Here is a 72089-nt window from a genome sequence, read left to right as displayed (position 1 = left end):
CTAGTCAGACCTCCAGACCCCCCATTAGACCACTCCAGACCTCCAGTCAGACCTTTATAAGATGCACTGCCTATTATAAAGGGAAAAGCAATGAGCGCTGTATTGATGGAAGCGCTCATTGCTTCTGTTCTGGCACCCCCCTGAGAGCCGGCACTCGGGGCAGACCGCCCGCCCCTCCCCTGAGCACGGCACTGGCACTGGCACAAGCACAGAGGCTCTGCTTCCGGCTACTAGCACATGAACAGTTGCTGTTCCCAAAGAGCATGCAGAGAGGAAGCAAAGCCTCTGAGCTTGCGCCGCTACTCACTACTTATGCCGATACTCAGGGCACGCGCATGATTCCTGACCCTGTTAATCAAGTAACATAGTAACATAGTAACATAGTACATAAGGCCGAAAAAAGACATTTGTCCATCCAGTTCGGCCTGTTATCCTGCAAGTTGATCCAGAGGAAGGCAAAAAAAAACCCTGTGAGGTAGAAGCCAATTTTCCTCACTTTAGGGGAATAAAAAATTCCTTCCCGACTCCAATCAGGCAATCAGAATAACTACCTGGATCAACGACCCCTCTCTAGTAGCTATAGCCTGTAATATTATTACGCTCTAGAAACACATCCAGGCTCCTCTTAAATTCCTTTATTGTACTCACCATCACCACCTCCTCAGGCAGAGAGTTCCATAGTCTCACTGCTCTTACCGTAAAGACTCCTCTTCTATGTTTGTGTACAAATCTTCTTTTCTCCAGACGCAGAGGATGTCCCCTCGTCACAGTTACAGTCCTGGGGATAAATAGATGATGGGATAGATCTCTGTACTGACCCCTGATATATTTATACATAGTAATTAGATCTCCCCTCAGTCGTCTTTTTTCTAACGTGAATAGCCCTAATTTTGATAATCTTTCAGGGTACTGTAGTTGCCCCATTCCAGTTATTACTTTAGTTGCCCTCCTCTGGACCCTCTCCAGCTCTGCTGTGTCTGCCTTGTTCACTGGAGCCCAGAACTGTACACAGTACTCCATGTGTGGTCTGACTAATGATTTGTAAAGTGGTAGGACTATGTTCTCATCACGGGCATCTATGCCCCTTCTGATGCAACCCATTATCTTATTGGCCTTGGCAGCAGCTGCCTGACACTGTTTTTTGCAGCTTAGTTTGCTGTTTATTAAAATTCCTAGATCCTTTTCCATGTCAGTGTTACCAAGTGTTTTACCATTTAGTATGTACGGGTGACTTGCATTATTTCTTCCCATGTGCATAACCTTACATTTGTCAGTGTTAAACCTCATCTGCCACTTATCTGCCCAAGCCTCCAATCTATCCAGATCCCTCTGTAGTAGTATACTGTCCTCTTCAGTGTTAATTACTTTACACAGTTTAGTGTCATCTGCGAAAATTGATATTTTACTATGCAAGCCTTCTACAAGATCATTAATAAATATATTGAAGAGAATAGGGCCCAATACTGACCCCTGAGGTACTCCACTAGTGACAGTGACCCAATCTGAGTATGTACCGTTAATAACCACCCTCTGTTTTCTATCATTGAGCCAGTTACTTACCCACATACAGACGTTTTCTCCCAGTCCAAGCATTCTCATTTTATATACTAACCTTTTATGTGGTACAGTGTCAAATGCTTTGGAGAAGTCCAGATATACGACATCCATTGATTCGCCGCTGTCAAGTCTAGAACTTACCTCCTCATAGAAACTGATTAAATTAGTTTGACATGACCGATCCCTCATGAAGCCATGCTGATATGGCGTTATTTGCTTATTTCCGTTAAGATGCTCTAAGATAGCATCTCTCAGAAAACCTTCAAACAGTTTACCCACAACAGATGTTAAACTTACCAGCCTATAGTTTCCAGGCTCTGTTTTTGGACCCTTTTTGAATATTGGCACCACATTTGCCATGCGCCAATCCTGTGGGACATTCCCTGTCAGTATAGAGTCCGCAAATATCAGAAATAAGGGTCTGGCTATGACATTACTTAATTCCCTTAGGATACGGGGGTGTATGCCATCCGGTCCTGGCGATTTGTCTATTTTGATCTTTTTAAGTCGCTGTTGTACTTCTTCCTGGGTCAGACAGGACACTTTTAATGGCGAATTTATTTCAACATTCAGCATTTCATCTGACAGTTTATATTCCTCAGTGAATACATTGGAGAAAAAAATATTTAACAGCTTTGCTTTCTCCTCGTCGCTCTCTGCGACTCCCCCCTCATTACTCTTTAAAGGGCCGACACCTTCAGATTTATACTTTTTAACATTTATATAATTGAAGAACATTTTTGGGTTAGTTTTACTCTCTTTGGCAATTAATCTCTCGGTCTCTAGTTTGGCCGCTTTTATTTGTTTTTTACATGTTCTGTTTTTTTCCTTATAGTTTTTGAGTGCTTCCGTGCTACCCTCCTGTTTTAGTGTTTTATATGCTTTCTTTTTGTCATTTATTGCTTTCTTTACAGTTCTGTTTATCCACATTGGTTTCTTTTTGTTCCTTAACCTTTTATTCCCATACGGTATGTACCTCTCACAATGAGATTTTAGGATGTTTTTAAAGATGTCCCATTTTGTGGCTGTATTTTTATTTTTGAGGACTTTGTCCCAGTTAGTTTGGCCTATGGCCTCTCTTAGTTGGCTAAATTTAGCTTTTTTGAAGCTTGGTATTTTTGTTCCTCCCTGTAGAAACGCTCTTTTGAATGATAATTGGAAGGTTATTACTTTATGGTCACTATTTCCCAGGTGTCCCCCAACCTGCACGTCTGTTTTTCTGTCAGGTCTATTGGTTAATACTAAGTCCAGTATGGCCGTCCCTCTAGTCGGGTCCTGAACCAGTTGGGAGAGGTAATTGTCTTTGGTTATTGCCAAGAACCTGTTTCCCTTATGAGATATACAAGATTCAGTTTCCCAGTCTATATCTAGGTAGTTGAAGTCCCCCATAATAAGCACCTCATTATGATTTGCCGCCTTGTCTATCTCGTTTAGTAGTAGATTTTCTGTGGACTCTGGTATATTAGGTGGTTTATAATAAACTCCTATTAGTAATTTATTGTTGTTTTTAGCTCCATGTATCTCTACCCACAGTGACTCCACATGTTCATGTCCCTCACTTATATCTTCACGGAATGTGGGCTTTAGACAGGACTTTACATAAAGGCAAACCCCTCCCCCTCTCCGGTTTTGACGATCCTTTCTAAACAGACTGTAACCTTGTACATTAACCGCCCAGTCATAGCTATCATCCAGCCATGTCTCAGTTATTCCCACTATGTCATAGTCCTCCTCACACATCACTAATTCCAGTTCACCAGTTTTATTAGTCAGGCTTCTGGCATTAGTATACATACATTTGAGAGGTTTATGTATATTTTTTACCCTACACCTTTCCTTCTGAACTGTTCTAGTCCCTCCTTCCATTCCTCCCCCAGTCCCACTACCTTGCCCCCGGTCTCTATCTGCACTATCTTCCCCTTCTATAGAGTAATTACCCTCCCCCCCAGTCCCTAGTTTAAACACTCCTCCAACCTTCTAGCCATCTTCTTCCCCAACACAGCTGCCCCTTCCCCATTGAGGTGCAGCCCGTCACTACGATAGAGCCTGTAGCCGACAGAGAAGTCGGCCCAGTTCTCCAGGAACCCAAACCCCTCCATCCTACACCAGTTCTTGAGCCACTTGTTAATTTCCCTAATCTCCCGCTGCCTTTCTTGTGTGGCCCGTGGTACAGGTAGTATTTCGGAAAATACTACCTTTGAGGTCCTTGCCCTAAGCTTGTGACCTAAATCCCTGAAATCATTTTTAAGGACTCTCCACCTACCCCTCACTTTGTCATTGGTTCCGATATGGACCTTGACCGCTGGATCTTCTCCAGCCCCTCCCAGTAATCTGTCAACCCGATCCGCGATGTGTCGAACTCTAGCACCAGGAAGACAGCACACTGTTCGGCGATCACGGTCTTTGTGACAGATTTCCCTATCTGTTCCCCTAATAATTGAGTCTCCCACTACCAGCACCTGTCTGGCCTGCCCTGCTCTCCTGGTCCCCTGCTTACCGGAGATGACATTCCCCTGACTGGCAGAGGAAGTGTCCGGCTGCGGCAGTGCCGTCCCTGGACTGATATGCCCCTCATCTGCCAAACGTGCAAACTTGTTGGATTGTGTCAGATCAGGGCTAGCCTCCCTGGCACTCATCCCTCTACCCTGCTTTCTAACTGTTACCCAGCTAGCTACCTCACTTTCCTCAGCATCCTCTCTGTCACCCTCCCCCTCATCTACCCCAAAGAGTGCTTGCTCGGTGAGAAGCAAACTCTTTTGCAAATTGTCAATGCCTCTCAGTGTTGCAACTTGCCCATTTAGAGACTCGATTAGCGATTCCAAACGGGTAATTTGCTCACATCTTGAACAAAGAAATACACCCTGGAACGGCTGTTCCAGGACTGCATACATCATGCAAGATGTGCACTGGACTGCGTTGTAAATTGTGCAACACATACTAAATGGGGATTACACCACAAAAGCAAAAAAAATACAATTCAATGTAGTAATAAGAAACAGGCTAATTGCAGTCCCCCACTGAAGTCCCTGAATCTAAAGTCACTTAATCTTAAGTCACACAATTACGCAACCACACTTAATCAACCACGCGTCACGGTCAAACTCGCGTTATATATCTCCTTATATAAATATCAATGCAGCTCAATACACCAGCCTGGTTTGTTTCCCCTCTGGACTCAAAAAGGCTGTGCTGCTTTTACTGCTGAGTTTTTATAGTCTCCTAATTAGACAGCCACACCCTAATTAGACAGCCACACCCTAATTAGACAGCCACACCCTAATTGCTCACCTGTGCAACCCCTGGAGAAGGAAGGAAAAAAAACAAAAAAACGAAGTGTTATCACAGCAAACAATACAGTCAAACACAGCCACTCATCAATGTCCACAAATAATTTAGCTCTCAGATACTCCCTCACTTAATCCTAAGTCACACACTTACGCAACCACACTTAATCAACCACGCGTCGCGGTCAAACTCGCGTTATATATCTCCTTATATAAATATAAATGCAGCTCAATACACCAGCCTGGTTTGTTTCCCCTCTGGACTCAAAAAGTACCAGAGGAAGATTCTTCAGCAGCTGGGGCAGCCCCTCTCAGGTGAAGAATTCTTGTTGCTTAGATGCTTTACAAATCACAGAATGTGCTGAGCCTGCTTTCCTGAACATAGATGCCAAATGGCATATGTATGTTTAGCGTAGCACCTGCCTGACTGAGACCACCTTGGCACTGGGTAGACGGGCACAGATGTGTTTTGATCAAAATATATTGGCTAAGAATCTCAGATTTTATATTATCAGAATGAGGGCTTAGTTCATACATAATGCTTGCATCTATTTTTTGCATCGATTTGTTTTTATAAATTCAGCCATGGACATTCGCATGTTTATTTATCCTATTGTCTATTTTCTATGATTTTTGAGATGTGTTACAATTGATTCGCTCATCTCTAAATCAAAGGTATAAAGAGGGGCAGTAGAGGTCCCATGCACCGCTAGGGGACTCCCATTACAGCCCCATAACACAATCATGTCCATGAGCTCTAAGGCCTCTTGCATACGACAGTATGCCCTCCGAGACATACGGTCCGTGAGCGGGCCATATATCCCGGAGCGGCATTGATCGTGCGCAGGGGAGTACACAGCATCATAGATTACAATGATACTGTGCACGTCGGGCCACCCACGAGACTATTGTCCGCACTCATAAGATCATATGAGTGCTGGACAGTAGCCCCGTGTCTACTCCCCTGCGCACGATCAATGCTGCTCCGGGACATATGGCCCGCATGTTTCGGAGGGCATACTGTCGTGTGCAAGAGGCCCAAGTCCCAGGATTCTTATTACAATGTCAGCTGTTACAAATCAACATGCCATCATTTCTAGACTCATCGTTCCCTGGTATGACTGTTGTCACTCATTTGCTGAAAGCACAGGGCCAGGTCTGGCACCCGGTAGTCCTCAATCCACCCTTACGGTGACACCTATTTATACATGACTAAACAACCACCATAAAGACATAATCAAGTCATTACATGCTACATTCAGTGTAAGGTAGATAAGAGGAGGCAAAAAGCCATTTATAATAAATGGAATACAACACAAGACAACTTAATAGAAAAGCCATTCACAGCTTCCTGGAATTAGCTTAATAAATGCATTACCGCTGGCTACACACAAGATGAGCGCACACTGCTTTCCCAACCCATCTGATCTATGGTCTGTGCTGAAAAGATCACTTATTCAGCAGATCATAGGACACACAGCTTCCCATATTTATCATCCCCTTCACTCATTGTATCAGATTGGTCATCTGAAATCCTTCACTATCTGGGATGCTTCATATCTCTTATTTTCATTTGCACATGCTACATGGATTTTAAAATGTGGGAGTATGGGGAAATACCTATATAGAACAAACAAATAAAATACATCAGTCTTGCAGACCTAGGGTCTGTTCATACTTGTCGGATTTAACTCATATGTTGCATATGCATGTCATTCTGTGACACCATTACCTTGCTACAGAAAATGTATTACTTGGATTTTTGTACTACACAGAGGAGCCGATTGACAGTGGTGCTAATTCTCGTGTTTTCTGCTTGGTCAGGTTGTAGGTTCCAAGAGAGGCGGCCATACGCAAATGTTAGGAGAAAGAAGACTCCAACATGTTGGATTTCAACATGCCCAATCCTTTGTTCCTGCAGGAGAGGAGTCTGGCAGTGGTTTATTCCCCTCTCACCATTGAAAACACGTGAACAGTTGGCTGGGTTTTTGTGTGTATTGAAAGTTGGGAGGAATAGTACAGTGAGCCTCTACGGAGCTGGTGCAGAGGATGGGAGTGAAAAGAGAGAAGGAAAATCCAGCTCCAAGTCACAGCAGGAAATTTTTTTTTATTCACGGTAAAATCTTCACATACAGGACAATTTGTCAACACGTTTCAGACCATATACCAATTGCGGTCCTCCATGTCATGAGGAAGGACAGCAATTGGTATATGGTCTGAAACGCGTTGACAAATTGTCCTGTATGTGAAGATTTTACCGTGAATAAAGAATTTTTTCCTGCTGTGATTTGGAGCTGGATTTTTCGTTCTCTCTTTTTGCTACAGTATTACTGCTTCCAGGTGCGGTATCCGGGCTCATCCAGCAGAAGAGCAGGTGAGAGCTTCCGTTTGCGTTTATACTTGAGAGGATGGGAGTGGTAGTGGCCCTAAAGAGGTGTTGTGTCACGAACAGGTGCGGACCCATTTATTTTCAATGGGGCCAGAATGTGCTGTCCGCATCCGCATCAGCAATTGCAGACAAGAAAAGGCATTTTCCATGAGACTGCCAGTGATGTGTGGTCCGCAAAATGCGGAACGCACATTGCCGGTGTCTGTGTTTTGCATCTCCGCATTTTGCGCATCCGCAAAACACATACGGACGTGTGAATGGACCCTTAGTGTTAGTCTGGCCTAGCAATGGTTTAGGTAGGTGGTGGTGTCTGAGCTGTTGTCCCGCACCTGCAGCAGTGTAAAGCCTTATTCACACATCAGTGTTTTGGTCAATGATTTCCATTAGTGATTGTGAGCCAAAACCAGGAAAGGAGCCTACACAGAGATAACGTCACTGATGGAAATCACTGACCGAACACTGACTGTGTGAATAAGGCATAAAGCTGTATTTTGCTGATCACTCTGCTGTCTTGTCTCTCAAGCATTGTTTTTTTTTGGGTAGTTGTTCTCTCAAGAGAATAATATCTGGTTCCTGTGAGTGGGAGCTCTGACATGTGCTTCCTCACTCACTTCTCCTTTCTCTGTCTCAATAGACTGGAATTCCCCCTTCTTAAAGGAACAGGGCCAGACCACTCCTACCAAAAGGAGAGGAAAAGGGTGGTTAGCCTGGTTCCTGCCAACCATTACCTCCCCTAGTGGAATCAATTAAAATACAATGCATTACATAACATAGCATATAAAGCATTAAAGGGGTTTTCCAAGATTTTAATATTGATGACCTATCTCTGAATAGATCATCGTTATCTTATCAGTGGGGTTCAGACACCCGGGTCCCCCGCCGATCAGCTGTTTGAGAAGGCATCGGTACTCCTGTGAACGAAAGTCACGTGGCGCAGGAGCAGCTCAGCCCCACTTATGGGTGGCTGACCCTCACAATAACTGTCCCTTTCTACATTAGTATCCCATCATCCATATGTAATCTTCCCTCCCCGACGCGTTTCCCCTATATCAGGTCTATAGGTTCCTCAGGGGATCAGATAATGGTAGGCACAATGGCCCTGATGATATGTCATTTGATGTTAGTTGTGGCCCTATTCCAATTGATGACGTCACACAGAACCTGATATCATATCTGAATAATGCTTTGGCTTAACTACTATCTTGTTGACTACCGAATCGTGAGTAGCCACAGCTGTGGCAAATAACCCTCAAAAAAATTGATTAAATACTGACCCTCCTACCATACATAGTGTACCAACAACCTATTATCATCCGTATGCGATAGATGATTGTTATGTGTATTTATGTTTAATGGGATTTAATTTTAGTAATATTTGATTAAGGGCTCATGCACACGGCCGTTGCCCCGCTGTGGCCGTACTGCGAGATGCGGTGCGGAAGCACGGATCAGAACCCCACGGAAGCACTACAGTAGTGCATGAACTACTTTTTTGCGGTGCGGACCGTTGGATGCTGATCGCGGACCCCATTCTATTGAATGGGTCCGCGATCCGCATGCGGCTTCCCCACGGTCGGTCCGCAGCACAGGCACGGAGTCCTTCCGTTTGTGGGCATGAGCCCTAAAAGTTATGTTTTAAGTAGGTTTAATCTGTGATTTTGAATGGGGATGAGCGCGATACCAAGCACAGCTGCTATACAATGTACTGCGTTGTGCTTGGTAAGCTGTGAGAAGGCCACGGCACTCACAGGAGATGACCAGATACTTATGAATCCCTTTTAAACAATTTCAGATACTGTGGTACTGCAATAGATGACAGCTGAATGACTGCTGCAGATGTACGGGCAGCTTTAAATTGCAGGGGTCCTTCTGGTGATCAGCTGCTATTGAGGTTGGAGCTACAGAATACTGCACTTCTAAGAATGAAGAATTCCATAGGATATTGCTCCTAATTTGGAATAGGCCTTCTATGGACTAGGGAGCATGGAATGGCTTGGCCCTTGATTTCTTCTATGTTGATGCACTGCATATACATCTGTATATGAGAGTATATAGCTACCTACAGAGCACTATGGTGTATAATCCTGGAAGATGTTAGCTTTTCACCCGCTGTCTTCTATAAAACACATACAGGATATGTGTTTTTAGCTCCAATTATTCTCTCCCCACTAAACTCACACATTTCTGAATATTTGGCATAAAAGCGATTACCAAAGAGTTACTCAATAATAAGCACGTCCTTTGATCAGCTGCAAAGTCCGACACAGTGTTGGCATTTCTGAGAGGACATTCTTCCCGACTGGCGCATTAAACATCTAGTAATTATGCAGAGTGACGGCATTTCCAGATAAACGAAAGCCTTATTAAAACATTACTCCAATGCTCACCTTTCAAGGTGACCCCCCCGATCGTTCTAATTAACTCCTCCACCTCCTGACTTGTGCTCCTAGAGTTCCTGGCGCTGCCATCCATCAACCTGCTAAGGGACCCACTTAGTGTGTAACCCTTCACATACTTAATTCCCTTCCGTTATTAAATGAAGCTTATTATAAATGCGCTCTTTTGCATACGCTGCTTCATTTCACATCGACATGTAATGTAGTATATGCCAAAGGAACAAACATTATTTTTACATTACTAATGTGGCACATGTACAATTGCTCTATGCAAATCCACAGATAAGACATCACTTAAAGGGTAACTGTCATGTTTTCATCAACAAATCAATTTTAGCATATGTTACTACTGCAGCAGCATTATGCATAAAGCAATCTTTTGTTTCTTCACATACCACTGTTTTCCTTGAGTATTTCCCTTAGTTACGGCTGTTTAAACATTTACAATATGAGGACCTCCTCAAGATGTCTCCTCTGCCAGTTCTCTGAGGCCAAAACTGCTTCCCCTCACTTCCCATACACACTTGCTGTAGCCAGCAGCTCCCTGCCAGCCAATCAGATTGGATTACTGAGAGACACGCCTCCTCACTCTGAAGCCTAATGCAGGCATGCAGTGTGAAGGACCGCCCCTCTGTTTTCCTGTCTTCTTAGCCAGAGACAAGCCATAGCAACGGTCTTTTAAGGGAGCAGTGGAAAGGGACAGGGGACATTAATGAAAGCTGTTATTATAAGGTAATTACAGATTTTTTGACAATCATTGACAGACTAACTCAGGTATACATGCCTAGCTCTAATAAACTAGCAAATAAAAAAATGACAGTTACCCTTTAAGAGTTGTACTAAATGGCAAATTCAGCTGTGCCACACCCATCTGTGGAAATGTACTAAAACTCTGATAATCCAGAGCGCTTGAAGTTCACATGATGGTGATTTCCCACTGTTTATGGACTACTGGATTTTCAAAGGGATTGAAAGAGATCTGGTGAAATTTGTATTTGATATCAGCGGAATCAGTCGGCTGATTTGATTTGTACAGGAATCAATTAGAACTGAATCAAAAGTACTCCAATGGCCCTAAAATATTTTTTGGATAACATTCTGGGGTTTCCTAGGACTGTATCCCACCCCTTTCAAGCAATTTCATGCTAAATCAGCATTAGTAATCTTAGGTTATGTTCACATTGCTAAAATCCAGTATCAGATCAGTAGCTGAAAACAGGTCGTTCTTGGTGGCAGCTGTGTAAGTTGGTGTTTTTTTGGAGGATTTTTTAGAGTTTTAGAAGAGTTGTTGGTTGAGGTTCTTCTGCTTCCCCATTGACTTCTATGGAATCCACAATCAGATCACTTCTGAAACATGTCACTTCTCAAGCGTATTTTAAATCAGCCACTGAAAAAAACTCTACAATTTTTACACTTTTAAAGTCAATGGGGAAATTTTTTGTGATTTGAATGTGGATTTAGAAGAAAATGGCTGATTTTAGCCGTATAAACATAACCTCAGTGACATATATGTCTATGGGTAAACAGATGGTAGTCAGAGGTAACAGGCTGTATAATAAGACACTGCACTTTTGGATTTTTTTACGCTTTAGAAAGCTTTTTGGTGGCAGATGCCTGCCTTTGTGTATACTTGTCACGGGGCGCCGTCGATGCGCTTACTCTCCGCAGTGCCGCCAACATCCCGCCTCTGTGCAGGAGCGAGGACGCGCGTAGCGTCCTCGTCTCCTAGGTGATGGGGGGCCTGAGCACCAAGCTGGGCACTCGGTGCTCAGCCATTTGCAGCAGGGTGAGTCATGTGACGTATGACATAGTGGGAATAACTGAGACATGGCTGGATGATAGCTATGACTGGGCGGTTAATGTACAAGGTTACTGTCACTACCAGAGCTTTGGGACGTTCTCACAGCTCTGTTTCTCCACCCCTGTGATGATGTCACTACTAGAGCTGGGAGGAGTTCTCACTACTCTGTTTACTTTTGGTTTCTTTCACCACAGCTGTCCTTCATGTGTTTGATTTCCCTCTCTTTATATCACCCCTCCTCCTATGATAGGATGTGGATTATAGTTCTCACTTCAGTTGTAGCTCTGGCTTTAGTTTCTTCACTTGTAGCTATCAGTTCACTGGACCTGTGTTCTGCTGCAGCTAGCACTCCGGATATTGCCAGCCTGTCCTTGGATCCGTCTTCTCTGCGGCTGCAACATCTTCAGCTAAGTGTGCAGACATTGTTGTGTTCCTGTTTATTTTCTGACTGGATCTGAGGTGGCCACGGTTCCCTCCATATACTGAGTAGGGCACTGTGGCCGTGCCCCTTCCACTATTGTAGGGGTTACAGGGGTCATTAGTCTTAGGCACGTGGGCATGCCTCGTTCCGCCATTTGGATCCGGGCATGTGCTTTAGCAGAATAGGGAGAGCGTTGAGGGTCGGACAGGGGTCACCCTTTATCCTCCCTAGTTCTGGGTCCAGTCAGTAGCTCTGTACTGTGTATTACTATTGTTGCTCACATACACCCGTGACATTATAATCCACCAAAACCGTCCTTTTTTGACATGGATCCGCTTTCTGACCTGGTTGACCGCATGCAGGGTCTTTCTTTGGAAGTAGCGGATCTCCGTCAATCTATGACCCAGCTTCAAGCATTGGGCCCTGCTCCGGCTCATGGAGTCTGTTGCGAGCCCAAGGTCTCACTTCCGGAGACGTTCTCCGGGGGCAGTGAGAATTTTGTTCATTTCAGAGAGGCATGCAAACTCCATTTTTGCTTGTGTCCTCACTCTTCTGGTAATCAAGAGCAGAGGGTGAGGATTGTCATCTCCCTGCTCAGGGGTAATGCTCAGACTTGGGCTTTTTCGCTGCCATCAGGGGATCCCTCCCTTCGATCCGTGGAGGGATTTTTTGTGGCCCTGGGGCAGATTTATGATGACCCGGATCGTGTTGCTCTGGCCGAATCTAACCTACGTGTTTTATGCCAGAACAAACGGTCTGCGGAGCTTTATTGTTCTGAATTTCGGAGATGGGCAGCTGATTCGGGTTGGAATGATGCTGCACTCCGGAGTCAGTTCTGTCATGGTCTCTCGGAGAGATTAAAAGATGCGTTTGCTTTCCATGAGAGACCAACGTCCTTAGAGTCTGCCATGTCATTGGCGGTACGCCTTGACAGGCGTCTAAGAGAAAGAAACGAGACCTCTCTGTCCAGCCATTGTCAGTCTAGGGGCAGTGGTGCGGACTCATTCAGTGTGCAGGGGCCTCATCCTGTCTCGCTCCCCTCTGAGGAGGAGCCCATGCAGCTAGCTCGACTTGCCCCTGATAAAAGAGGATTTAGTCCTCAGAGTATGGTCTGTTTTTGTTGTGGGGGCATAGGTCATTTGGCAAATGTTTGTCCGTCTAGGAGATTCTTGAACCGTACTAAGAGCGATAATAAGAGAAAAATCTCAAAAGGTAAATCATCAAGTTCTGCTTCATCTGCTACTTTGGGCAAAGTTGATGTAGGATTTGATGCTTTTCCTCTGACCTGCAGTTCCCGTTTTCTCCTGTCTGCCAGGGTGGCGCTGGAGGGCAAAGTCATTTCTTGTGAGATTTTTGTCGATAGTGGAGCGGCCGTCAATCTTATTGACACTCAATTTGTAGCCATGCATGGTTTTCAGGTTTTCACATTAGATAAAGATATACCTGTTTTTGCTATTGACTCTGCTCCACTCTCACAGAGATCTCTGAAGGGCATTGTTCACAATATCCGGCTAGCTGTAGGTGACACCCATGTGGAGGATATATCTTGTTTTGTCCTTAACGGATTGCCGTCTCCTCTAGTTTTGGGGTTACCCTGGCTCACTAGACATAACCCCACTATTGATTGGCAAGGAAGGCAAATAAATGAGTGGAGTGATTTTTGTAGAGAGAATTGTCTCACAGCGACTTTTGCAGAGGTGTCTACTAAAACGGTGCCATCATTTCTCTCTGATTTCTCGGACGTGTTTTCCGAGAGCGGTGTTCAGGAGCTACCTCCTCACCGGGAGTTTGACTGTCCCATTAACCTCATTCCCGGCGCCAAGCTGCCAAAAGCACGCCTCTACAATCTCTCACAACCGGAAAGAATCGCTATGCGAACTTACATCTCCGAGAGTCTCGAAAAGGGGCATATTCGTCCCTCAAAGTCACCTGTGGCCGCGGGTTTTTTTTTTGTTAAAAAGAAAGATGGCTCTCTGAGACCTTGCCTAGATTTTAGGGAGCTGAACCGTATCACGATTCGCGATCCCTATCCCCTTCCTCTGATCCCGGACCTCTTCAATCAAATTGTTGGGGCCAAGGTGTTTTCCAAATTGGATTTGAGAGGCGCGTACAACCTGGTCAGGGTCAGAGAGGGGGATGAATGGAAAACGGCCTTTAATACCCCTGACGGGCATTTCGAGAATCTCGTTATGCCTTTCGGCCTGATGAATGCTCCGGCCGTCTTTCAGCATTTTGTTAATAGTATTTTCTATCATTTAATGGGGAAATTTGTATTGGTGTATCTTGATGATATTTTGATTTTTTCCCCTGATGTTCAGACCCATCAGGATCATCTTTTTCAGGTTCTGCAGATTCTGCGGGAAAATAAATTGTACGCCAAGCTGGAGAAATGTCTTTTTATGGTATCGGAGATTCAATTTCTGGGTTTTCTCCTCTCTGCTTCTGGTTTTCGCATGGATCCCGAGAAGGTCCGTGCTGTACTTGAGTGGGAGCTTCCTGAGAATCAGAAGGCATTGATGCGCTTTCTGGGTTTTGCGAACTATTACAGAAAGTTCATTTTGAATTATTCCTCTGTTGTCAAACCCCTCACTGACATGACAAAAAAGGGGGCGGATTTTTCCTCTTGGTCGGAGGAGGCGCTTGCAGCCTTTTCTAAGATTAAAGAGAATTTTGCGTCTGCTCCCGTCTTGGTGCATCCCGATGTTTCCTTACCCTTTATTGTTGAGGTGGATGCTTCCGAGGTGGGTGTGGGTGCGGTTTTGTCCCAGGGCCCTTCCCCTGCCAAGTGGCGACCCTGTGCCTTTTTCTCTAAAAAACTCTCCCCGGCAGAGAGAAACTATGATGTGGGAGATAGGGAGTTGTTGGCCATCAAGTTGGCTTTCGAGGAATGGCGCCATTGGTTGGAGGGGGCCAGGCACCCTATCACCGTTTTTACAGACCATAAGAATCTGGCATACTTGGAGTCGGCCAGGCGTATGAATCCGAGACAGGCCAGATGGTCTCTGTTCTTCTCCAGATTCAATTTTGTTGTTACATTCCGACCTGGGATAAAAAATGTGAAGGCTGATGCTCTCTCTCGCTGTTTTCCGGGAGGAGGAAACTCCGAGGACCCGGGTCCCATTTTGGCGGAGGGGGTAGTTGTTTCTGCTCTATATTCCGATTTGGAGGCCGAGGTCCAGGCTTCCCAGACTGAGACACCTGCCCATTGTCCTTCTGGGAAGTTGTTCGTGCCTCCTGAGCTACGTCACAAACTCTTTAAGGAGCATCATGATACGGTTCTTGCTGGTCACCCGGGGAGTAGAGCCACGGTGGATCTCATTGCTCGGAGATTTTGGTGGCCGGCTCTTCGTAAGTCGGTGGAGGGTTTTGTGGCTGCTTGTGAGACGTGCGCTCGCGCTAAGGTCCCTCGTTCACGGCCTTCAGGTTCCCTTCTCCCGTTACCCATTCCTTCCCGTCCTTGGACACACCTGTCCATGGACTTTATCACGGATCTTCCTCGTTCCTCGGGGAAGTCGGTGATCCTGGTGGTGGTGGACCGTTTTAGCAAGATGGCTCATTTCGTACCTTTCCCTGGTTTACCCAATGCTAAAACGTTGGCGCAAGCTTTTGTCGACCATATTGTTAAATTGCACGGCATTCCCTCTGATATTGTTTCCGATAGAGGCACGCAGTTTGTGTCCAGGTTCTGGAAGGCTTTCTGTTCTCGCCTGGGGGTTCGGCTGTCCTTCTCTTCTGCTTTTCATCCGCAGTCGAATGGTCAGACTGAGCGCCTCAATCAGAATCTGGAGACATATTTGCGCTGTTTTGTGGCAGAGAACCAGGAGGATTGGTGTTCATTTCTCCCTCTTGCTGAGTTTGCTCTGAACAACCGTCGTCAGGAATCTTCTGATAAGTCACCATTCTTTGGTGCATATGGGTTCCATCTGCAGTTTGGGACATTCTCGGGAGGGGCTCTTTCTGGTTTACCTGAGGAGGAGAGATTTTCCTCGTCTTTGTCTACCATTTGGCAAAAGATTCAGAGTGATCTTAAAAAGATGAGTGAGAGGTATAAGCGTGTGGCTGATAAGAGACGTGTGCCTGGTCCGGACCTGAATGTGGGTGATCTGGTGTGGTTGTCTACTAGAAACATTAAGTTGAAGGTTCCCTCCTGGAAATTGGGTCCCAAGTTTATTGGGCCTTATAAAATCTTGTCAGTCATCAATCCTGTTGCCTTCCGTCTTGATCTTCCACGGGTTTGGAAGATACATAATGTATTTCACAGATCTCTCTTAAAACCATATGTCCAGCCCACGGTGCCCTCCTCTTTGCCTCCTCCTCCGATTTTGGTTGATGGCAATCTGGAGTTTGAGGTTTCCAGAATTGTGGACTCTCGCATGGTCCGCGGTTCTCTTCAGTACCTCGTTCATTGGAAGGGTTATGGTCCTGAGGAGAGGATGTGGGTTCCGGTGTCGGAAATTAAAGCCACTCGCCTCATCAGGGCATTTCATAGGGCTCATCCTGAGAAGGTGGGTCCTGGGTGTCCGGAGACCACCCGTAGAGGGGGGGGTACTGTCACTACCAGAGCTTTGGGACGTTCTCACAGCTCTGTTTCTCCACCCCTGTGATGATGTCACTACTAGAGCTGGGAGGAGTTCTCACTACTCTGTTTACTTTTGGTTTCTTTCACCACAGCTGTCCTTCATGTGTTTGATTTCCCTCTCTTTATATCACCCCTCCTCCTATGATAGGATGTGGATTATAGTTCTCACTTCAGTTGTAGCTGTGGCTTTAGTTTCTTCACTTGTAGCTATCAGTTCACTGGACCTGTGTTCTGCTGCAGCTAGCACTCCGGATATTGCCAGCCTGTCCTTGGATCCGTCTTCTCTGCGGCTGCAACATCTTCAGCTAAGTGTGCAGACATTGTTGTGTTCCTGTTTATTTTCTGACTGGATCTGAGGTGGCCACGGTTCCCTCCATATACTGAGTAGGGCACTGTGGCCGTGCCCCTTCCACTATTGTAGGGGTTACAGGGGTCATTAGTCTTAGGCACGTGGGCATGCCTCGTTCCGCCATTTGGATCCGGGCATGTGCTTTAGCAGAATAGGGAGAGCGTTGAGGGTCGGACAGGGGTCACCCTTTATCCTCCCTAGTTCTGGGTCCAGTCAGTAGCTCTGTACTGTGTATTACTATTGTTGCTCACATACACCCGTGACAATTACAGTCTGTTTAGAAAGGATCGTCAAAACCGGAGAGGGGGAGGGGTTTGCCTTTATGTAAAGTCCTGTCTAAAGCCCACACTCCGTGAAGATATAAGTGAGGGACATGAACATGTGGAGTCACTGTGGGTAGAGATACATGGAGGCAAAAACAATAATAAAATACTAATAGGAGTTTACTATAAACCACCTAATATTCCAGAGTCCACAGAAAATCTACTACTAAACGAGATAGACAAGGCGGCAAATCATAATGAGGTGGTTATTATGGGGGACTTCAACTACCCAGATATAGACTGGGAAACTGAAACTTGTATATCTCATAAAGGAAATAGATTCTTGGCAATAACCAAAGACAATTATCTCTCCCAACTGGTTCAGGACCCGACTAGAGGGACGGCCATACTGGACATAGTATTAACCAATAGACCGGACAGAACAACAGACGTGCAGGTTGGGGGACACCTGGGAAATAGTGACCATAAAGTAATAACCTTCCAATTATCATTCAAAAGAGCGTTTCTACAGGGAGGAACAAAAATACCAAGCTTCAAAAAAGCTCAATTTAGCCAACTAAGAGAGGCCATAGGCCTAACTAAGGCCTCATGCACACGAACGTTTTTTTTCACGGTCCGCAAAAACAGGGTCCGTAGGTCCGTGATCCGTGACCGTTTTTTCGTCCGTGGGTCTTCCTTGATTTTTGGCGGATCCACGGACATGAAAAAAAAGTCATTTTGGTGTCCGCCTGGCCGTGCGGAGCCAAACGGATCCGTCCTGAATTACAATGCAAGTCAATGGGGACGGATCCGTTTGACGTTGACACAATATGGTGCCATTTCAAACGGATCCGTCCCCATTGACTTTCAATGTAAAGTCCGGAGTCCCTTTTATACCATCAGATCGGAGTTTTCTCCAATCCGATGGTATATTTTAACTTGAAGCGTCCCCATCACCATGGGAACGCCTCTATGTTAGAATATACTGTCGGATATGAGTTAGATCGTGAAACCTCATTTCCGACAGTATATTCTAACACAGAGGCGTTCCCATGGTGATGGGGACGCTTCTAGTTAGAATATACTACAAACTGTGTACCTGACTGCCCCCTGCTGCCTAGCAGCATCCGATCTCTTACAGGGGGCCGTGATCAGCACAATTAACCCCTCAGGTGCCGCACCTGAAGGGGTTAATTGTACTATCATATCCCCCTGTAAGAGATCAGGGCTGCCAGGCAGCAGGGGGCAGACCCCCCCCCCCCCCCCTCCCCAGTTTGAATATCATTGGTGGAAAGTGCGGCCCCCCCCCCCCCCCTTCCTCCATTGTAATAAATCGTTGGTGGCACAGTGTGCGCCCCCCCCTTCCTCCCTCTATTGTAATAATTCGTTGGTGGCACAGTGTGCCCCCCCCGCCTCCCCCCCCCTTCCTCCCTCTATTGTAATAATTCGTTGGTGGCACAGTGTGCGCCCCCCCCCCTTCCTCCCTCTATTGTAATAAATCGTTGGTGCAAATCATTGGCCCCCTCCCTCTATAGCATTTTCAACATTGGTGGCCAGTGTGCGGCCTCCCATCTTGTGCCCCCCCCCCCGATCATTGGTGGCAGCGGGTTACTAGCAATAGTACAAGATTCATACTTACCTGGGAGCTGTGATGTTCGTGTCCGGCCGGGAGCTCCTCCTACTGGTAAGTGACGGTTCATTTAGCAATGCGCCGCACAGACCTGTCACTGTCACTTACCAGTAGGTGGAGCTCCCGGCCGGACACGAACATCGCAGCAGCAGGTAAGTATTAATCTTCTACTATTGTACTATTGCTAAGTAACCATGGCAACGAGGACTGTAGTAGCGTCCTGGTTGCCATGGTTACCGATCGGAGCCCCAGCGAATAAACTGGGACTCCGATCGGAACTCCGCTGCCACCAATGATGATGGGGGGGAGGGGGGGGGGGAGATGGGAGGCTGCACACTGGCCACCAACGTTGTTAATGCTATAGAGGGGGGGGGGGCAATGGGGGGCGCACACTGTGCCACCAACGATTTATTACAATAGAGGGAGGAAGGGGGGGGGGCGCACACTGTGCCACCAACGAATTATTACAATAGAGGGAGGGGGGGGGGGCCGCACTGGCCACCAATGATATTCAAACTGGGGAGGGGGGGGAGGGTCTGCCCCCTGCTGCCTGGCAGCCCTGATCTCTTACAGGGGGATATGATAGTACAATTAACCCTTTCAGGTGCCGCACCTGAAGGGGTTAATTGTGCTGATCACGGCCCCCTGTAAGAGATCGGGTGCTGCCAGGCAGCAGGGGGCAGTCTTGTACACAGTTTGTAGTGTATTCTAACTAGAAGCGTCCCCATCACCATGGGAACGCTTCTGTGTTAGAATATACTGTCGGTTCTGAGTTTTCACGAAGTGAAAACTCAGCTTTGAAAAAGCTTTTATGCAGACGGATCTTCGGATCCGTCTGTATAAAAACTAAACTACGGCCACGGATCACGGACACGGATGCCAATCTTGTGTGCATCCGTGTTCTTTCACGGACCCATTGACTTGAATGGGTCCGTGAACCGTTGGCCGTGAAAAAAATAGGACAGGTCATATTTTTTTCACGGCCAGGAAACACGGATCACGGATGCGGCTGCAAAACGGTGCATTTTCCGATTTTTCCACGGACCCATTGAAAGTCAATGGGTCCGCGAAAAAAAACGGAAAACGGCACAACGGCCACGGGTGCACACAACGGTCGTGTGCATGAGGCCTTACTGGGACAAAGTCCTCAAAAATAAAAATACAGCCACAAAATGGGATATCTTTAAAAACATCCTAAAATCTCATTGTGAGAGGTACATACCGTATGGGAATAAAAGGTTAAGGAACAAAAAGAAACCAATGTGGATAAACAGAACTGTAAAGAAAGCAATAAATGACAAAAAGAAAGCATATAAAACACTAAAACAGGAGGGTAGCACGGAAGCACTGAAAAACTGTAAGGAAAAAAACAGAACATGTAAAAAACAAATAAAAGCGGCCAAACTAGAGACCGAGAGATTAATTGCCAAAGAGAGTAAACCTAACCCTAAAATGTTCTTCAATTATATAAATGTTAAAAAGTATAAATCTGAAGGTGTCGGCCCTTTAAAGAGTAATGAGGGGGAAGTCGCAGAGAGCGACGAGGAGAAAGCAAAGTTGTTAAATTATTTTTTCTCCAGTGTATTCACTGAGGAATATAAACTGTCAGATGAAATGCTGAATGTTGAAATAAATTCGCCATTAAAAGTGTCCTGTCTGACCCAGGAAGAAGTACAACAGCGACTTAAAAAGATCAAAATAGACAAATCGCCAGGACCGGATGGCATACACCCCCGTATCCTAAGGGAATTAAGTAATGTCATAGCCAGACCCTTATTTCTAATATTTGCGGACTCTATACTGACAGGGAATGTCCCACAGGATTGGCGCATGGCAAATGTGGTGCCAATATTCAAAAAGGGTCCAAAAACAGAGCCTGGAAACTATAGGCTGGTAAGTTTAACATCTGTTGTGGGTAAACTGTTTGAAGGTTTTCTGAGAGATGCTATCTTAGAGCATCTTAACGGAAATAAGCAAATAACGCCATATCAGCATGGCTTCGTGAGGGATCGGTCATGTCAAACTAATTTAATCAGTTTCTATGAGGAGGTAAGTTCTAGACTTGATAGCGGCGAATCAATGGATGTCGTATATCTGGACTTCTCCAAAGCATTTGACACTGTACCACATAACAGGTTAGTATATAAAATGAGAATGCTCGGACTGGGAGAAAACGTCTGTAAGTGGGTAAGTAACTGGCTCAGTGATAGAAAACAGAGGGTGGTTATTAACGGTACATACTCAGATTGGGTCACTGTCACTAGTGGGGTACCTCAGGGGTCAGTATTGGGCCCTATTCTCTTCAATATATGTATTAATGATCTTGTAGAAGGCTTGCATAGTAAAATATCAATTTTCGCAGATGACACTAAACTGTGTAAAGTAATTAACACTGAAGAGGACAGTTTACTACTACAGAGGGATCTGGATAGATTGGAGACTTGGGCAGATAAGTGGCAGATGAGGTTTAACACTGACAAATGTAAAGTTTGGCCTCCTGCACACGACCGTTGTGTGCACCCGTGGCCGTTGTGCCGTTTTCCGTTTTTTTTGGAAAAAACGGAAAATGCACCGTTTTGCAGCCGCATCCGTGATCCGTGTCGAAAAAACGGTCACGGATCACGGAAAAACGGGACCCGTTTTTGCGGACCGCCAAAAAATACGTTCGTGTGCAGGAGGCCTTATGCACATGGGAAGGAATAATGCAAGTCACCCGTACATACTAAATGGTAAAACACTCGGTAACACTGACATGGAAAAGGATCTAGGAATTTTAATAAACAGCAAACTAAGCTGCAAAAAACTGTGTCAGGCAGCTGCTGCCAAGGCCAATAAGATAATGGGTTGCATCAAAAGGGGCATAGATGCCCGTGATAAGAACATAGTCCTACGACTTTACAAATCACTAATCAGACCACACATGGAGTACTGTGTACAGTTCTGGGCTCCAGTGAACAAGGCAGACATAGCAGAGCTGGAGAGGGTCCAGAGGAGGGCAACTAAAGTAATAACTGGAATGGGGCAACTACAGTACCCTGAAAAATTATCAAAATTAGGGTTATTCACGTTAGAAAAAAGACGACTGAGGGGAGATCTAATTACTATGTATAAATATATCAGGGGTAAGTACAGAGATCTATCCCATCATCTATTTATCCCCAGGACTGTGACTGTGACGAGGGGACATCCTCTGCGTTTGGAGGAAAGAAGGTTTGTACACAAACATAGAAAAGGATTCTTTACGGTAAGAGCAGTGAGACTATGGAACTCTCTGCCTGAGGAGGTGGTGGTGGTGAGTACAATAAAGGAATTCAAGAGGGGCCTGGATGTATTTCTGGAGTGTAATAATATTACAGGCTATAGCTACTAGAAAGGGGTCGTTGATCCAGGGAGATATTCTGATTGCCTGATTGGAGTCGGGAAGGAATTTTTTATTCCCCTAAAGTGAGGAAAATTGGCTTCTACCTCACAGGTTTTTTTGCCTTCCTCTGGATCAACTTGCAGGATAACAGGCCGAACTGGATGGACAAATGTCTTTTTTCGGCCTTATATACTATGTTACTACTATGTTACATGACCCCTGCTAATCAGTATTTAAACAGGCAGCCTGCTGGCCACAGGTTGCCTGTTATTTAGGTTCCACCAGTGATTTTGTCTGACCTGGCGTACTTACCTTCTGCTGATTTCCTGACGATCCTCTGCCTGCTCCTTGTGTACTTTGCTGCTCTCCTGGTATTTATGACCCCAGCTTCTCCTGACTATTCTCTGCTTGCTCCATTTGTACTTCGTTGCTCTCCTGTTATTGACTCGGTCCGTTCACGTTCTGTTTGTCTGGTCTGTCCTCCCTGCACATATTCCAAGCTAGGGATTGCCGTCCAGTTATCCCCTGTCATTAGGACTTGCGAGGCAAGTAGGCAGGGCCAGGGGTGAGGGTGGAGTGCAGTGGTCACTTCCCTCCCCCCTGTGTGTGTGTGTACGCGACCGTTACAGAATAACAGGCCCTATCAAACCACTGTATCATGAATCCTCTGGTGACCCTGACAGATCACGTTTTTAACATGACGCAGATGGTGCAGGAGCTAGGGGAAAAACTCTTCCACTCCTCGCGCCTCCAGTCCGCATATGGAGCCGCAGATTAAGCTTCCAGAACCCTTCTCTGGAGACCAGAGGAAGATTCATTCTTTTAAGGAGAATTGTAAACTTTATTTCCGTTTGCGCCCCTTGTGCTCTGGCTCTGAGAGTCAATGCGTGGGCATTGTCATTTCCCGATTACAGGGTGATCCCCAGGAGTGGGCGTTCTCTTTACCAGCTGACGCCAGTTGTTTAGCATCAGTAGATGTTTTATTTTTAGGCCCTGGGTACCCTGTATGATGAACCGGACAGGGCCCTGGTAGCCGAGACAGCTCTTAAGGCACTGGCTCAGAGCGATCAACCCGCAGAGGAGTATTGCACCCAATTTAGAAGGTGATGTGTTCCCTCAGGTTGGAATGAACCAGCCCTTAAGAGTCAGTTCAGGTCAGGTCTGTCTGATAACCTGAAAGACCTTCTAGTGCAGGGATGGGCAAACTGCGGCTCTCCAGCTATTGTAAAACTACAACTCCCAATATACCCAGTCTGCCTACAGCTATCAGCCTACAGCAGGGCATGATGGGATTTGAAGTTTTACAACAGCTGGAGAGCCGCAGCTTGCCCATCACTGTTCTAGTGAGTTATCAGCTTCCAGAGACTCTAGAGGAGATGATGACCCTAGCTGTTCGACTTGACCACCGGGTTAGAGAGAGACGACAGGAACGACAGTTCTCTTCTCAGGTGGTGGTCCAGCCTGAGGTCTGTCCCAGGAACGGAGCTGAGGTCTCTTTCGAAGAACCCATGCAGGTCGGCATGACCCAAGGGGATCTGCACCGCAGACGTGGAGTTTGTTTTTACTGCGGAGATCCTGACCATTGGATTAACAAGTGTCCTAAGAAGATCCTCTCCGTCAAATCTCTCAAGGCAAGGCAACCTAAAGACAAGGTACACCCTGATATTACGAAAAGTAAGCTTTTAGTACCTATAACGATATCTCTGCGTGTAAATAAGTGGTTGGGTAAGGCCTTTATTGACTCTGGCTCAGCGGCCAGCTTTATTGATTGTGAGTATGCAATAAGACTGGGTATTCCAATTTTGTTCTACCTACGCCTATCCATATCATGGCTATCGACGCCACTCCCCTGGTGGGTGATACGGTGAGGTCGTGTACCTCAGAGATTTCTTTAACTGTGGGGGTGTGTCACTCTGAGAAATGCTCCCTGTTAGTCCTGGAGAACTTACCGGTCAAGGTGGTACTGGGGATGCCTTGGCTCCAATTACACAACCCCGCTATAGATTGGACCAGAGGGGAGTTGGTGAGATGGGGACCTAAGTGCGACTCGTGCTTGTCTGTGGTACAGGTTGGGGTCTCAGTAGAATCTGATACATTACCCGCAGTCATTAAGGAATAATGTTCTCATCATCAACCCCGGAGGCTCTACCACCCTATAGACCTTATGATTGCACCATAGAATTAGTCGAGGGTGCCAGGTTTCCTAAGGGGTGTATTTATAATCTTTCTAAGCCATGGAGGATTATATTAGATAAAGTCTCATTAAGGGGCACATAAGACCCTCTGTCTCTCCGATGGGAGCAGGGTTTTTCTTTGTTAAGAAGAAGGATGGTGGTCTCAGACCTTGTATCGATTACCGGAAATTAAATAAGATTACTATCCGGAATAGATTCTCCCTCCCATTGATTCCTGATTTGTTTAACCAGGTTCTAGGGGCAGCCTGGTTTTCTAAGATTGACCTGAAAGGGGCATATAACTTAATCCGAATCAAGGAGGGAGACGAATGGAAGACAGTGTTCAATACTCCGGCTGGACACTTGGAATATCTGGTTATGCCTTTTGGACTCAGCAATGCCCCAGCTGTGTTCCAAAACTTCATGAACGATATTCTCAAGGAGTTCTTGGGTAAATTTGTCATTGTCTACCTTGACGACATTTCGATTTTTTCCCCTGATTTCGAATCTCATGTGTTTCATGTCAGACAAGTGTTGGAGGTTTTGAGGGAGAATCAGTTATCCGCTAAACAAGAGAAATGTGTCTTTGGGGTTCAGGAGATACTATTTCTAGGTCATGTTCTGACTCCTCACGCCTTCAAAATGGATCCTAGTAACTAAAGGTACTAGCGATTAAGGAATGGGTAAGATCATCATCCTTAAAGGCCTTACAACGTTTCCTAGGGTTTGCCAATTACTACCGTAAATTTATAAATAATTTTTCGGTAATTGCTAAACTGTTGACCGACCTCACTAAGAGAGGGGCGGATTTGGAGGATTGGTCTTCTGAGGCCTTAACTTCATTTAAAAACCCTAAAGAAGGCATTCAGTAGCGCTCCCATTCTGATCCAGCCAGATCAGGAGAAACCTATTATTGTGCAGGTGGATGTGTCCGAGGACGGGGCAGGGGCGGTCCTCTCACAAGGTGCCACTAGCCTTACTAACCTGAGGCCTTGTGCCTTCTTTTCCAGAAAATCTTCCCCCACCTAGAGAAACTATGACATAGGGAATTGTGAATTGCTGGCCATTAAATGGGCGTTTGAGGAGTGGAGGCATTTTCTGGAGGGGGCAAAACATTGTGTCACTGTTGTCACTGATCATAAGAACCTAATGTTTCTTGAGTCTGCTAAGAGGTTAAATCCCCATCAGGCCAGATGGGCATTGTTTTTTACACGTTTTGATTTCTCCATCACTTTCAGGCCAGGAAGTAGAAACATGAAGGCTCACGCGTTTCAGCCTACAGATGCACCACCTGAATCCATTCTACCAGCTAATATCTTCGTAGCAGCCTTGACCCAGGATATCACGGCTTTCATTAAAGGGGTTATCCGAGTTCTTTTTTTGTTTTTTCTATGTTCCTAATTAAGCAAATGTAACAGCTTTCCAATTAACTCACTTTATCTTAAGTGGCTGGTTTCTCAGATTTCACTGAGGGTCACATGACCTGTGATGTCAGCTTCTCTCCCTGCTCTGATAAAGGTCGCTTACAAGCCTTTAAACCAGACGTCACTGTGCTGGCCACGCCCCCCTTCACTGCCATCTGCTCTCTCTCCTAAGATTCTTAACCCCTTCAGCTGCACATACTGGCTAGCTGCAGCAGTGACAATTCTGGGCACAGGATCTGACAGACTAGAGAGAGCATTGCACAAGAAGGTAGGGGGAAGATCCTGTGTGTATTAGCAGTGTCATTATACAAGTGGGACTTGTAGTTCTACACTTTCAAGTTGCTGTTGATTCTCCCAGCACTCAGGGCAGCCCTTGTATCCACTCCCTTAGCAGTGTCATTATACAGCTGGGACTTGTAGTCCTACACATACAACATGCTGCAGAGTCTCCCAGCAGGCAGACATGTCACTCAGGGCAGCTCTTGTATTCACTCCCTTAGCAGAGCAGGGGGAGGGGCAGAGATTGTTTTTATTGCATGTAAACAAAGGGCCAGAAAAGAACCAGGGAAATGAGGAAATATATATATTTTTTTTTTGCATAAAACTTGCTTAGCTTAGTTATATATTGCTGCCCATCAGATTTTCAGTGCTATATTATTTTTTTTCAAAACTCGGACAACCCCTTTAAGGCTGAACAACATATGGCCCCGGCACCCACCCTAACAGATAAGTAGTTTTTTCTCGTACAGTTTTGTCTCCGACTGTTGGGTGAGTGTCATGATTCTGCTTTTTGTGGACATCCTGGTATTGAGGGCACTAAGGAGCTGGTTTCTAGATCATATTGGTTGCCCACAATAACTAGGGATGTCAAGTTCTATGTGTCGGCCTGCGAGGTTTGTGCTAGGTCTAAAACCCCTAGGACTCGCCCTGCTGGTAACCTACGACCCATACCCATTCCCAGTAGACCCTGGTCTATGGACTTTATCACTGACCTGCCGCCTGCGGAGGGTAAGACTGTGGTTTGGATAGTGTCGATAGGTTTAGCAAAATGGTTAATTTTATTCCCTTGTCTAAACTCCCGAATGCTAAAACCCTAGCGTCTATATTTGAGAAGCAGATTGTACGTTTACATGGTATTCCGGAGAATATTGTATCTGACAGGGGTGTGCAGTTTGTGTCCAAGTTTTGGAGGGCTTTCAGTCCGAAATGCCAGATTTTATTGTCTTTTTCATCCACCTACCACCCTGAGACTAATGGGCAGACTGAACACCTCAATCAGTCTGTGGAACAATTCCTTAGGTCATATGTTGCTGATGACCAGCAATTATGGTTTAAATACCTTCCGTTGGCCGAATTTGCTCTGAATAACCGTGTTAATTCTTCTGCTGGTGTCTCCCCGTTCTTTTGTAACTGTGGTTTCCATCCTCGTTTTCATTCTGGGTCATCCGTCTCCTCCTCTAACCCCGAGGCGGATAAGGTCTCCTCTGAACTGTGCACAGTTTGTACTCAGGTTCAATCGAACCTAGAAAAGGCACAGAATACTCTTAAAATCAAGGCCAATAGGAGACGTTCTAAGGGGGTGAACTTTCAGGTTGGGGATAAGGTGTGGTTGTCCTCCAAGAATCTCTCGCTCAAGGTAGTTTCTAGAAAATTTGCTCCTCGTTTTATAGGGCCGTGTAAATTATGGAGGTGATTAACCTGGGATCGTTCAGGTTGGAACTGCCCGAGTCTTACCACATTCATGTGATGTGTTTCACAAATCTCTGCTTAAAAAATATATTGAACCTGTTGTACTATCCGCACCTCCGCCAGTTCTTGTTAATGATTCTGTGGAGTATGTGGTGTCTAAAATTGTGAATGTCAGGAGAGTGCTTAATTCTTTACAGTACCTGGTCCACTGAAAGGGCTATGGACCCAAGGAAAGGTCTTGGGTACCAGCTAGGGAGGTTAATGCCCCTAGACTGGTTGGAAAATTCCATGCAGAACATCCTGAGAAGCTATCGCCTGAAGTCTTGGGTCCTGTGGCCCCGCATAAGGGGAGGGGTACTGTCACAGGGCACAGGCGATGCGCTTACTCTCCGCAGCGCCGATGGCGCCCCTCCTCTGTGCAGGAGCGAGGCCGCGCACGTCTCCTCAGAGCGGCCAGCGTCCTCGGTTCTCCCAGCAACCAGATTAAGCCTGAGCACCGAGCTGGGCACTCGGTGCTCAGCCATTTGCAGCAGGGTGAGTCATGTGACGCTGGCCACGTCACATGACCCCTGCTAGTCAGTATTTAAACAGGCAGCCTGCTGACCACAGGTTGCCTGTTATTTAGGTTCCACCTGTGATTTTGTCTGACCTGGCATACTTACCTTCTGCTGATTTCCTGACGATCCTCTGCCTGCTCCTTGTGTACTTTGCTGCTCTCCTGGTATTCTGACCCGGCTTCCTCCTGACGATCCTGTCACGAGGGTGTCAAGAGCCACGCCTGACTCCGTTATACCCGGGGTCAGGAAGTCGCAGCGGGTGGCTGCGCACTCTATGTCTAAAGACAGTGCTGTTTATTAATGGTAGCTTTCTGGGTTTGCCTTGCAATCCTTTTTGGCTCACTCAGGGATCCGTAGCTTCTCCTCCTCAGCTGTTTCTTGTCCAGCAATCCAAACCTCCTTATATTCCCATCTCTCACTTCTCTGGTTGCCAGATATAGAGCTTCCTGCCTGGACTTCTATACTGACCCACTGGAGCTGTGTAGCTGTGTTCCCTGGTTGTTGTTCCAGAACGTTACCCTCCGGATCCCTGTTGGGCTTTTGTTGTCCGCTGTTGTCGCCCACCTGGGATTATATGTTTGTCTGTATTGTCTGTCCTCTCCTTGGTGTTTTCCTCTTAGTGTCAGTGGTGCGGACTAGTGATCCCACCGCCCCGTTCACTACATAGGGCTCATCTTAGGGAAAGCCAGGGTTTAGGCACGTGATCGGCATACGGGTGAGGAACCCGTCTAGGGACGTCAGGGCAGTCAGGTGCCAGCCGCAAGGTGAGTCAGGGGTCACCACCTTTCCCTCTCCCTTGGACAGGGCCTTCCCATTTCCCTCCCTTTGCATGACGCCGGTCATTACAGATCCTCTGCTGACTCCTTTGTTACTTCACGACTCTCCTGGTATTTATGACCCCGACTTCTCCTGACTATTCTCTGCTAGAGATGTCCCGAACTATTCGCCGGCGAACATCGCTGGTTGTCGTTCGCCGCGGCGGGCGAACATATACGATGTTCGATCCGCCCCCTATACGTCATTATTGAGCAAACTTTGACCCTGTACCTCACAGTCAGCAGATACATTCCAGCCAATCAGCATACCCTCCCTCCCAGACCCTCCCACCTCCTATCAAACAGCAAAGACGGCAGCCATCTTAGATTCATTCTGAAGCACACCAAAAAGCCCTTTTTAGGGCGGGTACATCAGTCTGCTTTTATTTTATTTTTTCTATATATATATATTGCAGTTGCCTGCCCGTGTGTGAGAGGCCACAGGCCCACAGACTGTACTGTGTGCATACCACTCATATAGGGTGGCACTGTACCTTGCAGATAAAAAAGTCATTTCATTTTTACCCTTTAATATAATTGCAGTTGCCTGCCAGTGTGTGTCAGGCCCACAGACTGTACTGTGCCCACTGCCCACCACTCATATAGGGTGGCACAGCATCTTGCAGATAAAAAAGTCATTTAATTTTTCCTCTGTAATATAATTGCAGTTGCCTGCCAGTGAGTGTCAGGCCCACAGACTGTACTGTGCCCACTGCCCACCACTCATATAGGGTGGCACAGCACCTTGCAGATAAAAAAGTCATTACATTTTTCCCCTGTAATATAATTGCAGTTGCCTGCCAGTGAGTGTCAGGCCCACAGACTGTACTGTGCCCACTGCCCACCACTCATATAGGGTGGCACAGCACCTTGCAGATAAAAAAGTCATAACATTTTTCCTCTGTAATATAATTGCAGTTGCCTGCCAGTGAGTGTCAGGCCCACAGACTGTACTGTGCCCACTGCCCACCACTCATATACACTGCGTGCAGAATTATTAGGCAAATTAGTATTTTGACCACATCATCCTCTTTATGAATGTTGTCTTACTCCAAGCTGTATAGGCTCGAAAGCCTACTACCAATTAAGCATATTAGGTGATGTGCATCTCTGTAAGGGGTGTGGTCTAATTACATCAACACCCTATATTAGGTGTGCATAATTATTAGGCAACTTCCTTTCCTTTGGCAAAATGGGTCAAAAGAAGGATAGGCTCAGAAAAGTCAAAAATAGTGAGATATCTTGCAGAGGGATGCAGCACTCTTAAAATTGCAAAGCTTCTGAAGCGTGATCATCGAATAATCAAGCGTTTCATTCAAAATAGTCAACAGGGTCGCAAGAAGCGTGTGGAAAAACCAAGGCGCAAAATAACTGCCCATGAACTGAGAAAAGTCAAGCGTGCAGCTGCCAAGATGCCACTTGCCACCAGTTTGGCCATATTTCAGAGCTGCAACATCACTGGAGTGCCCAAAAGCACAAGGTGTACAATACTCAGAGACATGGCCAAGATAAGAAAGGCTGAAAGACGACCACCACTGAACAAGACACACAAGCTGAAACGTCAAGACTGGGCCAAGAAATATCTCAAGACTGATTTTTCTAAGGTTTTATGGACTGATGAAATGAGAGAGTCTTGATGGGCCAGATGGATGGGCCCGTGGCTGGATTGGTAAAGGGCAGAGAGCTCCAGTCCGACTCAGACGCCAGCAAGGTGGAGGTGGAGTACTGGTTTGGGCTGGTATCATCAAAGATGAGCTTGTGGGGCCTTTTCGGGTTGAGGATGGAGTCAAGCTCAACTCCCAGTCCTACTGCCAGTTTCTGGAAGACACCTTCTTCAAGCAGTGGTACAGGAAGAAGTCTGCATCCTTCAAGAAAAACATGATTTTCATGCAGGACAATGCTCCATCACACGCGTCCAAGTACTCCACAGCGTGGCTGGCAAGAAAGGGTATAAAAGAAGAAAATCTAATGACATGGCCTCCTTGTTCACCTAATCTGAACCCCATTGAGAACCTGTGGTGCATCATCAAATGTGAGATTTACAAGGAGGGAAAACAGTACACCTCTCTGAACAGTGTCTGGGAGGCTGTGGTTGCTGCTGCACGCAATGTTGATGGTGAACAGATCAAAACACTGACAGAATCCATGGATGGCAGGCTTTTGAGTGTCCTTGCAAAGAAAGGTGGCTATATTGGTAACTGATTTGTTTTTGTTTTGTTTTTGAATGTCAGAAATGTATATTTGTGAATGTTGAGATGTTATATTGGTTTCACTGGTAAAAATAAATAATTGAAATGGGTATATATTTGTTTTTTGTTAAGTTGCCTAATAATTATGCACAGTAATAGTCACCTGCACACACAGATATCCCCCTAAAATAGCTAAAACTAAAAACAAACTAAAAACTACTTCCAAAAATATTCAGCTTTGATATTATTGAGTTTTTTGGGTTCATTGAGAACATGGTTGTTGTTCAATAATAAAATGAATCCTCAAAAATACAACTTGCCTAATAATTCTGCACTCCCTGTAATGTGGCACAGCACCTTGCAGATAAAAAATTAAATAAATGTTTCCTCTGTAATATAATTGCAGTTGCCTGCCTGTGTGTGTCAGGCCCACAGACTGTATTGTGCCCACTGCCCACCATTCATATAGGGTGGCACAGCACCTTGCAGATAAAAAAGTCATTACATTTTTTCTCTGTAATATAATTGCAGTTGCCTGCCAGTGAGTGTCAGGCCCACAGACTGTACTGTGCCCACTGCCCACCACTCATATAGGGTGGCACAGCATCTTGCAGATAAAAAAAGTCATTTCATTTTTCCTCTGTAATATAATTGCAGTTGCCTGCCACTGAGTGTCAGGCCCACAGACTGTACTGTGCCCACTGTCCACCACTCTTATAGGGTGGCACAGCACCTTGCAGATAAAAAAGTCATTTAATTTTTCCTCTGTAATATAATTGCAGTTGCCTGCCAGTGAGTGTCAGGCCCACAGACTGTACTGTACCCACTGCCCACCACTCATATAGGGTGGCACAGCACCTTGCAGAAAAAAAAAGTCATATATTTTTTTCTCTGTAATATAATTGAAGTTGCCTGCCAGTGTGTGTCAGGCCCACAGACTGTATTGTGCCCACTGCCCACCATTCATATAGGGTGGCACAGCACCTTGCAGATAAAAAAGTCATTACATTTTTCCCCTGTAATATAATTGCAGTAGCCTGCCAGTGAGTGTCAGGCCCACAGACTGTACTGTGCCCATTACTCATATAGGGTGGCACAACACCTTGCAGATAAAGTCAATAAATTTTTTCTCTGTAATATAATTGCAGTTTCCTGCCAGTGTGTGTCAGGCCCACAGACTGTACTGTGCCCACTGCCCACCACTCATATTGGGTGGCACAGCACCTTGCAGATAAAAAAAAATCATTTAATTTTTCCTCTGTAATATAATTGCAGTTGCCTGCCAGTGTGTGTCAGGCCCACAGACTGTACTGTGCCCACTGCCCACCACTCATATAGGGTGGCACAGCACCTTGCAGATAAAAAAGTCATTTAATTTTTCTTCTGTAATATAATTGCAGTTGCCTGCCAGTGAGTGTCAGGCCCACAGACTGTACTGTGCCCACTGCCCACCACTCATATAGGGTGGCACAGTACCTTGCACGCATAGTACCACAGGGGCCGTCGTGGTCGTGGTGCTGTGATTTCCTTTGGCCCTAGAATAATGTCCAGTGTTCAGAGGCCACGTACCCTGAACTCGAAAAATTCGGAGGACATAGTTGACTGGCTTACACAGGACACCCAATCTTCTACAGCTTCCGCTCGGAACCTTGATGCACCATCCTCCTCCAGCTCAGCTTCGGGCACCTCTCAAGTTACCACTCGCCCGCCGCCACCACCAACACTAGCACCACAGCCGCTTCACTTGATCTGTCAGAGGAGTTATTTACACATCAGTTGGAAGAAATGAGTGATGCGCAACCATTATTGCCAGAGGATGTAGAAAACAGGTATATGTCTCAGTCAGGCAGCATTACACACATGGACGTACGGTGTGATGATGATGTTGTACCCGCTGCTGCTTCCTTTGCTGAGTTGTCAGATACAAGTGAAGCGGTTAATGATGACGATGTGTCCGTGGATGTCACGTGGGTGCCCGCTCGAAGAGAAGAACAGGGAGAAAGTTCAGATGAGGAGACAGAGAGGAGGAGGAGACGAGTTGGAAGCAGGGGGAGGTCGTCGCAAGGAGCTAGTGGCACAGTCAGACAGCATGTTTCGGCACCCTGTATCTGATAACAGCGATGCCATTTGCAACCTGTGCCAAAAGAAACTGAGTCGTGGGAAGTCCAACACCCACCTAGGTACAACTGCTTTGCGAAGGCACATGATCTCACATCACAAACGCCTATGGGATCAACACATGATGAGTACAAGCAGCACACAAACTCAAAGCCACCATCCTCCTCCTGGTCCAGCATCTTCAGCCACGTCAACCACTGCTGTCCTCCTTGCCCCCTCTCAACTACCCGCCACTCTGCCTCTCACCTTCAGCAGTTCCTGCTCATCTGCCTACAGTCAGGTGTCTGTCAATGAAATGTTTGAGCGTAAGAAGCCAATGTCACAGAGTCACCCGCTTGCCCGGCGTCTGACAGCTGGCTTGTCGGAACTCTTAGCCCGCCAGCTTTTACCATACAAGCTGGTGGAGTCTGAGACCTTCAAAAAAAATGTAGCTATTGGGACACCGCAGTGGAAGGTACCCGGCTGAATTTTTTTTTCACAAAAGGCAATCCCCAGACCCCAACCTGTACTCTATTGTGGAAAAGGAAGTCATAGCATGTCTGGCACACAGTGTTGGGGCAAGGGTCCATCTGACCACTGATACCTTTTCTGCAAAGCACGGTCAGGGCAGGTATATCACGTACACTGCGCATTGGGTAAACCTGCTGACGGCTGCCAAGCATGGAATGCGTGGCTCTGCAGCGGAGTTGGTGACACTGCCACGACTTGCAGGCAGGCCTGCTGCCACCTCCTCTACTCCTCCTACTCCATCCTCTTCGCTAACCTCCTCGGCTGAGTCCTCTTCTGCTGCTGCGTCTTGCTCCACATCAACTGCACCCCCACAGCTCCCCAGGGGCTATTCCACATCCCGGATACGACAGTGTCACGCCGTCTTGGGGTTGACTTGCCTGAAAGCAGAGAGTCACACCGGACCAGCACTCCTGTCTGCCCTGAACGCACAGGTGGATCAGTGGCTGACCCCGCACCAACTGGAGATCGGCAAAGTGGTGTATGACAACAGAAGCATTTTGTTGGCGGCATTGAATTTGGGCAAGTTGACACATGGCACATGTGTTGAATCTGATCGTACAACGCTTTGTGCATAAGTTCCCAGGCTTACAGGACATCCTCAAGCAGGCCAGGAAGGTGTGTTTCAGGCATTCCTACACGGCCATGGCGCACTTTTCCGATATTCAGCGGCGAAACAACATGCCAGTGAGGCGCTTGATTTGCGACAGCCCGACACGTTGGAATTCAACACTCCTAATGTTCGACCGCCTGCTCCAACAAGAGAAAGCCGTCAACGAGTATTTGTATGACCGGGGTGCTAGGACAGCCTCTGCGGAGCTGGGTATTTTTTTGCCACGTTACTGGACGCTCATGCGCAATGCCTGTAGGCTCATGCGTCCTTTTGAGGAGGTGACAAACCTAGACAGTCGCACCGAATGCACCATCAGCGACATCATCCCATTTGTTTTCTTCCTGGAGCATGCCCTGCGAAGAGTGCTGGATCAGGCCATAGATGAGCGTGAAGAGGAAGAGTTGTGGTCACCATCACCACCAGAAACAGCCTTATCATCATCGCTTGCTGGACCTGCGGCAACGCTGGAAGAGGAGTCTGAGGAAGAGGAGTCAGAGGAGGAATGTGGCTTTGAGGAGGAGGAAGACCACCCACAGCAGGCATCCCAGGGTGCTCGTTGTCACCTATCTGATACCCGTGGTGTTGTACGTGGCTGGGGGGAAGAACAGACCTTCAATGAGATCAGTGAGGACGAGGAACGGGACATGAGTAGCTCGGCATCCAACCTTGTGCAAATGGGGTCTTTCATGCTGTCATGCCTGTTGAGGGACCCTCGTATAAAAAGGCTGAAGGAGAATGATCTGTACTGGGTGGCCACGCTACTAGACCCCCGGTATAAGCAGAAAGTGGCTGAAATGTTACCGAATTACCGGAAGTCGAAAAGGATGCAGCAGTTCCAAAACAAGTTAAAAAGTATGCTTTACACAGCGTATAAGGGTGATGTCACAGCACAACAGGAATCTAACAGGGGAAGAGGTGAAAGTAATCCTCCTCCTACCACGACCACGCCGGCAAGGACAGGACGCTTTACAGACGTGTTGTTGATGGAGGACATGCGGAGCTTTTTAAGTCCTACGCATCGCCACAGCCCTTCGGGGTCCACCCTCAGAGAACGACTCGACCGACAGGTAGCAGACTACCTCGCCTTAACTGCAGATATTGACACTCTGAGGAGCGATGAACCCCTTGACTACTGGGTGTGCAGGCTTGACCTGTGGCCTGAGCTATCCCAATTTGCGATAGAACTTCTGGCCTCAAGTGTCCTGTAAGAAAGGACCTTCAGCGCAGCAGGAGGTATTGTCACTGAGAAGAGAAGTCGCCTAGGTCAAAAAAGTCTAGATTACCTCACCTTTATTAAGATGAATGAGGCATGGATCCCGAAGGGACTGACAGTGGGGGATGCATTTGACTATAAAAGGCCTGATGAGATGCCTTGGGCTAAAAATGGTCCACACGCTGCTATATTTAATCTCTGCATGCCGGATGACTTGCGTGACTTCTCCGCCACCAACTAGGGTTCAAGCTGCAATGTTTTAGTGCACTTTCTGCCTGGAAAACATCAATTTTTCCGTCCGCTGCTACAGCAGCGGTTGCAACAGTGCATACTTTTTCAGGCATGTGTACATGCCTAATTTTTCTGCCCTCTGGTGCTGCACTGTGGCTGCAAAAACAAAACAAAAAAAAAGGCACATACATGTGTCAATTCCCCTTCATGATCGTTACCTTGTTGTGGTGAAGGGGCTTGCATATCAAAATGAAGCGATCACCTCTATGAGTGTGTTGGCAATGTTGGCACACCCCAGATGATAAGGTCGTTGCTTCATTGTGAACAGACCAGAAGCGATCGGCTGGATAATTTTTCATAGAAAAAATATTCATTTTCTTTGTGATCATCTAAGGTGATCATTAAAGCCTACTAGGCCAACAATGGGCCCACACTGCAGAATCATTGTTTTCTGGGTCACTTAATTGTCACTGAACTACCTAAGCATGACCAAACCACCATTGCCTGCAATCTCCCAAACGTCCGCACGAGCACAGTTATGACTACACCAAGATTGACGCATAGAGGAATAAAATTTATGTCATGAGTGTGTCAACTATTGACAACTCTTTGCGGTTGTCTAAAATCTATTCGATACACGTCCCCTGATAGGGGACATAACAGGGATTAAACTGATAAGAATAGTACTACTTAACACACCACTCATATAGGGTGGCACAGTACATTGCACGGCGCACGCGCAGTGCCCCAAATTGGAAGTAAGAGGACCGACCAACCATCTTTTTCCATCTCCCGATTCCTAACATTTATTCCATACACCGGCCCCTGATAGGGGACGTAACAGGGATTAAACTGATAGGAATAGTACTACTTAACACACCACTCATATAGGGTGGCACAGTACATTGCAAGGCGCACGTGCAGTGCCCCAAATTGGAAGTAAGAGGACCGACCAACCATCTTTTTCCATCTCCCGGTTCCTAAAATCTATTCCATACACCGGCCCCTAATAGGGGACAAAACAGAGATTGAACTGGTAAGAACAGATTTTTTAAATTTAAAAAAATAGAGGACAACCTCTGCGGAGCTGGGTATTTTTTGGCTGCGTTACTGAACGCTCATGCACAATGGCTGTAGGCTCATGCATCCTTTTGCGGAGGTGACAAACCTGGTCAGTCAAACCCAAGGCAACATCATCGACCTCATCCCATATGCGTTTTTTCTGGAGCGTGCCCTGCAAAGAGTGCTGGATCAGGCCGTAGATGAGCATGAAGAGGAAGAGTTGTGGTCACCATCACCACCAGAAGCAGCCTTGTCGTCGTTGATTGCTGGACCTGCGGCAACGCAGAGAGAGGAGTCTAAAGAAGAGGAGTCAGAGGAGGAAGGTGGCTTTGAGGAGGTGGAAGACCAACCACAGCAGGCGTCCCAGGGGGCTTGTTGTCACCTTTCGGGGACCCTTGGTGTTGTACGTGGCTGGGTGGAGGAAGAGACCTTCAATGACGTCAGTGAGGACAAGAAACGGGACATGGCTAGCTTGGTATCCAACCTTGTGCAAATGGGGAGTTTGCGGTTGTGCAAATGGACTGTTTGCGGTGCGTTAAACAGGGAGTTTGGTCTGTCACTGTGAAGCGGGCGTAACCCTTACACTACCTGATCGATACAACATCATACCTGATTGTATACACACACTGGATGTTTTAAAGCACGTTATTCCAAACAATTTAGGAATGTTAGGTGATTTATGCCCTTTATGGATTAAAACCCGACTCTGCGTCAACTACGTAATTTTCCATGGGAGTTTTGCCATGGATCCCCCTCCGGCATGCCACAGTCCAGGTGTTAGTCCCCTTGAAACAACTTTTCCATCACTATTGTGGCCAGAAAGAGTCCCTGTGGGTTTTAAAATTCGCCTGCCTATTGAAGTCTATGGCGGTTTGCCCAGTTCGCCCGTCCGCGAACATTTGCGGAAATTCGCGTTCGCCGTTCGTGAACGGAAAATTTTATGTTCGCGACATCTCTATTCTCTGCTTGCTCCATTTGTACTTCATTGCTCTCCTGGTATTGACTCGGTCCGTTCACGTTCTGTTGTTTGTCTGGTCTGTCCTCGCTGCACTTATTCCAAGCTAAGGATTGCCGTCCAGTTGTCCCCTGTCATTAGAACTTGCGAGGCAAGTAGGCAGGGCCAGGGGTGAGGGTGGAGTGCAGTAGTCACTTCCCTCCCCCCTGTGTGTGTGTGTGTGTGTGTGTGTGTGTACGCGACCGTTACAATACTCCTTCCTCATCTTTCCTGTCTTCTGACCCTTTAACCACTTTGAGACCTCTGCCATAAATGTACAGTGGAAGTCAGGTCTTTAAGCATAGCACCGGCTCAGAGGCTGGGTAGGCGCCGTAGCTGCTGGGTTTCTGTTGTTTAACACAGCAGACACATGGAGGCAATGTCTGTTATCGGCAATAATGCCAATCGCAGACATTTAACCCCTTATATACCATGGCAAATTGCGACCACTGCATCTGAGAGGGCTTTCCCTGAGATTGCTGTGCTCCCTGTGCCAGAACAGCTCCCTCAAATTAATTACACAGTACAGTTCTCCCTTGCACTGAGAACAGGAGAGTCGTTTGGTTGCAGTGGCAGCCTGCCACAGCTTTGTTCCTATGCTCCCTGGCTGTGGCCCGAAATGCCCTTATCGTGAAAATATAAATTTATTTATCTCTTATGGTGAACCTTGTAATGGGAAAAAAAAATTCTATATGACCAATTTGCCGGTTTTTTTTGTCGCTTCTCCTCCCAAACAAAAGTTGAGTAAAAAGTGATCAAAAAGTCATACAAACCCCAAGATGGTATCATACACATTCCAAAATAGTATCAATAAAAACTGCAGATCATCCGACAAAAAATGAGCTCAAAAACAGCTTCATAGATGTAAATATTAAAAACATTTTGGGTACCAGAATCTCACGATGCAAAGAAAAAAAAAACATTTTTTATTTTTTGAAGTATTTTTAAGTATTTTTCAGATCAGAAAACAGGAAAGATGAGGACGGACAATCAAATGACCCCAGGTGATGAGTGTCTATACACACCTACAGGCATTTGGATACATATGCAAACGGTTGTAATTACTGCACCGTTCACCTGATTTGGATGTAAATACCCTCAAATTAAAGCTGACAGTCTGCAGTTAAAGCACATCTTGTTCGTTTCATTTAAAATCCATTGTGGTGGTGTATAGAGCCAAAAATTTTAGAATTGTGTCGATGTCCCAATATTTATGGACCTGACTGTATATTCATAAATGTATATCTATCAGTCTTTTGAATTTAGCACAATTGTTGATTACCTGGCACATGAAACATGTTTGTGCGGCAGAACGCTCACCGTCAGCCAGAGCCATGTGGTTGGAGGCTGTATGGAGGCTGAGAGCTGTAGGCACTCTGCTGCTGTATGGTGGCGCCGTATGGCACTGTAATATGGAGGTATTTTTCCCTATGCCATTCAGTGGAGAATGCTACAATTTCTTTTTTGTCTAACTGTCAAGTAAATAAAATAAAAAAACATTTGCCTGCATATGAAATTGGAGGTATATGGAGGTATACTAGGGCCATCGACTTCACAGCCATGATATAGGTAGATTATAACCCTGTGAAATTTCTTATTGATATGTAATTAAAAATTGAATCTAAATAACATAAGTTGAACAAACTCACTATTTTTTTTTTACCTTATAGCCACCTTTCTATTTTCTAGCTGTGGGGTCAACTATCACATATCTCATGTGTATAGCTGGCATTAAATGGACTGATCTGGGAACCTAGTATAGTACTTTGTGGAGGGGGCACCATAGTTAATTTAGGCTCTGCCTGCCGTGGCACAAGGAACAGGTTTTCTTTCCCCGTTTTTTTTTTTTTCTTGGGCTAATTCCATAACCAATTGTGAGCTGAACCCGGACATACCTCCATTTTCCCCCTGACAGGAGCATCGATGCTCGCACAGGCCAAAGGCATTTTTTGGAGATCTGGTGACGTACCAGGGCTCTCCATGGGGCTGCCAGGAAGCCCGGTGACATCACCGGCACTGATGGGCGGGATTTAGTGCTGCCCTAGGCAGTAAAACGGCTAGGGCAGCGCTAAAACCCGCCCATCAAAGCCGGTACTGCTGGGCGGAAGTTTCTGCCCGGCAGTGTGTTATTGAAAACAAAAGAGACCTTGCCCTGCGAGATTTAGCGCAGGGCAAGGGAGTGCATCGGAGCATGAGATGCTCCGATGCTAGCCTCAGGGGGGCTGCCTGGGTGAAAATAAGGGTATGTCCGGGTTCAGCTCTGAATCCGGACAACCCCTTTAAAGAATCTGCACAGATTCTTGTCATCAATAGCAGAGCAACTATTTACATGCTGAGCATTAAGGTTGTCAGTTGAGAGAAACATAATCTGCTTCACTGAAAACTTCATGCAATGGCCTTTGAGCTTCTTCATCTGGAAGGCCAGTCCCCAGGTGCCCATCCACTCTTTATCTTTGTCAAATTCCTTTGGAAATTAATCCTTGAAATTATGTGTAAGCTGTCAGACCTTATAAAAAAGGATCTCATTGGCCCAGAGTGGCATGCATGGCTCTCTACTATGGAAGGAATCAGAAGGACACAGTTTCAACTTAAGCAATGTGGCTTTTATTGGTCTCTCGTGGGAAAACAAGCTTAATGGTTATGTTATTACAGTCTTTTGAAAGACAACAAGCTTAGTGGTTACAGTCTGTCACTGAGGGCATGGGCCTAATTAGAGGCAACAGGTTAATTTAGTATACTGTCTCTATAAATAGCAACAGGCAAATATTATAACCCCTTAAAGAGGAAACAATTTACTCTCCCTGTGGATGGGAGTGGTAGTGGCCCTGAAGAGATGATGTGTTGCAGTGTACTCCCTCAGGTCGCTGCTTTCTGGGGATCAGTGCAGTGAAAAGGTAGTATAAGGAATTAGGCCAGAAGTAGAATAATAAAAGTCTTTCATTATTAAGTGCAAAATAGAAGTTGTAGTGGATCTAGCAGTAGTTTGCACACACTGCAATTTCTCTTCCTAGATGATGACATATGGTGGCTTAAAAAGGGGCAGATAATTGGCTCCTGAACTTCTGGTTAACAGCTGGAAGCTGGCACTTGTGGATTTAGGTGTCCACTAGGTAATGCAGGCATTTCCAGTTGATCTTGCCTGGGTGAGCTCTTAGGTGATGGGTGTTTGAGCCGTAGTCCCTCACCTGCAGAAAAGTCTTGATAGCTATGGTTGCTGGTCACTCTGCTGACTGTAATGATGTAGTTTTGCAGAATATCATATTTTTGCATTTGAAGTCTCTCTGGAGTAGTGGTTTCACACATTACTTGGTTCTCTGGTACTTAAAGCCCTTGGAGCAGGATTTTCTTCCTCATTCCTAACTGTCCTAGCTAACACTCCCCTCTCCTACCAAGAAGGGAGAAAAGGGGTGGTAAGCCCCATCCCTATGTCAACCATACCTCACCTGCTGGTGTACAGTGAAAACATAACATTACATAACAAACCAAACTTTTCAGATATCCCTGAAGTCTGGAGTACTGCAGATACAACATATCTGAGTCTCTCACACAAGGGTGCTTGCAGTTGGCAGGTCTTCGTCACAGGTCTGTCACTTATACAGGTTTTGGCTGCTTCCAGAATGCACAGACTAAGCAGCTTCTTCCTAAACCTTAGCTCTGGCCTAAACTCCTCAGCTATGCTTAGCTGCTCTTTGGCCCTATCTATGCCCTAAGATTTTATACACTTATGACTATTATCAGTCACTTCTACTGATAGCTAGCTACATGCAGACATATTTCTGGGTTGTTGTTTTTTTTGTCTTTATTAAAAATGTTGAACTCCTTTCTCTGTACAGCCTTGAGATTCTCTAGTAGCGTGATCTGTATTTTTACTGTGTTCTATCAGGCAGCTCAGCAGATGGCTTCTTATCTCTGACCTTAAAATTACTCATTCTAGCTCAAGTCTTATCTTCATGATAAGAATGTGGCTTAAATAAGTGTTTTTGAGCTATTAGTAATTTGGAGATAAGGGTTATTAGATTATTTGCACAAAGTGAAAGTATGATTCTCACATCTAGAAGTTAACCCTTTATGACAAAGCTGCTGAATATAATAAAGATCAATAGAAAAATGATTTTAAGTCCAAAATGAGTAAAATGCTATCATAAAAAATTGCCCCAGAAGGTGTACATAGGGGGAATTTATTATGAGGAGAATATTTGAAGTCAGTTTTGCTTGAGTCTGTGTTGGAGTACTTTATGCCACATTTATCACACAATGTCACAGGTTGTTTGATATATTTGGCTCATCCTTAAAGCTAATACTCTTGTCTGGAACAACTCCTCCACTTTTCATACTCCACCCTCCTCCTGGAGTGAGATTGCGACTTACTTGTGACTTTAAAAAAAAGTTGCAATGATAAGTCGAGAGTGAAACGCATTAACATAGCTAACCACACCCACTTTCCCACCCATATTACAAAACTGGAGTGAGTGGTGTAAAAATGCAAAAAGTTGCAAAATTCTGCACAAGTGCTTGTAAAAAAGATGCAAATTTATGCGCAATCACTGAAATTTTGCGCAATCGAGTGCAAAAAAAGTCGCAAAAGCCCTATTTTGCAACTTTTTGATGACAGAATTCTGGAGTGAAGGTATGATAGATCAGGGCCACAGTCTGCAACATCTCCTACCACTGGGCATTTACAGTATATGCTAAGCATTAACAGACAGGGCAGTTTACCCTCCTTAGTGCATACATACATAAACATACATAGCACACATGTAAAATATTACATTACATATACCGTATTACATGGTGCATCAACATGAATGCATGTACACTGCACAACTGAGTGCAGGAAGATAAAATTCAATATAATATGGAAAATATAAGCACTTAAAGTTATAGTAATAGTCACATAACAGTTCAACAGTTCAGGAGCCATCAAAATAGGGTCAAACTGTAACCCATATCAATAGCACTTTATGCATCCTGTAGGCAGCAGATTAATCAGGTCACAGGTGGATGATACAAGGGTGTCAGCCCCTCTCCTCGACAACCAAAGGATATGGTCCTCCCAGACCTCCTCCTCTACAGGGTTTAAGGGGATAGGCAAGATAGTGAAGCACCCTTGAGAATGTTGTTCTAAAAGGTTTTATTCTACTTACAACAGGTCAGTAGACAAAAGGCATAAAAATACAAGATGATCGTCACGTTCCTGCAGGAACGTGACGATCATCTTGTATTTTTATGCCTTTTGTCTACTGACCTGTTGTAAGTAGAATAAAACCTTTTAGAACAACATTCTCAAGGGTGCTTCACTATCTTGCCTATCCCCTTAAACCCTGTAGAGGAGGTCTGGGAGGACCATATCCTTTGGTTGTCGAGGAGAGGGGCTGACACCCTTGTATCATCCACCTGTGACCGGAATACATAGCTCCCAGCAGCGCGGTTCCAAAACCTATGAACTTGACTTTGCCAGTGTGAAACCTACCACACGAACCCGGGACCAGCAGCAGCGCAAGTAACTGTCCGTGTTGAGACGCAGGACTGACTTTCTGTTTTATTTGTGTTTTAGCAGATTAATCAGGTCTCCATCAGGCGTCGCATGAGAAACAACAGGTTTTATTTAGAAATAACAGCACAACATATGAATATGACTTTAAGTAAGATCAGGTTCTCAGCACATCTGCTTCTTCTCTCTCAGCTCTCGCTCTCTGTACATGTGCAGCAAGTCTCCGCCCCTTCCTGCCTTTTCTTTTTAACAGAACTTTATTAACAACATAACACTGTGTCTGGAAACAGGCAATCACATAATGTAGTTGTTTTAATACACAGAATAATAAGCATTATTCCAACAACTGCTTATCCTGTTTGTCTCATAGCTGACTTCAGTTTTTCAAACAGTGTGTCAGCAGCAGGTGCCCCATAACAGTGTGTCAGCAGCAGATCCCCATAACAGTGTGTCAGCAGCAGGTCCCCCATAACAGTGTGTCAGCAGCAGGTCCCCCATAACAGTGTGTCAGCAGCAGATCCCTCATAATAGTATGTCAGCAGCAGGTCCCCATAACAGTGTATCAGCAGCAGATCCCCCATAACATTGTGTCAGCAGCAGGTCCCCTATAACAGTGTGTCAGCAGCAGATCCCTCATAATAGTATGTCAGCAGCAGGTCCCCCATAACAGTGTGTCAGCAGCAGATCCCTCATAATAGTATGTCAGCAGCAGGTCCCCCATAACAGTGTGTCAGCAGCAGATCCCCCATAACAGTGTGTCAGCAGCAGATCCCCCTATAACAGTGTGTCAGCAGCAGATCCCCCCATAACAGTGTGTCAGCAGCAGGTCCCCCATAACAGTGTGTCAGCAGCAGGTCCCCCATAACAGTGTGTCAGCAGCAGGTCCCCGATAACAGTGTGTCAGCAGCAGATCCCCCAGAACTGTGTGTCAGCAGCAGGTCCCCCATAACAGTGTCAGCAGGTGCCCCATAACAGTGTGTCAGCAGCAGATCCCCCATAACAGTGTGTCAGCAGCATATCCTCCATAAGTGTGTTAGCAGCAGATGCCCCGTAACAATATGAAATATTATTCTGATATATATATATATATATGTAATGTAATGTAAATTATGTCATTTGAGTTCCCGCTGCTGCAGATGTACAAATACATTGCTGCATATTATCTCACCATGAATAAATATTCAGTACTAACAACTTTTTCATTAGCACCAGATTTACAGATGGGGAGAAATAATCTCATTTCCTATCCACCTTCCACCTGCAGACAGGATATTGTACTCAGGTAAGAGAAAAGCAAACACATTTTATTTATGAAGCCAGAAATGAGGACAGCTCGGCAAACATTAAAGTTTGGGAAAGCTGTCTGCAGCAGAAGATTGCTGTTGTGTGATGTAATGGCCCTCTGCTCCCCTCTAACAAGCATCCTCTGGAACAAGGCTTTTCCCACAGGAGGTGGACAAGCAGAAATAAAACTAGTCGTATACCTGGTAATTTAGAACAATAGCTTCTGGACATGGCATCTCTGGCTAGGGGATAGTGAGGTGAGACTAGGATTGCAGAGGATGTATTTTGATGAAAGTTGCACCATACAAGACTCCTGTAATCCTAAAAAAAAATCGTAAATTGTAGTCAATTCATAGTTACAATTAGTCAATATTGTGTAGCATCGCTGACATTTTCCTCTCATTTCCACCCATAGTATAAACATAAATGAGACGATGAAAAGTATTGATCATTGGAACCAATTAGATTGCAGATATCAAGTTAGTAAGGCTTTCAATTTTCTGTCGAAAGTGCCGTCCAGAACCATAAGTACCTAAATCACGTAATAAACCTAGTGCAGTTTCCGGTCACAAATTCAGCTAGAAATCTGGCTCAGTATGTAATGTAGATGTGCATCAGTGGCTCTGTTTGGACACCATCATGGAGTCCTGCAGACCTTATTATAAGTCAATGGCGTCTGTTGGGTATCACTGCCATCTTTCAGGTGACGGATGTGGTTTTCTGTCATTTGACAGAATAGAAAACCGGAAACGACGACACAGATGTGAATCCAGATGAAATTAACATTTAATACTTCATTCCTTGTCTACGGTAAATATTCAAAAATCTCAAAATGTTCATTTAGAACGAAACAGCAAAGACATATAGCAGGGGGATGCAGCTGCAGTATCTTTCCCTCAGTGGCGTGTGAGACTGCATTCTGTGTACCAATTAAAATCACACAAAAAAGATAACAAACTAAAATAACAACATCCTGCACAATAGGATAAATAAACATGCGGATGTCCTTGGGCTACATTTATGGGGGGAAAAAATCACAGAAAACAAATAATAATAGACTAACAAAATAGATGCAAGCATTATGTATGAACTAAGCCCTCATTCTGATATAATAAAATCTGAGATTCTCAGCCAATATATTTTAATCAAAAAACATCTGTGCCCGCCTACCAGTGCCAAGGTGGTCTCAGTCAGGCAGGTCCTACACGAAACCTACATATGTTATTGGGCATCTATGTTCAGGAAAGCAGACCCTGCACATATAGCATGCTGCTCCTAGTCACCTCCATGTGCATCCAGCAACCAATGAGAGGAGGAGAAAGCACCTTCAATTGTGAATGCACTCCTATTTTATCCTGGGAGTAGCATTTTTGTGCCCTTTTGCCCTTCCTATCAAATAGGCTGCCTTGATTAGGTGGTACATATAGCTAAGCGTGCTTCTCCTCTCATTGGTTGCTGGGTGCACATGGAGGTGACTAGGAGCAGCCTCCATAAATATAGATGCCCAATGATGCCCAATGGCATATGTAGGTTTAGCATAGGACCTGCCTGACTGAGACCACCTTGGCACTGGGTAGGTGGGCACATATGTGTTTTGATCAAAATATAGAGTCTCAGATTTTATTATATCAGAATGAGGGCTTAGTTCATACATAATGCTTGCATCTATTTTGTTAGTGTATTATTATTTGTTTTCTGTGATTTTTTATTTTTATTCTGTGTACCAATAGCCTGCAGATCTGGGGGTTATAACTAGTGATGAGCGGGAGGTGCCATATTCGGTTTCGCGATATTTCGCGAATATTCGCATGAATATTCGTGTTATATTCGTCGAAATCGAATATTCGCAATTATTCCAATTATCGCGAAATTATTTTTCGCATATTGCGAAAATTTATCTTGATAGTATAAGGCAACGTTCCTATGCTAATGACTATGGCTAGGCTAATATGTGTATATTACGAAATTTCGTAATATTGCTCTAACTTCGTCTCTTAGAATATTACGAATATTCTAAAAGACGAAGTTAGAGCAATATTAAGAACATTTGCAAAAGTCGAAATTGCGATGCGAGTAATATAACACGAAATAGTCGCATGAAGATTTAAACTTAGCACAGCTATATTCCATATTCTAGCCTAATATGGAATATAGCTGTGTTAAGTTGAAATCTTCATGCGACTATTTCGTGTTATATTACTCGCATCGCAATTTCGACTTTTGCAAATGTTCTTAATATTGCTCTAACTTCGTCTTTTAGAATATTCGTAATATTCTAAAAGATGAAGTTAGAGCAATATTACGAAATTTCGTAAAATACACATAGATTGTATTTAAGCTAATATACTGCTATAGTAATAATTTTTAATAGTGTACATATTTTACAAAACTTAAGTTCAGAAGAGGCAAAAAAAATTACAGGAAAAAAAAGGGATTATAGCACTATATTAGCTAAATTACAATCTATATGTGTATTTTACGAAATTTCGTAATATTGCTCTAACTTCGTCTTTTAGAATATTCGTAATATTCTAAGAGACGAAGTTAGAGCAATATTACGAAATTTCTAAAAGACGAAGTTAGAGCAATATTAAGAACATTTGAAAAAGTCGAAATTGCGATGCGACTAATATAACACGAAATATTCGCATGAAGATTTCAACTTAGCACTGCTATACTCCATATTCTAGCCTAATATGGAATATAGCAGTGCTAACTTGGCACAGCTATATTCCATATTAGGCTAGAATATGGAGTATAGCAGTGCTAAGTTGAAATCTTCATGCGAATATTTCGTGTTATATTACTCGCATCGCAATTGCGACTATTGCGAAATTTCGTAAAATACACATATAGATTAGATTGTAATTTAGCTAATATGGAATATAGCAGTAAGTTGAAAACGCCACTGACTGGAGCAGCCAGGAAGCCAGGAATCCAAAGGACAGGTAAGAACAACTTTAGGGAAGTGGGAAAGAAAAAAATATAATAAAAAAAAAAAGAAAAAAAAACGAATATTCTATTTCGCGAATATATAGAACGATATTCTAAATATTCGCGAAATCTCGAAATTGCGATATTCGAGAAAAAAATTCGCAATTCGAATATTCGCGCTCAACACTAGTTATAACTCCAGAAATACGTTGTCTTCCTCCACTCTCTGCACCAGGTGACGAGAAGTATTCACAAAGAATAATATACACTGCTCAAAAAAATAAAGGAAACACAAAAATAACACATCCTAGATCTGAGTTAATTAAATATTCTTCTGAAATACTTTGTTCTTTACATAGTTGAATGTGCTGACAACAAAATCACACAAAAATTAAAAATGGAAATCAAATTTTTCAACCCATGGAGGTCTGGATTTGGAGTCACACTCAAAATTAAAGTGGAAAAACACACTACAGGCTGATCCAACTTTGATGTAATGTCCTTAAAACAAGTCAAAATGAGGCTCAGTAGTGTGTGTGGCCTCCACGTGCCTGTATGACCTCCCTACAACGCCTGTGCATGCTCCTGATGAGGTGGCGGACGGTCTCCTGAGTGATCTCCTCCCAGACCTGGACTAATGCATCTGCCAACTCCTGGACAGTCTGTGGTGCAACGTGACGTTGGTGGATAGAGCGAGACATGATGTCCCAGATGTGCTCAATTGGATTCAGGTCTGGGGAACGGGCGGGCCAGTCCATAGCATCAATGCCTTCCTCTTACAGGAACTGCTGACACACTCCAGCCACATGAGGTCTAGCATTGTCTTGCATTAGGAGGAACCGAGGGCCAACCGCACCAGCATATGGTCTCACAAGGGGTCTGAGGATCTCATCTTGGTACCTAATGGCAGTCAGGCTACCTCTGGTGAGCACATGGAGGGCTGTGCGGCCCTCCAAAGAAATGCCACCCCACACCATTACTGACCCAATGCCAAACCGGTCATGCTGGAGGATGTTGCAGGCAGCAGAACGTTCTCCACGGCGTCTCCAGACTCTATCACGTCTGTCACATGTGCTCAGTGTGAACTTGCTTTCATCTGTGAAGAGCACAGGCCGCCAGTGGCGATTTTGCCAATCTTGGTGTTCTCTGGCAAATGCCAAACATCCTGCAATGTGTTGGGCTGTAAGCACAACCCCCACCTGTGGACGTCGGGCCCTCATGGAGTCTGTTTCTGACCGTTTTAGCAGACACATGCACATTTGTGGCCTGCTGGAGGTCATTTTGCAGGGCTCTGGCAGTGCTCCTCCTGTTCCTCCTTGCACAAAGGAGGAGGTAGCGGTCCTGCTGCTGGGTTGTTGCCCTCCTACGGCCTCCTCCGCGTCTCCTGATGTACTGGCCTGTCTCCTGGTAGCGCCTCCATGCTCTGGACACTACGCTGACAGACACAGCAAACCTTCTTGCCACAGCTCGCATTGATGTGCCATCCTGGATAAGCTGCACTACCTGAGCCACTTGTGTGGGTTGTAGACTCCGTCTCATGCTACCACTAGAGTGAAAGCACCGCCAGCATTCAAAAGTGACCAAAACATCAGCCAGGAAGCATAGGAACTGAGAAGAGGTCTGTGGTCACCACCTGCAGAATCACTCCTTTATTGGGGGTGTATAATTTCCACCTGTTGTCTATCCCATTTGCACAACAGCATGTGAAATTGATTGTCACTCAGTGTTGCTTCCTAAGTGGACAGTTTGATTTCACAGAAGTGTGATTGACTTGGAGTTACATTGTGTTGTTTAAGTGTTCCCTTTATTTTTTTGAGCAGTGTACTTCCTCCAGACACTTACCATAAGTGATTTAATAATATTAATTACCAAAGTAAGTTCTTCAGGTTTTTTAGGCACAATTGAAAAGTCTGCCTGAAATGTTTCCTGATCTAAAGATTTATTTCTAAGCCTTCCTTATAAATTCAGTTTCATTGAAGGATAAGCAAGGGACCAAAACATTTTATAAATGTGTGCTCTGAGACCATTAGAGCTGAAATGGGTTTATGTAATGACACGAGAACATCTGTTAGCAAAGACGTGAGATAAAGCATAGCTCTTTATAATCACCGTCATAATTGAACTGATATAAATCCCTGTTTAGTCTGTTGAAAGAGCGCCGCTCTTGTCCACGGGATTGCAGTTCAGCCCCATACACTTGAATGGGGATGAGCTAAAATAGCAGACATAGCCCGTGGACAGGTATGGAGCTATTTGTGGTAAAAGCCTTTTTTTTTTTCATGAACAAACCTTTTAAAGGGGTTATTCAGGAATTTATATCCTCTGGACAGATCCGCTTCCCAGGCCATGTGACGTCACTGTTAGTGTTGGTCGCGCACCAAAGTGCTCGGGTGCTCGAGTAGAACACTTTGGGATGCTCGGGGGCTCTACCGAGCCCCCGAGCACAATGGAAATCATTAGGAGAACCCAAGCATTAAACCAGGCACCCGCTGCTCTGAAGAGGGGAGGGTGTCTGGTTCATAGGAAAAGGTCAGAAATTGATGGAAACACCACTGAAATTGTTCGGGAACAGCATGGGGAGGATGTCTGGATGCATCTTGGACTCCCAGGTCGCTGCTGGGAATGATGCTGTCCAAGTAGTACGGCAATTTTACAGACTAACAATAATACGCCCAAAACCAAAGATAAAATCAATTTTAGAGGAAAAATTGTTAGGAAACATTCTTTCCTTTATATTTACTTGCATATAAAGTGCAAGTGCTGCCAAAAATTACAAGGAGGAGGAACTCCGATACAATATATCACATAAAGGAGGGCCTCATTTACATTGTGGTACAATTGTTCAGGTAGTGGGACTCCTACACTCATAAAGCCTATGCACTAAGTGAAAGGTCTGCCAAAAATTACAAGGAACCAGCACCCCAATACACCCTTTGTTACACATAAAGGAGGGCATCATACACACCCTTGAAAAATTCTTAGTGTTGATCGAGCATGCTCGGCTGAACATCGGTTCGGCTCGAGCATCTCCGAATACCGCATGTGCTCGAGCGCAATGCTCGAGTCTCCTCCTCGCATGTTTGTTGGCTGCTACACAGCCAATAAACGTGCAGGTAAGTACTGCCCTTCACTGTAATGCAGTAGCCATGTTGGTTACTGGCATTACAGTGATTGGCTGGCCCAGTGGCGTAGCGTGGGTTGCCAGCTCCCGGGGCAAGCTAAGTATTGCGCCCCCCTTCCCCCCTAAACAGTGGACACGCCTCTTTTTACCAACCTCTAATCCTATGTAACACCGCAGATAACACTGTGATAATGCTCTGAGTACAGATAATGATGTAGATGTCACCTGAATTGTCCCTCTCTTCTTCAAGCAAGACACAACAACAGCACTGTAAGAGGAAGGAGCCAGAACCAGCTTTGAGACCCCCGCACAGAACATCCTGATGCTGGCTAGACTCAGCATGTTAAGACAAGGGAACCGTGCACACCATGGCTTATACCTGTTATGAGTTCTGGGGCCACCCACCCCCACAATGCACACAGTGAAAATTGTCTGAATTGTTGTGGGCAGAGGCCCTAGAATTCAGAACAGACAGTGTGACCTGGGGCCAGCTGCGGCCGTGTGCGCCTATAGAGGCCCTCTATAAGTGGCTTAAAGGGAAGGGCTGATTCTAGCCTTTCTGCTGTCCCTGCTGTGGAAAATTCTCAGTCCAACAACACTCCCAACCCTAGTGTTAAAGAGATATTTGGATTGACATTACATACAACTGTACAAAACATGCAGGATAATACAGCGCACATACAGTTGCAAGCAAAAGTATGTGAACCCTTTGGAATGATATGGATTTCTGCACAAATTGGTCATAAAATGTGATCTGATCTTCATCTAAGTCATAACAATAGACAATCACAGTCTGGCTTAAACTAATAACACACAAAGAATTTAATTTTACCATGTTTTATTGAACACACCATATAAACATTTACAGTGCAGGTGGAAAAAGTATGTGAACCCTTGGATTTAATAACTAGTTGAACCTCCTTTGGCAGCAATAACTTTAACCAAACGTTTCCTGTAGTTGCAGATCAGATGTGCACAACGGTCAGGAGTAATTCTTGACCATTCCTCTTTACAGAACTGTTTCAGTTCAGCAATATTCTTGGGATGTTTGGTGTGAATCGCTTTCTTGAGGTCATGCCACAGCATCTCAATCGGGTTGAGGTCAGGACTCTGACTGGGCCACTCCAGAAGGTGTATTTTCTTCTGTTTAAGCCATTCTGTTGTTGATTTACTTCTATGCTTTGGGTCGTTGTCCTGTTCCAACACCCATCTTCTGTTGAGCGTCAGCTGGTGGACAGATGGCCTTAAGTTCTCCTGCAAAATGTCTTGATAAACTTAGGAATTCATTTTTCCTTCGATGATAGCAATCCGTCCAGGCCCTGATGTAGCAAAGCAGCCCCAAACCATGATGCCCCCACCACCATACTTCACAGTTGGGATGAGGTTTTGATGTTGTTGTGCTGTGCCTCTTTTTCTCCACACATAGTGTTGTGTGTTTCTTCCAAACAACTCAACTTTGGTTTCATCTGTCCACAGAATATTTTGCCAGTACTGCTGTGGAACATCCAGGTGCTCTTGTGCAAACTGTAAACGTGCAGCAATGTTTTTTTTGGACAGCAGTGGCTTCCTCTGTGGTATCCTCCCATGAAATCCATTCTTGTTTAGTGTTTTACGTATCGTAGATTCGCTAACAGGGATGTTATCATATGCCAATGACTTTTGTAAGTCTTTAGCTGACACTCTAGGATTCTTCTTCACCTCATTGAGCAGTCTGCGCTGTGCTCTTGCAGTCATGTTTACAGGACGGAAACTCCTAGGGAGAGTAGCAGCAGTGCTGAACTTTCTCCATTTATAGACAATTTGTCTTACCGTGGACTGATGAACAGCAAGGCTTTTGGAGATACTTTTATAACCCTTTTCTTGCTTTATGCAAGTCAACAATTTTCAATCGTAGGTCTTCTGAGAGCTCTTTTGTGCGAGGCATCATTCACATCAGGCAATGCTTCTTGTGAAAAGCAAACCCAGAACTGGTGTGTGGTTTTTATAGGGCAGGGCAGCTGTAACCAACACCTCCAATCTCATCTCATTGATTGGACTCCAGTTAGCTGACACCTCACTCCAATTAGCTCTTGGAGATGTCATTAGTCTAGGGGTTCACATACTTTTTCCACCTGCACTGTGAATGTTTACATGGTGTGTTCAATAAAAACATGGTAACATTTAATTCTTTGTGTGTTATTAGTTTAAGCAGACTGTGATTGTCTATTGTTGTGACTTAGATGAAGATCAGATCACATTTTATGACCAATTTGTGCAGAAATCCATATCATTCCAAAAGGTTCACATACTTTTTCTTGCAACTGTACCTCTTACATCCAGTGACGTCTCATCTGATGTAGATGTTCTCTTTCCTCATCTTCTCCTTTCGGAGATCAGACCTCCATGATTATTTCTTCCAGTCATATCTTGTTTCTGCAGAAATGAACACAGACATATTAGTTTCCTCACTTTTCTATAATCCTCCCCCTTTTTGTGCCCCAACATTGTCATGCTGCTACCCCCAATACTGTGCCCACTGTGCTCCCCAATGCTATACTGCAGACAACAGTACCATGCAGATAATCCACCAAATAGTAATAGTGCTTCCATACTGTCCTCAATAGTAATAGTGCCCTACAGTATTCCCAATAGCAACCCCTTTAGCCCTCCATATTATGCTCAATAATAATACTCCCACAGCACCCCTAATATAAAAACCCTCGATAAGGCCCCTATAGAGCCCACAGAAGTAATAAGGCTGATCTATAAGGCACCCCTATAGTGCTCCCAGTAGTTATAATGCCCCCTGTAGTAGCCACAGTATTTCTAAACCCCCACTGCAGTGCCCCCTGTATTATAGCGCCCCCTCACCCCATAGTGTCTATATGTATATTGCCCTCTGTATTTATAATATATATAATGGCCCCTCTGTATTATTAGTATATATAGTTCCCCCTCTGTCTTATTAATACATAATGACCTCCTGTTTAATAATATATAAAATTCCCCTTCCGGAGTATATAAAATGCTCTCCCTCATTCCCGTTATGCCCCTAATACTTCATGCATTAGCATATACATTTTAAAAAATTTAATAAAATAAATACTCACCTGTAATCCTCTCTTTGTCTTTGCCTATGGCCTGAGTTCCAGCGTCCTGGCGTAGGCAGTCACACTGTGCCCTCCTGCTCCACGTCATCACGTCATCCCGCAAGACAGGGTGCAGGAGGTCATGTGAGGTACCCCCTCCATACAATCTTACACAGCCCCCCCTCCATACAATCCTACGCTGCCTCCTCCATACAATGCACAATCCCCCCTCCATGCAATCCTACACTGGCCTCTCTCCATACAATCCTACACTGCCTCCCTCCATACAATCCTACACTGCCTCCCAGCATACAATCCTACATTCCCTCCCTCCATACAATCTTACACTGACTCCCTCCATACAATGCACAGCTACCCCCCCCCCCCATGCAATCCTACACTGCCTCCATCCATACAATCCTACATTCCCTCCCTCCATACAATCTTACACTGCCTCCCTCCATACAATGCACAGCCGCCCCCCCTCCATACAATCCTACACTGCCTCCCTCCATACAATCCTACACTGCCTCCCTCCATACAATGCACAGCACCCTCCATACAATCCTACACTGCCTCCCTCATACAATCCTACACTGCTTCCCTGCATACAATGCACAGCACCCTCCATACAATCCTACACTGCCTCCCGAAACGACCGCCGGGCGAACCGCAAGGCCATCTCTAGAATTAATGTCACTGGTATTTAGGTTGCACAAACGTTATACAGGAGGTATAGCGGAAGTACTGTCGCTGTCACCAGCGGCTAATAAAAAATTACACTGAATTAATGTCACTGATATTTAGGTTGCACAAACGTTATACAGGAGGTATAGAGCAAATAATGTCGCTGTCACCACTGGATAATAAAAAATTACACTGAATGAATGTCACTGATATTTAGGATTTGCAAATGTTATACAGGAGATGTAGCGCAGGTAATGTAACTGTCACCAGCGGCAAAAAAAATTTGACTGAATGTCACTGATATTTCGGATACGCAAACGTTATACAGGAGATGTAGCGCAGGTAATGTAACTGTACACTGGATTTTACTGAGACTTTTAGGCTGCGCACAAGTTATACTGGAGATGTAGCGCAGATAATGTCGCTGTCACCAGCGGCAAAAAAAATTTGACTGAATGTCACTGATATTTCGGATACGCAAACGTTATACAGGAGATGTAGCGCAGGTAATGTAACTGTCCGCAGCGGACACCGTCTACGGAAAAAGTACACTGGATGTCAGATATTTTTAGGCTGCGCACACGTTACACAGGAGATGTAGAGCAGATAATGTTGCTGTCTGCAGCGGCCAAACAATTGCAAGCTATTTAGCGCAGGTTGCACTAAAAATATACATTGCTGCCAGATACAACAATAGTGTTTAAAAGGACTTTTGGGTCTCCCTAACAATTCCACGCAATTTAGCGCAGGTTGCGCTAATAATGATATCCTTAAAATGACTTTTGGGTCTCTAACAAGTATTTTCAATAAAAATATTAGTATTTCACTCCCTACACTATCTGTCCCTTCTTCAGCACAGCTCTCCCTGACTAAGACTGAGCCGAACACATGTCATCTGGTGCTATAAAGCACCCAATGATGCGTTTCGGCCAGCCAATCACTGTAATGCCAGTAGCCACAATGGCTACAGCATCACAGTGAATGGCAGTACTTACCTGCACGTTTATTGGCTACGTAGCGTAAAATTCGTGTTCGGCCAAGCATACTCGCCCAACACTAGTCACCATACATCGGTCACATGGCCTAGTTGCAGCTGAGGCCCCATTCAAGTCAATGATGCTATGCTTGGAAAGCTACCGCACTGTGCTTAAAAAGCTGTCGGGAGCAGTCTATGATCACGTTCCCTGAAACAGCTGAATGGCGGGGGTACAGCGACTTGGACCTCCTGGATAACACCTTTAAGGTCTGGAACTCAGGATAGGATGGGTATCAAGCTATGCTCTCTGGTTGATTATCCTGTGAACATTCATGAGATGGTGTAGATCATTTCATGGTTTTCTAAATTGTATTTAGGTTGTAGGGTCATCTTTAAATAAATTAGATATGCAAAGTGCCAAATTAAAGAATATATTTTGAATGTATTTAAATGTAGTTTGCTGGTCTTCTTCTAAGGGAAACAAAAATGGGTAGGGTGCCTATTCTTCTTCAGTCCTCAGCTATCTGGATAGGTTCACAGTTGCCAGCAGTGGATTAAAATGTGTGTATGGATCCATAGCTGATTTGTTGCACCCACAGAATTCTAATGCCATGTACTCTTCTCTTATGAGTACCTTACACATCACCATAAGGCCTTGTTCACATTGTGTTTAACCCTCTGCTGGGCTTTCCATAGGGGATAGTAAGTTGAACACTTGAAAATGGCAGTCAAATGCAACAAATATATTCACTTTACTGAGACAATGGATCCATCTTTGGACTCTGTTTGACCTCCTTTCCACTTGTTTCCATCCAGACAGAACAGCATGGTAGAATAAGAAAAGATGGAAATGAATGTGAATCAGGCCAGAGTCCAAAGATGAATCCTTTGGACTCTCTTGGCCTGTTTTAACTATGTAAACCAATCACTCTGGTTTGTTTCCATACTCTATGTAGCACTTCCTGTTCGTGTATCCAACCAAACCCATGATGCACTTCTTTCTCTGCCACAGATCCAGCACTGCCCCTAACAGTGCCCAGCCAGTTACATAGACACACCCCTTTCTCTGTATGGCCATACAGTTTTATCGGAGGCTTCTCAATACAGGTACATCACTTGTTTCACCATACGCGTTTCGGGTAGATTCGCTCTCCCTTCCTCAGTGGTCAAGTGTCTGCCTGCCTGGCCTCCATTTTTATCTATTCCTTAATTACTTCCCAACTCTTAAACACCTGCTGTTCATGCTGTTCCCAATTGGTCAGGAAATCCTCCCACATAATCAGGGGATAATTCTATACAGCATTGAAATTTATTTATTTATTTTTTTCCTACTTGCAGTTTCCTTGCGTTTTTTTGGGGACACATGCGTTTTTTTGCCTAGATGTCCCAAGTGGTGTGATATACTGATGTATGAAATATAAACTTAATATCTAATTGCTAACACTTATAAAATCACATTTTAATGATAAAATATTATTAAACAAATTATTTAGATGAAAATCCGGATATAAATATATCTATATATATAAATACTCCAACATTTATAATGGATTTGAGGAATCTTGAAAGTTGGAGATTTTCAGGATTCTTGGAATTTGATAAAATTCTTGGAATTTGATAGAGAAGGAAGTGTGGGTATCTAGGAGCCAAGGACACGTCGCAGCGCCGATAAACGGCCTAGCATGCGACGTGCCGTCGGCCACTAGACACCCAACCTACATGAATCCAAAAATCTACAACTCCGAATTAAGACCTTTCGGTTGTAGAGATACAAATTCATAAATGCGTCTGGATTCTATCCTAAACATTTGTCTAATAAAATCACCGCCTCTCCAGTGTTTCTCCACCTTCTCCAGTGCCACAAAGTTGGGAAGTAATTAAGGAATGGATAAAAATGGAGGCCAGGCAGGCAGACACTTGACCACTGAGGAAGTGAGAGCGAATCTACCCGAAACGCGTATGGTGAAACAAGTGATGTACCTGTATTGAGAAGCCTCCAATAAAACTGTATGGCCATACAGAGAAAGAAAATTTTTACAGTAAAGGAACAACCACTTTTATCGTCGAAAAGCTGTACCGAAGGAAATTGCGGAACAGAGTGTCAACTCCCGCGATCTTTGGAACTCCCGCGAAATTTGAACCAGCTTGCTGGAAGGAGCGATCAAATAAGCCGGCGGACATTTAAAGCTCCACTCAAGCAACAGGGAGACAGCAGACACCAGACGGTAAGCCAAATACCGATTTAAAGTTTACCTCGACTTTAAAAGGAAATACCATAAGAGACTTTTTATTCCAACATTATCAGGATTCCTGTGGACATTTTATGAATACACTACGTTCCCAGGGGAAATACACCTACAATATTTAAAGTGACACTTATTTTCCCAATCTGAGATAGATTCACCGAGGAATTACCTCCCCCTTCACAATAACAGCATATATAAGACCTGGACAATACTTGAAGTTTTTGGTGTGTGATTTATATCAGTGAATTTATCGACTATAGACTAGTATCGAATATTTTATTATCATATATTTTAGCATTCAATACAATATCGACTATACTATTATATCTACTATAGTTTATGTGATTGTAGTTTTTGTATGTCATTGCTATAATACACGGTTTTTATTATTTTTATTACTTGAATTTTATGGGGATTTAATAATAAATATTTTCTGCATATGTCAATTTGGTTGCCAACTGTATGAGTGCTCGCCCATTTTTCCATTGTTACATTTACTTTTTAACCCCTTAAGGACCGGGCTCATTTTCACCTTAAGGACCAGGCCATTTTTTGCAAATCTGACCAGTGTCAATTTAAGTGCTCATAACTTTAAAACGCTTTGACTTATCCAGGCCGTTATGAGATTGTTTTTTCGTCACATTTTTTCATTTTAACCCATTTTTTCCACTAACAAAGCAAGGGTTAACAGTCAAACAAGATTGTATCTTTATTGCCCTGACTCTGCCGTTTACAGAAACACCCAATATGTGGCCGTAAACTACTGTACGGCCACACAGCGGGGCGTAGAGTAAAAGGTGCGCCGTATGGTTTTTGGAAGGCTGATTTTTATGGACTGGTTTTTTGACACCATGTCCCATTTGAAGCCCCCTGATGCACCCCTAGAGGAGAAACTCCCTTTAGGTATTGCACAAGATTTAATGGAAAATAGAGACACAATTTCAAAATTTCACATTTTTGGCAGATTTTCCATTTTAATATTTTTTTTCCAGTTACAAAGCAAGGGTTAACAGCCAAACAAAGCTCATTATTTATGGCCCTTATTCTGTAGTTTATAGAAACACCCCATATGTGGTCGTAAACCGCTGTACGGGCACACGGCAGGGCGCAGAAGGAAAGGAATGCCATACGGTTTTTGGAAGGCAGATGTTGCTGGACTGGTTTTTTGACACCATGTCCCATTTGAAGCCCCCTGATGCACCCCTAGAGTAGAAACTCCAAAAAAGTGACTCCATTTTAGAAACTACGAGATAGGGTGGCAGTTTTGTTGGTACTATTTTAGGGTACATATGATTTTTGGTTGCTCTATATTACACTTTTTGTGCAGCAAGGTAACAAGAAATAGCTTTTTTGGCACGTTTTTTTTTTTTTTGTTATTTACAACATTCATCTGACAGGTTTTATCATGTGGTAATTTTATAGAGCAGGTTGTCACGGATGCGGCGATACCTAATATGAATACTATTTTTTTTATTTATGTAAGTTTTATACAATAACTTCATTTTTAAAACCAAAAAAATGTTTTAGTGTCTCCATAGTCTAAGAGCCATAGTTTTTTCAGTTTTTAGGCGATTATCTTGAGTAGGGTCTCATTTTTTGTGGGATGAGATGATGGTTTGATTGGCACTATTTTGGGGTGCATATGACTTTTTGATCGCTCGCTATTACACTTTTTGTGACGTAAGATGGCAAAAAATGGCTTTTTTTACACCGTTTTTGTTTTTATTTTTTTACGGTGGTCACCTGAGGGGTTAGGTCATGTGATATTTTTATAGAGCCGGTCGATACGGACGCGGCGATACCTAATATGTATACTTTTTTTTTATTTATGTAAGTTTTACGCAATGATTTCATTTTTGAAACAAAAAAAATCATGTTTTAGTGTTTCCATAGTCTAAGAGCCATAGTTTTTTCAGTTTTTGGGCGATTATCTTGAGTAGGGTATCATTTTTTGCGGGATGAGATGACGGTTTGATTGGTACTATTTTGGCGTACATGCAACTTTTTTGATCACTTTTATTACCTTTTTTGGGAAGTAAGGTGGGCAAAATTTCAATTTTCTCATAGTTTTTATTTATTTATTTTTATGGCGTTCACCGTGCGGGGAAAGTAACATGACCGTTTTATAGATCAGGTCGTTACGGACGCGGCGATACCTAATATGTGTAGTGTATTTAATTTTTTTTATTTTTATTCAGTGATAAATGTTTTTTTTTTTTTTATCTTAACTTTTTTCACTTTTTTTTACATTTTTGTGACCCAGACCCACTTGGTTCTTGAAGATCCAGTGGGTCTGATGTCTGTATAATACAGTACAGTACAATATATATTGTTCTGTACTGTATTTTACTTACACTGAACAGATCTATGCTTTTAGCACAGATCTGTTCAGCACCATGGACAGCAGGACGCCTGAGCAGGCGTCCTGTTGCCATGGGAACCTTCCCCGTCTGCTCAGGACTTCGGGGACGGGGAAAGGTAAGCACAGGGCTGAGGGGGGCTCTCTGGGGGCTCTCTCCCTCTCCATCGGGGGGCTGCAAAGGCACAGCAGCCCCCCGATGGAGAGGGAGGGAGCTCCCTGACCGATGACAGTTAACTTTTTCCATACAGTGGTCCGTACGGACCGCGGTATGGAAAGGGTTAAACGGCTGACATCTGCACAGATGTCAGCCGTTTATACCAGGGTGCCAGCAATGTGCTGGCACCCTGGTATACCCACTAGAAGCCAACGATCATTCATGGGGAGGCGGGCGGGGGATCGCGATCCCGCCTGCCGCACCGCCCGCCTCCCGCAACGCCCCCACCGCCTCCGACACCCCCCCCCCCCCCGCACCACCCGCCGGCATAAAATCGTGCAGGGGTGCAGGGGGGGGGGTGAAAAATACAGATTTTAGCCACTCTAAAGTTTCTGATCCCCGCGGTCAGGGACCGCGGAGATCAGAAACTGCAAAAAGCGCAGCAAACCGCAGGTCTGAATTGACCTGCGGTTTGCTGCGATCGCCGATACGGGGGGGTCAAATGACCCCCCCCCCCTGCATTGTTACAGGATGCCGGCTGAATGATTTCAGCCGAAATCCCGTTCCGATTAACCCCTGGGGCGCCGGAATACAGATTTTAAGTCAGGACGTACCGGTACGTCCTGGGTCCTTAAGGACTCGGGAAATAGGGCGTACCGGTACGTCCTGGGTCCTTAAGGGGTAACAGAGGGTGGGGTGATTCCCTCTATATGAGCTTGCAGCACCACCCTGTAACTACTAAGGAGTGAGCCACTACAACGCACTACTATTTTCAAAACTCTATATTTATTGCCCTGATTCTGTAGTTTACAGAAACACCCCATATGTGGTCGTAAAATGCTGTATGGCCAAACGGCAGGGCACATAAGGAAAGGAAGCGCCATGGTTTTTGGAAGGCAGATTTTGCTGGACTGGTTTTTTGACACCATGTCCCATTTGAAGCCCCCCTGATGCACCCCTATAGTAGAAACTCCCCAAAAAGTCACCCCATTTTGGAAACAACACCCTCAAGCTATTGAAAACTGATTTTACAAACTTTGTTAACCCTTTAGGTGTTCCACAAGAATTATTGGCAAATGGAGATGAAATTTCTGAATTTAAATTTTTTGTAACCTTGCCTCACAAATATGTAATATAAAGCAACCAAAAATTATATGTACCCTGATTCTGTATTTTATAGAAACACCCCATATGTGGTCGTAAACTACTTTACGGGCCCACGGCAGGGTGCAGAAGGAAAGAAACACCATATGGTTTCTGGAAGGCAGATTTTGCTGGACTGGTTTATTTGCACCCTGTCCCATTTGAAGCCCCCCTGATGCACCCCTAGAGTAGAAATTCCAAAAAAGTGACCCTATTTTGGAAACTACGGGATAAGGTGGCAGTTTTGTTGGGACTATTTTTAGGTTACATATGATTTTTGGTTGCTCTATATTACATTTTTGTGAGGCAAGGTTACAAAAAATTGAAATTCTGAAATTTAATCTCCATTTGCCAATAACTCTTGTGGAACACCTAAAGGGTGAACAAAGTTTGTAAAATCAGTTTTGAATACCTTAAGGGGTGTAATTTCTAAAATGGGGTCATTTTGGGGTGGTTTCTATTATGTAAGCCTCACAAAATGACTTCAGACCTCAACTGGTCCTTAAAAAGTGGGTTTTGTAAAATTTATGAAAAATTTCAAGATTTGCTTCTAAATTTCTAAGCCTTGTAACGTTCCTAAAAAATAAAATGTCATTCTCAAAATGATCCAAACATGAAGTAAACATATGGGGAATGTACATTAATAAAATATTTTGGATGTATTATAGAAGTAGAGAAATTAAAACTTGGAAATTTGCTAATTTTTTTAAATCTTTGGTAAATTTGGTATTTTTTTATAAATAAAAATGAATTTTTTTTACTCTATTTTACCAGTGTCATGAAGTACAATATGTGACGAAAAAACGATCTCAGAATGGCCTGTATAAGTAAAAGCGTTTTAAAGTTATTCACACATAAAGTGACACTGGTCAGATTTGCAAAAAATAGCCTGGTTCTTAAGGTGAAAATTAGCCCGGTCCTTAAAGGGTTAAAGGGGTTGACCAGGTCCTGAGCTGAATACGGACATATCCTCATTTTTATCCATGCTGCCCCCCTGATATGAGCATTTCATGCTCCAGTGCTCTTCTTTTCCCTGCGTTGAATCACGCAGGGCAAAGGCTTTTTCTAGAGAACTGGTGACGTACCAGGCACTCCATGGGTAAAGCTAGGTGGAGGCTCCCAACTAGCAGTGAGCCCGGTGATGTCACCAGTACTAATGGGTGGGCTTTAGCATTGCCCTAGCCTGTAAAATGGCTAAGGCAGTGCTAAAGCCCACTCATCAGTGCCAGTGACATCACCAGCTACATTGCTAGGCGGAAGCTTCCACCTAGCAGTAAAAAAACATTTAATCAACCAGCCCTTTCCCTGCGCGATATGCTCCAATGCTCATATCAGGGGCACTGCCTGGGTGAAAATGAGGATATGTCTGGGTTCAGCTCTGATCCTGGATAATCCCTTTAAGGGAATTAGGAATTCATGCAGTTATTCATGCAGTTCTCTGTTATAATATTTAACTTACAAGTTTTATTCAAAGTAGCATTACCATCTTAGACAGTTATGGCAGATCCACAGTCTAACAAGTAAATGGGTGTCCCCTTACCCCCAGTAGATGTCTCGTCTGGAGGAATGGGTGTCAGTAGTGCCTAATGGGTCAGTAGCCCCTACTGTATATGGGACTAGAACAGTTCAGAAGGAAAGGTGTAGGGTAAAAAATATACATAAACCTCTTAATTGTATGTATACTAATGCCAGAAGCCTGACTAATAAAACTGGGGAACTGGAATTAGTGATGTGTGAGGAGAACTATGACATAGTGGGAATAACTGAGACATGGCTGGATGATAGCTATGACTGGACCGTTAATGTACAGGGTTACAGTCTGTTTATAAAGGATTGCAAAAATCAGAGAGGGGGAGGGGTCTGCCTTTATGTAAAGTCTTGTCTAAAGCCCACACTCCGGGAAGATATAAGTGAGGGACATGTGGAGTCACTGTGGGTAGAAATACATGGAGGCAAAAACAATAATAAATTACTAGTAGGAGTTTATTATAAACCACCTAATATACCAGAGTCCACAGAAAATCTGCTACTAAACGAGATAGACAAGGCGGCAGATCATAATGAGGTCGTTATTATGGGGGACTTCAACTACCCAGATATAGACTGGTAGTGATGAGCGGCAGGGGAAATATTCAAATTCGTGATATTTTGCGAATATTTGGGTAAATATTTATCTTAAATTTGAGAATTCGACATTATTTTCTTGATTGCGAAAACCGGCAATGTAATATGCGCGTATGGCGTGCGCAATACAGGTGTGGGTCAATTTGGCTACATTTTTCAAGCTGCTAGAAGTTTCCTGAGACTGGAGAAAATGGTTGGCACGGCCAACATTAAAATAGCTTTATATGCAGATTGAGTGCTCCAATATATTTGCGATTGCACAAATCGGCAATTTATGATGCACATATTTTTTGCGCAATACGTGCAGCTTCACATTTTAGCAGGTTTGACTAAATATTACTGATTGGTGCACTAAGTATTGTCGTGAACTTGTGACATCACAGCACTATTTCTGTAGCATGTACAGTACAGACCAAAAGTTTGGACACACCTTCTCATTCAAAGAATTTACTTTATTTTCATGACTATAAAAATTGTAGAGTCACACTGAAGGCATCAAAACTATGAATTAACACATGTGGAAATATATACATAACAAACAAGTGTGAAACAACTGAAAATATGTCATATTCTAGGTTCTTCAAAGTAGCCACCTTTTGCTTTGATTACTGCTTTGCACACTCTTGGCATTCTCTTGATGAGCTTCAAGAGGTAGTCCCCTGAAATGGTTTTCACTTCACAGGTGTGCCCTGACAGGTTTAATAAGTGGGATTTCTTGCCTCATAAATGGGGTTGGGACCATCAGTTGCGTTGAGGAGAAGTCAGGTGGATACACAGCTGATAGTCCTACTGAATAGACTGTTAGAATTTGTATTATGGCAAGAAAAAAGCAGCTAAGTAAAGAAAAACTAGTGGCCATCATTACTTTAAGAAATGAAGGTCAGTCAGTCAGCCGAAAAATTGGGAAAACTTTGAAAGTAAGGGCTGCGCCAGAAGACCTGGCCTCCACAGTCACCGGACCTGAACCCAATCGAGATGGTTTGGGGTGAGCTGGACCGCAGAGTGAAGGCAAAAGGGCCAACAAGTGCTAAGCATCTCTGGGAACTCCTTCAAGACTGTTGGAAGACCATTTCAGGGGACTACCTCTTGAAGCTCATCAAGAGTGTGCAAAGCAGTAATCAAAGCAAAAGGTGGCTACTTTGAAGAACCTAGAATATGACATATTTTCAGTTGTTTCACACTTGTTTGTTATGTATATAATTCCACATGTGTTAATTCATAGTTTTGATGCCTTCATAGTCATGAAAATAAAGAAAACTCTTTGAATGAGAAGGTGTGTCCAAACTTTTGGTCTGTACTGTATGTATGGACAGCAGAACCTATCACACTACTTAACACCCTGCACTGGAACCTACCAGCTACACTATATCAGGATATAACCTACACTGACTATCTCCCACTAACTATCTGTATTATATATATAAGCTAACTAACTTTCTAATGTAATGACACAGCAAAGCACAGAGCACAGCAATGACACTGCTGTCTCTCTCAGAACTCCATAAAACTGCAGAAAATAGCTGCTGGGGAGTTTCCTATATAGTAAGAGGGAGGCATTTTTCCTATTGGTTGCTAGGGATGTTGCTAAGCTCAGACAAAGACATTGCAGCCTTCTCATTGGCCCACACTAAACAAAATAAAAAAAGACCCAAAAATATCAATATGGGGACCAAAATGCCACCTGTTTTCAACTATGAATATATTGACATATTCTTGCAATTGGTTACCTCTGATCTGGAGAACCTTGAGATCAGACGTCCCCTCCAGCATAATTTATCTAGGGAGGAGGCAGAGGCTCTCAAGGCTCTGGAGAGAGATAAGTCGATTATAAATCAAACCATCGGACAAGAGTGGCAATCTGGTGGTGATGAATCATGAGAAATACCAAAGGATGTGTTTAGATATCCTCAGAGACAAGGAGGTTTATCATATCCTTCAGGTGTCACCTCCAGTTCTGTGAGAAGGTCTGACAGACGTTCTTCTCTACCTCTTGTATGACGTTCTTTGTTTTGGTTTCACTTTGTCATCTGCTTTCCTTCTGCCAGGTGTCACTTATTTAGACTAATCGTCTTCTTTTATATTCCCTCTCATACTGCCTGACTTTGCAGTTTATACTACTTCCTGGATGAAGTGTTCACTGCTGGAGGCTGCTGCTGCTGTTTGCTTAGATAAGTCTTTTCCTTTATTGTGTTTCCTTGCTGGTTTGATTCTAAGTGACCCTGACTCCGTCCATATTAAGTGCAGGGAGCCGGTGGTCGTGTCCCCTCACTATTTTAGGGTTTTCAGGTGTCACACAGTCTTAGGTACGTGGGCATGCAATCGTCTACCATTGAGACCCTTGCATGTGCATAGCAGTCAGGGAGAGCTCTTAGGGTTTTAAAGGGCTCACCTATATGCTCCTTAGTTTGGGATAAAGCCAGTCGGTCGTTTATTTATAAGTTCCAGCTATCTGCAAATTCATCCTTGACATTATAAACCGCCAAAACCGTCTTAAGCATGGATCCGGTTTCAGCATTGATTGACCGCATGTAAGGTCTTTCGCTGGAGGTAGCAACTGTGTCTCAGTTTCAGGTGACCGGTTCTGCTAGCATTCATGGAGTTTGTTCCGAGCCTAAGATCTCGCTTCCGGATACGTTCTCCAGGGGAAGGGAGAATTTTGTTCGCTTTAGAGAGGCTTGCAAACTAAATTTTCGCCTACTTCCCCATTCCTCTGGTGATGAGGAGCAGAGGGTCGGGATCATCATCTCGCTGCTCAGGGATAACGCTCAGTCTTGGGCCTTTTCGCTGCCGGTGTGGCCACGGCCCCTCCGATCGGTGGATGAATTTTTTGTAGCCCTGGGGCAGATATATGATGACCCGGATTGTATTGCTCTGGCTGAATCTAAACTGCGTCTTTTATGCCAGGGTAAACAGTCCGCAGAGATATATTGTTCTGAATTTCGGAGATGGGCAGCTGATACTGGTTGGAATGATGCTGCACTCCGAAGTCAATTTTGCCATAGTCTTTCGGAAAGATTGCTTTTCATGAGAGACCTGCGTCGTTAGACTCTGCCATGTCTCTAGCTTTTCGTATTGACAGGCATCTTAGAGAGAGAGAGGAGACTACTCTTTCCTGTCATATTCAGCCCAAGGACAGTGGGGCTGTCTCATTCAGTGCGCAGGCGTCTCAGTCTGTCTCAATCCCCTCTGAGGAGGAGGCCATGCAGCTGGGTTTGCTTGCCTCTGATAGTAGAGGATTCAGCTCTCAGAGGAGGGTTTGTTTCTGTTGTGGGGGTATAAATCATTTGGCTAATGTTTGCCCCTCTAGGAGATTCATGGAGTTTTCTGAGGGTAATAAAAAAATAAAAATAAACCCTCTAAAAACTTTCCATTTGCTACTATTGGCAAGGTTGATGCGGAAATTGAAGGTTTGCCGTTTGCTCGTAGTTCCCGTTTTCTCCTACCTGCCAGGGTGGCGCTAGACAGCAAGAACATTGTTTGTGAGATTTTTGTAGATAGTGGAGCAACTGTCAATCTCATTGATAATCAATTTGCAACAACGCATGGTTTCCAGGTGTGCACTTTGGAAAAGAATATACCTGTTTTTGCTATCGATTGCGCTCTACTTTCTCAAAGATCGTTAAAGGGCATAGTTCACAATATCCGTTTGACTGTGGGTGACGCTCATGTTGAGGATATATCATGTTTCGTCTTAAGCGGATTACCTACTCTTCTAGTGTTGGGGCTACCCTGGCTCACTAAACATAACCCCACCATTGATTGGCAAGCAAGGCAAATAAATGGTTTGAGTGAGTTTTGCAGAGAGAATTGCCTGACGGCGTCTCTTTCAGAGGTTTCTACCAAGACTGTGCCATCTTTTCTCTCAATTTTCTGATGTGTTTTCCGAGAGTGGTTTCCAGGAGTTGCCCCCTCACCGGGAGTACGACTGCCCTATTAATCTCATCCCAGGCGCCAAGCTGCAAAAATCACGATTATACAATCTCAACCAACCTGAAAGAGTCGCTATGCGTACTTATATCTTTGAGAGCCTGAGAAAGGGACACATCCGACCCTCGAAGTCACCTGTTGCCGCTGGGGTTTTTTTTGTTAAGAAAAAAGATGCTTCTTTAAGACCTTGTCTGGATTTCAGGGAGCTGAACCGTATCACGATTCGTGACCCATATCCGCTTCCTCTGATCCTGGACCTCTTTAACCAGATTGTTGGGGCTAAAGTTTTTTCTAAGTTGGATTTAAGAGGGGCATACAAATAGAACCTAGTCAGGGTCAGGGAAGGGGACGAATGGAAGACGGCCTTCAATACCCCTGAGGGTCATTTTGAGAATTTGGTTATGCCCTTTGGTTTAATAAATGCTCCAGCCGTCTTCCAACATTTTGTGAACAGCATTTTTTATCATTTAATGGGAAAATTTGTACTGGTGTATCTAGATGACATTTTGATTTTTTCTCCTGATTTCAAGACTCATCGGGACCACCTATGTCAGGTCTTGCTCATTCTGCGGGAGAATAAATTGTATGCTAAACTGGAGAAATGTGTGTTTGCGGTTCCGGAGATTCAATTTCTTGGTTTTCTTCTCTCCGCTTCTGGTTTTCGGACGGACCCTGAGAAGGTCCGCGCTGTGCTTGATTGGGAGCTTCCTGAGAATCAGAAGGTGCTGATGCGGTTTTTGGGTTTTGCCAATTATTACAGAAAGTTCATTTTGAATTATTCCTCTGTCGTTAAGCCACTAACTGATATGACTAAAAAGGGGGTGGATTTTTCCTCGTGGTCGGTAGATGGCTCTTAAAGCCTTTCTAGTATTAAAGAGTGTTTTGCTTCCGCTCACCATTTTGGTACAACCTGATGTCTCTCTACCTTTTATTGTTGAGGTGGATGCTTCTGAGGTGGGTGTGGGTGCGGTCTTATCTCAGGGTCCCTCTCCTGCCAAATGGCGACGTGTGCCTTTTTTCTCAAGTAAACTCTCCTCTGCAGAGAGAAATTACGATGTGGGAGATAGGCAGTTGTTGGCCATCAAATTAGCTTTTGAGGAATGGCACCATTGGGTTAGAGGGAGCCAGACACCCTATTACCCGTATTACCAACCATAGGAATCTGGCCTACTTGGAATCGGCCAAGCGTCTGAACCCGAGACAGGCCAGATGGTCTTTGTTCTTTTCTAGGTTTAATTTTGTTACGTTCCGCCCTGGGTTAAAAATGTGAAGGAGGATGCCCTGTTATGTTGTTTTCCAGGAGGGGGGAACTTTGAAGACCCGGGTCCCATTTTGGCTGATGGGGTGGTCGTCTCTGCTCTTTATCCTGATTTGGAGGCAGAGGTTCAGGCAGCCCAGGCAGAGGCTCCTGATCTTTGTCCTCCTGGGAGGTTGTTTGTGCCTCTCGCTTTACGGCACAAGGTTTTTAAGGAGCACCACGATACTGTCCTTGCTGGGCACCCGGGGAGTAGAGCCACAGTGGATCTCATTGCTCAGAGATTCTGGTGGCCCGGCTCTTCGTAAGACGGTTGAGGGTTTTGTGGCAGCCTGCGAGACCTGCGCTCGTGCCAAGGTCCTCATTCACGGCCATCGGGTTCTCTCCTCCCGTTACCCATTCCTTCCCGTCCTTGGACGCATCTGTCCATGGACTTCATTACGGACCTGCCTCGTTCCTCGAAAAAGACTGTGATTCTGGTTTTAGCAAAATGGCGCATTTCATTCCCTTTCCTGGGTTACCCAATGCTAAGATGCTGGCGCAAGCATTTGTTGATCACATTGTTAAATTGCATGGCATTCCTTCAGACATTGTTTCTGATAGGGGCACGCAATTTGTTTCCAGATTCTGGAAGGCCTTCTGTTCTCGCTTGGGGGTTCGGTTGTTGTTCTCTTCTGCTTTTCACCCGCAGTCGAATGGTCAGACCGAACGCGTCAATCAGAATCTGGAGACATATCTGTGCTGTTTTGTGGCAGAGAATCAGGAGGATTGGTATTCTTTTTTGTCCCTTGCTGAGTTTGCTTTAAATAACCGTCGCCAGGAGTCCTCTGATAAGACACCATTTTTTGGTGCATATGGGTTTCATCCACAGTTTGGGACATTCTCTGGAGAGGGGTCTTCTGGTTTACCTGATGAGGAAGATTTTCCTTGTCTTTGCAATTTATTTGGCAAAAGATTCAGGGTAATCTGAAGAGATGAGTAAGAGATATAAGCATGTGGCGGATAAGAGACGGGTGCCTGGTCCGGACCTGAAATTTGGCTGATCTGGTGTGTTTGTCTACAAAGAATATCAAACTGAAGGTTCCCTCCTGGAAGTTGGGTCTAAGTTTATTGGGCCTTACAAGATCTTGTCCGTCATCAATCCGTTGCCTTCCGTCGTGATCTTCCTCAGACTTGGAAGACCCATAATGTTTTTCACAGGTCCCTATTAAAACCTTTGTCAACCCACTGTACCTCCTCTTTGCCTCCTCCTCCGATTTTTGTTGATGGTAATCTTGAATTTCAGGTCTCTAGGATTGTGGATTCTCGCATTATTTGCGGTTCTCTTCAGTACCTCAATCATTGGAAGGGTTATGGTCCTGAGGAGAGGATGTCCCAGTGGCGGACATTAAGGCCACTCGTCTCATCAGGGCTTTCCATAGGTCTCATCCTGAGAAGGTGGGCTCTGAGTGTCTGGAGTCCACCCGTAGAGGGAGGGGTACTCTCACCGCCAGTTCTGTGAGAGTCTGACAGACGTTCTTCTCTACCTCCTCTATGACCTTCTGCCAGGTGTCACTTATTTAGACTAATCGTCTTCCTTTATATTCCCTCCCATACTGCCTCACTTTGCGGTTTATACTACTTCCTGGATGAAGTGTTCACTGCTAGAGGCTGCTGCTGCTGTTTGCTCAGATAAGTCTTTTCCTTTATTGTGTTTCCTTGCTGGCTTGAATCTAGGTGACCCTGACTCCGTCCGTATTAATTGCAGGGAGCCGGTGGTCGTGTCCCCTCACTATTAAAGGGTTTTCAGGTGTCACACAGTCTTAGGTACGTTGGCATGCAATCATCTACCATTGAGACCCTTGCATGTGCATAGCAGTCAGGGAGAGCTTTTAGGGTTTTAAAGGGCTCACCTATATGCTCCTTAGTTTGGGATCAAGCCAGTTGGTCGTTTATTTATAAGTTCCAGCTATCTGCAAATTCATCAGTGACATCAGGTTGACCCGACTACCATCTATCTAACTGAATTAAAACAGATTCTTAAAAGTGGAGTAGAGAAAAAAGTAAACAATGAGAAAGAGTATCATTTTATTTTGCCTGCTAACCAAAATTGCGACATTCTATGGGTTACCAAAGATCCATAAAGGCACCACCCCCTTTAAAGGTCACCCTATTGTATCAGGGGTCGATTCACTGATTCAGTATTCCGGGATATACATTGATCGGGTATTGAGACCGTTCTATCTTTGCCGTCTTACACGAGGGATACTATGGATTTTTTGAATAAAATTGAGACTCTTACTGTAGATCCTAGTTGTATACTTGCGAGTATTGACATAGAGTCACTCTACAGCACTATCCCGCTTGAGAAGGGATTGGCTGCGGTGACATATTATCTGAGCACCAGGGGCACACACTGTAGGGCACATAATCATTTCATTCTGACATTATTGGAATTCATCCTTCTTATTTAATTCACGGTTCTACCACCAGCTCAGGCGGATGCAATGGGGAGCCCCTTGTGCCCCCACTTATTCCAACCTCTTCCTGGGCTGGTGGGAGGACAATATTGTGTTTCCAGACCACTACACCTGGTGGAACGAGAAGATCCTGTTCTGGACACATTATATTAACAATATTTTCGTGATTTGGAAGGGCAGTAGGGATGAATTTATCAAATTAATTAATACCCTGAATGCCAATGAAATTGGTTTGAAGTTTACTCAGGATATCCAGGAGGAACACATTACCTTCCTTGTTGTAAGAATACATAAATTCGATTTTACATTGGAATAGTCATTATCCTCCAGCATTGAAAAGGGGGATACCAAGGGGTCAGTATTTACGTGTTCGGAGAAATTGCTCCAAACCAGATTTTCATATTGAGGCTAAAAAATTCTAGAATAGACTGTTGGATAGAGGATATCCAGGAAATATACTGAGGAGGGTGTTTAAAGAAGTATACACACAGGATAGAGTCAACCTCCTTACTCCTAAACCATCGTTCACTACACAATCCCCGATTCGTCTAATTTCCACCTATGACAGAGCCAATGAGGAAATTAGAACTATTTGAACTATTAGAACTATTCTCAATAAGTTTTGGCCCATTCTTCGAATGGACCCTGACCTATATATCCCAGTATTACATATCGCAAAGGCAGAAGCCTTAGGGATCGGCTAAGTACACAGCATTATACAGCCTTCCTGGGAGCAGGTACATGGATGGATCGAAGACCCATAGGCATGTTCCGCTGTGGGACATGCAAGGCATGTGAATATATTTCTACCTCAAAAACAATCACTAGCTCCAATACCAACCAGAGTGTCCCAGTTAAGGGTTTTGTCAACTGTAAGACCAGAGGTGTGGTTTACATCTGCCAATGCCCGTGTCCCAAAGACTATATTGGCAAGACAGTGAGAGAACTTAGAAGGAGGATCTGTGAGCATTTAAACCGACATATATTAAACTCCACCCCTGTAGCAATCATGTTGTGGATATACATGGAGGGGATTCTTGCTGTTGGAGGCTATTCCTTAACCCTTAAGAAAAGGGGATTGGGATAAGAAAATTCTTCAAAAAGAAACAGAATGGATCTATAAGTTCCGTTCACAATCTCCTAGTGGCCTGAATGAGAGACTCAGTTACAACTGTTTTCTTTTGAGGACTTTATTCCCTATTTTCATTTAATGCTATGACTTCCAGTAGTTGAATGAGGGTG

At 44.6% G+C, this 72089-nt stretch overlaps 1 long non-coding RNA gene across 1 annotated transcript; it reads right to left on the bottom strand.

Annotated features, from left to right (window-relative positions):
• Nucleotides 1–44589: 44589 nt before the first annotated feature.
• Nucleotides 44590–53627, bottom strand: LOC121004652. Its single transcript, XR_005779800.1, has 3 exons — nt 53536–53627; nt 52753–52858; nt 44590–44712 (listed from the first exon to the last, which is right to left on the bottom strand). It is a non-coding gene; the product is annotated as an uncharacterized LOC121004652 (long non-coding RNA).
• Between the last annotated feature and the right edge of the window lie 18462 nt (nt 53628–72089).

This window comes from Bufo bufo, chromosome 6, assembly GCF_905171765.1.
Source record: "Bufo bufo chromosome 6, aBufBuf1.1, whole genome shotgun sequence".
In the NCBI taxonomy this organism is placed as follows: domain Eukaryota; kingdom Metazoa; phylum Chordata; class Amphibia; order Anura; family Bufonidae; genus Bufo; species Bufo bufo.
The sequence above is the reverse complement of the archived record's forward strand: the minus strand, read 5'-3'. Positions and strand labels throughout refer to the sequence as shown.